Source organism: Physella acuta, unplaced genomic scaffold, assembly GCF_028476545.2.
Source record: "Physella acuta isolate Inbredline_101_S28 unplaced genomic scaffold, ASM2847654v3 ptg000334l, whole genome shotgun sequence".
NCBI lineage: Eukaryota > Metazoa > Mollusca > Gastropoda > Physidae > Physella > Physella acuta.
The window spans coordinates 1-62,500 of record NW_026731853.1 but is presented as its reverse complement, the minus strand read 5'-3'; the positions used below and the strand labels follow the sequence as shown (position 1 = coordinate 62,500).

Here is a 62,500-nt window from a genome sequence, read left to right as displayed (position 1 = left end):
AACAAATGCTCTTATTGGCACTATACTAGATGTGCAGCCTCGTCTTTCATCTGGTGGCACTGGCAAATCCAATGATGAAATAGCAGATGAACTTGCTGAGAACATTAAAGGAAAACTAATGGATAAATTGGACATTGAACAAGCAACTGCTGAGATGTTTCAGGTATACTTTTAAATGAACAGAAGACATTTTAAACAAAAATTCTAAGGTATTATTGTTTAATTCTTTGTTGGAAAATTAAATAATAAACTTTGCTTAAGTCTGATATATCTTGTAGCTTACACAGCAGCATTTTTATTCTACAAATGTTCCACTTCAGCTTGATGAAAAAGGTCGTATGAACTCACTAACTACAGTTTTGCAACAGGAGGTTGACAGATTCAACAAGCTACTTAGGGTTATCAAGGTTGACATATATACTTATTAATTTTTTGTATTAAAACTCCTAATCACACAAAAATTGAGGTTTAGAAAAACAAACAAAAAAAAAACACTTTTAAATTGAATACAAAAAAGAATGAAACCATACCATAATCTAAAGGGCCAAATCTATTTATTGGATTTATTAGAAGAAATAGATAGACCATGCCCATGTTACAAATAACAATAATTATTTACATAAATGTGATTTATCCAATATTTTACAGAATTCATTAGAACAACTACAGAAAGCCATCAAAGGCTTTGTTGTTATGAGTGAAGAACTGGAAAGAGTTTATAATGCTTTTCTAAATAACCAAGTATATTGTTTTTTCACATTATTGTAATTTTTGCAACTATATTATCATATAATTGTTGTTTCTAAAAATATTAAAAATCTATTAAAATCTATAATTAAAGTAATAAAAAATTGTTTACATCACATAACTCATTACTCTGAAAAAGTTTTGACACATTTTTCCAAAATGTATAAAAGATTATGCATCTGAGATATTTCTGCAAATAGTAAAAATTCCTTCTTCAGGTCCCAGGACTTTGGGCTACTGCTGCTTATCCGTCTTTGAAACCTCTTGGCTCTTGGGTAAAAGATTTGGTTTTGAGATGTGCCTTCATTAACAACTGGATTGTTCATGGGCTGCCAAAATCATACTGGCTTTCTGGATTTTTCTTTCCGCAAGGTTAATATATATATTTATAATATAATTGTGTCAGTCCTGGTGGTAGTGTGTCAGTCCTTCTTTCCTTCCGTCATCGCTATAGATTTTGAAACTTTAAAAGTAAACAACAGCACATGACGTGAATTTTACTTACATCAAATTGTATTATTATAATTAATGGCGAAGGGTTTATTTATATAACGACTTAAATTTTTTGTATAGTTGGCACAGTCTTTACTCTTTTGCATAAAGTATAGAAAATATTAAATACATGCTAAAATATATGCTAAAACATATTAAACGGATCAATGTCAAATAATATTTTCGCTTATTTTCCTAGAAAAATTGTATACACTTTAATAACAGGAGGATCGAAAACAACTAATTAATTAAAAAGTTTAATAATTATGCCATGGGAAGTAATTAAAAAATAAATTCAACTCACGCTAATAAAAAATGTGAATGCAAATTCCGTGGACGACCGAGAGTCTATTATTGTTGGAATCTTATAATTAGCATGGATTGATAAAGTAGTTATTACAGGGATATTTTAAATACTGTCTTTTGTTTATTTCATGGATAAGTTGGTATTTTATAGTCGTTTACTAAGTGGAATCAGGGTGCGATTTGGTGTTTATGTTTGAATTTAAGTTGCGTTTATGTTATGCATGTTGAGTTTGTGTTTTTTGCATTTTCATTTGTGTTTTTTGCGTTTGTATTTTTTTGCATTTTCATTTGTGTTTGCGTTTACATTTTGTTTTTCAATTCGATTCACGCTAATAAAAAAAAATTTGAATGCAAATCCCGCGGACATCTAAGAGGGCATTATTGTTGGAATAATATAATTAGCATTGATTGATTACGTGCAATATGGTAGGTAAAACAGATATTTTAAATGCCGCCTTTTATTTATTTTATACACTGAATGTACTGTTTACTAATTATTATTTTTAATCAATAACAGTTTAGAAATGTCCTCTATGTTTTCTTCTATCTTTCGGTTTGTGAACAAGCTGGGTTTTTTATAGTGGTTCACTAAATTGAATAAGGAGGTTCCACCGGCGCCCGGTTAGGGTTCGATTCTTAGAGATGGGCTATGCTGTGAGGGCTATGGGTTAGCATTTATGTTTGCACTTAAGTTTGTGTTTATGCAATGCGTTTGTGATTGCTTTTTCGGTTGTATTTTTTTGCTTTTGTGTCTGCATTGTGTTTGTTTTCTGTTTAGCTTTTATTTGCTTTTGCGTTGTGTTTGCATTTGCTTTTTTTTATGTTTGTGTGCGTTTGTGTTTTTTTTGTGTTTTCTTTTGTGTTTGTGTTTTGTTCTGTTCCCAAGTGCATTTTAAAAAGATTCACCGTGGCGAGACAGAGTATATATATAATTTTTATATATATATATATATATAAATAAATATATATATATATACACACACACACTTTTCATGTGTCCATTACTACCCCAAGTTATCAGTGTCCCTACTAGTAGAATAGACTATTTTTCCTCTAAAAAGATGCAGTTTCTAAATATTACATGTAGGCCTTTTTCAATATATATATGTCCATGTTTTGATAAATTAATTAGTGGAAAATTATGATATATACATATATCTTTTTAAGTTTAAGAATCAATTTCATTTTTCGCCCCTATTTAACCGATAAATACTGGCTTATATTTTCCCTCAGGATTTTTGACGGGCACTCTGCAAAATTATGCTAGAAAGTACAACCTCCCTATTGACCACTTGAGTTTTAAATATAATATGATCAAGGTTTACAGGGATCAGGCTGAAGTAACAGTCCAGATGCAAAATCTTAAATTTGGAGAAGAAATTGCTATGGATAAAGAAGTAATTATTTTTTTAAATAGTAAAGTTTATTCAGCTACTGGTAAATAATGTTTTCCAAAATGTAGACATATTAAGATAGATGGTTATTTTACCAGAATCTCACCTAAAAATGGTGTCATTTTTATTAGTAGCAGATTTACTTGCTAATTTTTCATTCTTGCTTCACATTGGCATAAAAAGAAGTAAATATAACCCTTTTCTTTTTTAGACATAATATTGAGCTCACATGTTTCTTTGACCTAGACAAAAGGGATAGTGTTGTCAGGCCTAGCTGCTTTCACTGTTCCTCATTTGAGTCAGTTACCTATCAGAGCTTAGTGGATTCAGAGGTCCTCCATACCCAAGCCTAGGATTTGAACTCAAGACTTTTTGGATACCAATTATGCCCTCTACCACACCTTCCCATGATTTATATGCTTACTGATCACCAAAAATAACTATACACCCTACTCAATCAAGAAGAAATACTTCAAAATGTCGATTTATTTTCATGAATCTGACATTTTTAATACAGGATAATTTGTAATAAATAAAAATTTTAATGAATTTACCAGTACAAGCATAAAAATTTCAGATAACACTACCTGAAGATGGTGTTTTAGTCCATGGCCTATACATGGATGGATTTAGATGGGATTGGGATGAGATGGTGTGTACAGACTCTATCAAAGGTCTGTTATCGCAACTTGTTAATTTTAAAATTGGGTGATAGTTTTTGTTTAGTCATAGACTATAATCATTTGAAGCCTCAAATTAACAACCGCAAAATTTTAATAAAAAATAAAGTTTGTAATATCACAATTTAAAGAATTTTTATATAGTACATAAAACTGTCATGCTAATTTTCAATTTCTTTTGCTTAAAAATACCACCTAGGTCAAATGAACTCAAGTTTGCCTATGATGCATATGGAACCTAGAATGGACTTTGAATGTGACAATGCTCTTTATTCAGCTCCACTCTACAAAACAGCTGAGAGAGCAGGAGTTTTGTCCACCACCGGTATGTCAAATTTATAGTAATTAGAATACTTTTAATACCAGTTTCACAAACTGGTTCTATTTAAATAGAGAAGTCATTTATAAAATATAATTCTATAAAACATTATTTTTTTTATAATTAGGACACTCCACCAATTATGTTGTTGCTGTTCAGCTTCCATCAAACAAGCCACAAGATTATTGGATTGCTAAAGGAGCAGCCTTACTATGCCAATTAAGTGAATAGTCAGAATTTCTATTTAATATGTATTTGATCTACTGAACTTTAAAGTAGGCCAACATTCTAAAGCTGTAAATAACTTTTTTAACTATGCCAAAATTTTACCAAGCAAATTTACATATATATATATATTTAAAATGTACTTTTATTTTTATGTACTACAGCTCTTTTTATTATGTATATTGAGTTTTTCAATTATTATAAATTGTAACTTTATTGAACAATTTGTAAACATTTTCATTAAATGGTTTATTGCTAAAATGGATTATGTCAAATAAACTATAAGTAATGTCTCTCAGACACTTTTTAAAGATAGTATTGTTTATAGGATAATGCCACTTTAATCTTAATTTGTTTGTAAAACATGTTCTTTTTAATTATGTATAAACTATTTTATGCAAAACCCAATTTTAGTTTTAGTGAAAAACTAATAATTAAGTCCACAAGTATTTTGACTGAAAGACTTAATTGTATTATTTATATTATTTATTGTGTATCTTTTTCAAATGCTAATGTAACGTAATAGTTTTGTGTATTTAAAGTGTATTGTTTTAGTTCTACAATGTATTATTTGACAAATTTTAAAATTAAAGAATTCATTGAGGTTTTTACCTAAATTTTATTTGTTTACAAAATTACGTAGAAGGTTTAAATAGAAAACATATCATTTAAGACATTAATGTTCACATTTTTAATTTAAAAAATTGAATTTATGTAATAAAACAAAGAACCATTCTTCAAAAGAATTTATTAAACTTAAAATATAATAAAATGGACTGAATATATTATGCAAAAATAAAAGAAGAAAAATATTTTAAAACTGACAAAAAAGATATCTGCTAAATTTTAAACTTTTTAACACTGTAGCCTAAATAGTTCAGTTCACTTGGAACATTTATCCCTTCCTAACCTGGTGGCCATTCCATCTGTCTACCTCCAGTAACATGGATATGGATATGGTACACAGACTGACCACCATCTTTCCCATCATTGATGATGATTCGAAACCCTTTATCTAGGCCTTGCTCTTTAGCAACTGTTTTGGCTACAATGAGAAGATGGCCCAATAACTGGAGACAGAGCAGATATAATTAATTTTTAAAAATCTACTATCAGAAAGGAACTGTCATGTTAAAAACTTAACACTAGACTGAAGCTACAGATTAAAGTAATATTACATGTAAAAAAAAACTAAATTACAGTTATAATTGAAACTGAAATTCTAAATTTAACAAAATATTGTGTTAGTGTATTTTTCAAATACAATTAACAAATAATTCTTCTGTAAAATTGTAGTAGGCATAAAGATTATCCAGGGGGCCAGCCCATTTGCCGACCACCAACCACATGCACATGGATATGCATTACTTCTTGGCCACCAAAAGGACCATCATTGATGACAACTCTATAGCCATTGTTTAAACCTTTATCCTTGGCAACTTTCCTTGCTACTATCAGTAGGTGGCCTAAAAGCTGAAGAATCAACAGTGCAAATGTATAAGAAAATTTTCTCTGCAAGAGAAAGAAATCCCAAAAGAGCTATCAAAATTTTAATTTACCGATCTTGCGCATTTCAGAATGACACATTTTATATATTTTAAAAAAAACATTTTAAAAATTTTAAGATGTCTTAAAAATGTTCAAATAAAATACATTTAAGGATTAACATTTGATAATATGGAAGAGGCTTTATTTTTTTAAAATAAGTTTCTGTATTAATTTAATGTTGTTTAAGTATCATTTGGTTAAAAAAATAATGCGGGAGTGATCTCCCCTAAACTTCCAAGAATATTCTTATATAATACTATGGATATAGATATATGATTTTTAATCAGTTTTTAAATACTTTTAAAATAGAATAGAATCTTGTAGTACAAAGAATTCCGCACCAAGTGAACAGCAAACAATGTGTGTAGTGCGGAATATTAGTACTTTATAAATTTATATGTTTTTTTTTTTTGAGTAATTAGAAACAGCATAAAGTACTACTTCTGGTCAATGGAAATTACTCAAAATTTGAAAGAAGGCAGAAAATTAGATCTTTTACTTATATGTGAAATTTCGTCTATCTATCTGAAACAATACTCAAGTTATAGGGTTTTGAAAGACCAAAAGTAGAATAAGTCCCACTTCTGATTACCTGAAATTGAAATCACCGAAACGTTGATGGAGAACTACAAATTTGATATAAACTTATATATGAAATTTCATAGACCTTTCTTTAACTGTACTCAAGTTATCATTTTACAGACACAATTCGGCATGAGTCTGCCTTGGGGTGATAGAACACGAGAGCCGATGCCAGTTGGCCGAAAAGTCCACGAAGAAAAGGGGTCAAAACTGACCTCGACTGACCGGCGCCTTATATGGGTTATATTACAAAAAAACTTTGCCCGACGACACCCCTTGAAATTTTGTGAGGTGGTAGGAGAACGCCTAGGGGTGTCACAAAAAACTCGCCATGTCCAGGAAAAATCTGGAAATGGGTCAAAACTAACCAGTTGTATTTCCGTATATAATCTTTGTATTTTATGGGAAAAACAGAGTGTCATTTCAACGCGGATTTTAGGGTACTTAAACTCAGTATATCTGGCTAATTTTTTGCATGCTCGTAGGTATCATTGTAAACAATGTAAATAATGAAGTAATGAGTTCCTGTACTGATCAATTGCTGTTCATTTACAGTGCTTCCCATAAGTGACAGAGACAACCCATGACTTTGAAGTTAGCAAGCATGTGTTCAACCATACCATGCCTCTCTTAGCTTTAAAAGTTTGGAACACTATCAGAAATCTAAACCAGGTTTTCCCCAAACCTTCACCCCTGATAATATATCATACTGCAGTATGTCTGCATAAAGATCTAACAATTAATTTGCATAAGTATGCATGCAGACAATATTAAAACTCTGCTGACAAGGAAGGGATCACTATAAGATAAGGACAACACAGAACACAAATCTGGTAAGTCAAGAAAAAGTTTAGGACATTCTTCAAAGGAATATATATCAAGCTGGAAGTACCTGTTCATCAGAGTCTTGTGCATCTGAGAGCTTAACAATTTGTTTCTTGGGTACAACTAGAAAATGGACTGGAGCTTGTGGAGCAATATCATTGAAAGCTACACACTGCAAAATAAATTTGTTAAATGTAATTGTAAAACAAATAAAAATGCAATTTAATGATAAATTTTTTTTATTAAAGATTCATAAGTAGTTACATAAAATTCCAAATGTCTGCTGCTGATGTTTTGATTATCCTCTAAACAATTCTAAATTTAACCATTTAACTGCAGGTTAACTGAGAATTTTTTTTATTCCAAACAAAAACTACAACTCTAATGTCAGCTACAGCTAACAACAATGGACAAGTGACTGCTTGTAATTACTAATAGTAGGCTAAAAACCTTAAAATTAATAAAAGTAGGTAGATCCAGACTAGATCTAAAATTAAAAATTATTTGGTGTGAATAAATACCTGGTTCATTTATTAATTTCTAGCACATACTACAATAAAAGTGTGTTGGTAAAATGTGACTACGAGTCAATAACGAGACATAATTTGCAAGACATTTTTCTGGTTTTGGTTGTTTTATTGTTGTTTTTAAAAGTTTTCAACTATAATAGATCAAAACACAAGTGTTATTTTTAAAAATCTTTTCATAATCTAGATAGGTGGTTTCCAAAGTGGGCGATGTCACCCCACCCCCACCTCCCTGGGGCTGTGAAAGAGTCTGGGAGCGGGCAATAGAAATTTACCTGCATTTGAGGGTCGGTGGATAAGAAGTGGGAGGGGAGAATAATGCTTCAAGAAGGAATCATTCATCACACAGAGACAAAAAATAATTTGGTTGGGCAAGTTTGTGTTAAAATTAAATAATTCTTTTACATATTTAAAATTGTAAGCCTGTTTTACTAAAGCCTACAAAGTTAAAGTGGAATAGGGGTTGGCATGGTCGAGTCGGTAAACCTCATGGTTGCTAAACCAAAAAGTCTAGAGTTCGAACCCTCGGGCAGATGAGGCCCGTTAGCTAGGGACAACCACTCTTCTAGAAGAGACAACTCCAAAATCAAACAACTGCTGCCTTGCAGTTTGTTCTTGGTTGGACAAAGGCTATGGAAGCAAATCCAAAAAGAAAAGCAGGCTGAAATCGGAGTCAATGGCCTCAATGGCGCATAACCAGTTGACACGTAACGCATAATTGTGTTGGAGGCGTGGTCGAGTCGGCAAAAAGTTCATGGTTGATAAATTCAAAAAATAGTCTCGAGTTCAAACCCACTGGCAGATAAATCTCGATCCCCTTCACCACTAATAATTAAGAACGAAGAAGAAGAAGAAGAAGGTTAGAAAAAAAAACTTAAACAAGATGGCTGCTATAGTAAATGAGCATATTTGCATCTGTTGGAAACATCGCTAGTCTTCATTTATTACTGAAAAGTTTTAATTCATTTGTTTAAAAACAGGTACATAAATGAAACAAGGAAACATTTTTGTATTTTTCAAAATATAAATCCTCCTCAAAATGTGAAATAATTATTAAAATCTAAGGAGTCACCTGTTTTTCACATTACTAGTTGCTGGCGATTTTACGTACCCAAACCGATAGATTACCTCTAGACTAGATCTAGGCCTAATATTAAATACGAGCCGACTCGCGGCATATCATACACTGCTATTTAGTTGTTGTTTTTTCTACTTTTCAGTTATTCATAATTTGTGAATTCGACACTACCAACGCTGCCACTGAAAATATTTCTTTAAAACACTTTAAGTAGCTCGTTAAGGACGATACCCCCCCCCCCCCCCCCCAACGAAATAAAATTAATAGAATTTATATAGAAAATATATACTTTTAACAAAAGTCTGGAAGAAACACTGTCGTCCCCCCTCCGTTAAAGTAAACTACACTTAGTTACCCCCCCCCCCCCCCCCTACGTTTAAAATCGTTTCAAACTAAATTATCTGCCCCTAATAGTCGTCACTATCCCGGCTCTGTTTGTAAACATTTAGAGTGAACCACAGCTCACCAGACCATGTAGGGGTGGGAGCTTGTTTTCTAGCGTCTCCCAGAAGAGAATTATATATATAGATTTATTTATTTAAATCTATTATATCATATAGATCTAGGTAAAACCTTAGTTTAGCGTCTTAAATTCGGCCAAAACTAGTAATGTGGGAGAGAGTGAATTTATGTATATGTCTTTAAATATGAGTTTATGTTCGTATATTTTAATAAAATACTATATATAATTGAATAATAGATCATCATTGATGGTTAAATCAATTTAAATACCCTGAAATTAATTTTTATCAACCCTGTTCAAGATAGTAAATTTGCTATTAAAAACAGCAGCCATCTTAAGAAAATGTTGTTTAGAGTAGCTTCCCTTTCATTTCTATTAGTATGAAAATGTATTTAAATATGATTGTCTGGTTGTATAGTCCGTCCTACACATTTAAAAAAAAAAAAATTCTTCCCTTTAAAAACCGAATTTCCTAACAAACAAGTTTATTAGTTCTAGAAGTATTGTGAGATGCAACTTGTATTTGTATCCATGTATAAAATTACGTTTTTTTGTACTAATAATTATTTGATCATTTATAGTTTTTTCCTATTGTTTGAAAATTGAATGTTTACTATTTTCATTTCAGGTTTTTCTTTTCATCAATTAGTTATTCTATCATAACTTATGACATTTTTTTTACTTCTCTTTACCTTAACCCTTTATCTACTGACGGTACTTATAAGTACCACTTTAATAAAGTGCCTGTATTATTTTTAATTTAATACGAATTTTAAAAATTATTGAGGTAATTAATAGGATTATCTCCCCTGAGTCGCCGGTAGTCGGAGGTATCAATGTTTTTTTAAAATTAATGGTGTGGCGCCATTTTCAATGTCTTGCTATATCGGTAGTTCACAATTGTTCTGTACAGTTCTCACACACGTTCCTGAATTCCCTTTGTTTTACCTTATTTTTCAAGTTTTCAACCCCAAATATTTTTTATTGGCACCTTCAATAGTCAGGCAAACGCGTTTAACATCTAGTTATACAATTTTAATCAAATTGTCTTTGTATTAGATCGATGTTTACAAGTGGACTTATAAGTACCGTCAGGGCACACTGTCATTTTTTTAGGATTTTTGAAAATGGCAGATTTGTTAAGTGAAGTTACATAAATATTGTCTTGATAATAAATTATCGAAATGTACTCAAAAAATGATATTTACACATTTATAAGAAGGTTTGCATAAGGTTTACCTAAGAAATATTGTAATTACATGTTAATTTCTATTAGTAAAAAATAACAAGAATAAAGGTATCAGTTGCAGGCTCGTTTACAAGGTTTAGTTTACTGCATTTGTATACCAAAGCCTAGTTCTAGTAGTTAGATTTAATTTGTTAGTTATATTTACTGCAATAAACTGTCTTGCCAACAATAACTAGCATTTACGTAATGTATACATGTAGACTAGTAATAGTCCATACTTATGCATATAGTATAGATCTATAAGGTAAATTTTAATCAGTTAACAGAAAAGAGTAATCCACTACTGCTATCCTAAACACATTGAGCTCACTTCTATTTATTAACTTTGCACTGTAGTGTAGACTTGTCATAACATTCTAGTAGGCTACAATTATACTAGTATTACTAGTAGTTGTGTGCTGAATGACTAGGCTTTTGTTTGTCTATGCGGCTCATTGTACTAGTTATTGGAAGTTTCCAGCAAAAGCATATTCATTCCGGCAACCGTTGCTACACCAGAAAGACCACAGACAAGATTGAGGGAGCATGACATGTCGACTACTTTTGCTGTGTATGAGGTCTAAGATGTGTTCCCATAGAAAATCCAGTAAAAATCGTACTCAAAATATACTTTTGTGCTGTATTTATGTGTGAAAATAACAAAATGTGGTTGTTATGATGATTGCCATGTTATTAGTTAATAAATTTTATCGTTTGTTCCTGTTTTGTAAAAAAAAAATTTTTGAAAAAAAATGTCCTAGTTTACTGACGGTACTTATAAGTACCAATATCTGTTTGGGCCATTAAAAATTTATGAAACGAAATTTCCTTCGACATATGCTTTGAATGTGCCAAAAGCAATATAGTAACACATTGTTTAAGTAAAAATCTCATTCAGAACATAATTCCGTAAATAAAGGGTTAATTAAACCCCAACCTCAAACATATTTTTGTTGTCAATGTCACAAGTCATAATGTAAAAAATTACGCTTCGCTCTGCCTTATCTAAGATCTCTAGCCATAATTATGACCAAAAAATATGTTTGTCATCATTTATATATACAGAGAGACAAAATGTATTATCCACCTGCTTCCCTCGTAAAACATCTAAAACAATCAGCCACTCCACCCCTCAAATGCGTGTTGTCGTGATTCCAAGTCTACACTTTTCAGATACATTTTGGTTATCCTTTGTTGTCAAAATGTCAATATCAAATGCCAAAATGAATGATATGGGGTTGTCCATAAATGATGTCACATATGATTTGCTACGGGAGTGAGTAAAGATTTTTTTATGTCAACTCACGCGGCTCCGCAAATTATGATGTGTTGGTCTCATGAAAGGAGGTGAACGGGGAAAAATAGGTGATTGATGGAGAACCTCTTATATGCTATGTTCAATCAAAATAACGATAAATAAGCATTAGTAGGCCTATACGTATACCCTGCTCAAAACGAATCATTATAAATGTTGCAAGCCTGCTAGTTTGAGACGTTTGGCAAAACGGCCTCAACACATATCCCAGTCAAAAACGCTTGCAACCAAATGCTTGCCGACAAATATGCAGCGTCTAATGCGGGGCGTTAGGAACACGGCCCTCAGCATGGGGCCAGGGTCCGACGAACCAAACGGGGACGCGTTAGAGCACCAGTAGGCTATTGCGCTTTGTAAGATGCCATAAATACTTTAATTCAATTTCGCAAAACCGCGCGAAAATTTAGTGATGTTCCATCGTTTGAGGAAATTTATTTTCTTGGACTTAAATTGAAATATCATGTTGACTGTCTGGCTCTTAATTTCCGAATATCACTTTTAATGTATCAAGATTCAGAACTATAGTTTACTTTAATGTAAGAGTCATGTTATCGTTTATTGTGCTTTTTATAAAGCGCAGAGCAGCTTCAAAATCGGACGGCCATCCCGTTTTCATCAAGCTTCTTTTGGAGCTTAATTTGGGTAGTCTAGTTCTATACGGTGGGAGCTTAATACTTTTTTTTAAAAGGCCAAAAGTCTCAAGACAGCAAGCTTGCAGAAATAACCACCTATGTTTAAATGGGCAAGGGATAGATGTGTGAGGGGCTGTTTAATTGAATACCAACATAAGTAATCAAATTAAACGCCGCATAAGTGTCAAAACGACAGTGCTTGTTTTTTTTCTTTCTTTTCTATAAAATTAGCCAAACGGTCGGTGGTACGGCACATGACGTCACGCGCGAGCGTTAACTCGGTGACGATGTGCTAAGTGGGGGAATGAAAAGGTGGGGGTTCAAGAAATGCGACTCAGCATGCTTTTTAAATTTCTTGACCCTTCTAAATAGTTCTATCGTCCCCACTGAGAAAATGGATCACCATTGAATGACGCGTCATACTTCTACAGCTGGTCTTTCTCCTACAACCATCCCGTTTTCAGAAGAAAAAACTGACCCATCTCAAAATCACATCGCAGAGTTCTACTTCTCTCCCCACCACAAATCACAATTTATATCTCAAACAATATGTTTATATGTTTGTTCTGTAATAATGCACGCTGTCATTTCTATCTTAAAAGCGACGTCATTTATGGGCGATCTAATATTGATTTGATTACTGCAAAAAAAAGTGTTCAAAAGTTCGACCTCCCAACAATTGTTGTGGTCTTGGATGCACACTATTGAGTCTGAAAAGGTCTATTAGTATTAGTCATTCATATCAACTATATTGAAAAAAAAAGAAAAATTACTATAGGACTACAGGCATATATTAAAACAATACAAAACAACCATATTAAACCACAAAATCAACACAACAGACATGCGAATAGACAATTTTTCAAGGCAAACATGGCCACTGCTTGTATTTACTCATAGTTGTCTCGAACGGGGTAGTTTAAAGTTTATTCCAGGATATTTTTGACTGGTTTGGTCATGGATTGTGATGTTATTCAATTATCTGTTATATTATGTAAAATATGTCATAAATATGGCCAAATGAATCATTTGAAATGAAAGACAGAAAGAAATATTCATTAGTTACCTCCATCGCACATTATTACATTACTAGATCTAGCTAGTCTAGTAGTAGCTAGCTACGTTGGAATTTACGACGCAAAACTTAGGTTTTACCTAGATCTAATCTAGATTCTAGATCTAGATATAATCATATAAAATCACCTGCTCATCTTCATACAAAAAATTTGTTTTTATTTCTCCTCGTATAATTTTTCCAAATATTGTATCTCCTCCCGGTTGTGCAGATTGTGCCAACTCTACTTCAGACGCCATCACGATAACTGAAACAGTAAATTTTGTAAATTTTAATCAGTTTAAGCAGTTTAAGCATTATGCTTAGAATCTAATCTAGATCTAGCTAGATCTAGATGAGATCTAGATCTACATCTAGACCTACCACTAGCTAGATCTAGATAATCTAGATTTAGATTAGATCATTCATTAGATAGATCTAGATTAGATTATCATTAGATCTTATGATCTAGATCTAGTAGGTAGATCTAGATCTAGTAGATCCTTACTAGTTACTACACTAGACTAGTTACTAGATCTAGATTTAGATCTCTAAATAGTAAATAATATTAGAATCTAATACTTAAGATCTACCTTAGGACTTATGTATGTACGCTTGTACGCCAAATCTACTCTAGAATCTGGTCTAGATCTAGAGAAGATAGATCAAGAAGATCTAGATCTAGCTAGCTAGACACTAGACGCAGTTAGTGTAAACCTAAATTCATAAATTGAGTATTCTATATATAATATAGATCTATATAGTCTATGTTATTTCCCAGAAAATGACGGTATGGGTATTACCACTATTACTGTTACCGGTGATTGAATCTTCCCAACGTTCAGAAGTGGATTTGGGGGGGGGGGGGAAGGGGGCGAGCTAAGAGGGCTGCATCCGGGGGGGGGGGAGGCTATTTTTGAGGCCCCCAAACTTTACTGCTTAGCTTTTTGTTTTCACCATAAAAATAAACTGTTTGGATCTCAATTAATTTTTTTTCCACACGGGGGGGGGGGGGGGGGGGGGGGTTGTCCGAAAAAAAAATCACTATTGTGGACTTGGAGGGGTCGGGTCAAAATAATGTATGAATTAAATTGGTTGTTCTCGTGTTTAAAACACCAGCTCAATGGGTGAATAAATGTATCTGAGATGTAGATCTAATTCTATAGACTCATAGATAGATCTACCGCCCGCAAAAAAAAAAAAAAAAAAAAAAAAATAGCGACAAATTTTCACAAGTGCGAGGGGTGGGGGAACATTGGACCATGGCAATTTTCTAAAACAATCCAAAGTATTTTAAGTTTATCTTTAAGCATTTCAAATAATTGAAACATTAGTTTAAAATCAATTAGATCTAGACCTCCATGATATATCATGCAACTTTCAAATCATAGGCCTACATCATTATTCAATATTCTGTCATTATTTGTGTAGAGTGTAGATCTACTTATTTTTTTAAAGGAATATACTCTAAATAACCCGTTTAAATTAGATATTTAACTAACGGCGCTCGGGGAAAGATGAAGAAAGGGAGACAAAAAAGACATGAAGGAAATCGTTTGAAATGGATGGGGAGACTGGATTTTTAGGGTTCCATCTTCATAATAAACCGCGAGTGATCTCCCCTACACTTTCTCGAATATTCTTACACAAAACAACAGGGGATGGGAACTCGGGATATAGACATGATTTTTAATCCATTTTAAATGCTTAATCTTTTTAAAATAGAATAAAATCTCGTGGAAAAAGAATTGCACATCAAGTGAACGCCAAATAAAGATGGGCATAATAGTGCGCAATATTATTAGTACTTTATAAATTAAAATTAAATTTACATGCGTTTTTTTTTCGAGAAATTGGAAATAGCGTAAATTACTACTTCCGGTCAACGGGAATTAGGAATTACTCAAAATTTGATAGAAGGTAGAGAATTAGATCTTTTACTTACATGTGAAATTTCATTTATCTATCCTAAATAGTACGTTAGTTATAGGCTTTTGAAAAAATCAAAGTAGAAAAAGTACCACTTCCGGTTATCGGAAATCGCTCAAAACTTCATACGGATCTACTATTTTGATAAAATACTTATATATGAAATTTCATCAACCTAGCTGTAACGGTACTCAAGTTATCGTGTTTACACACACACAGACACACACACAGACATACGGACAAGATTGCAAAATTATGTTTTTCCGTATCAGTGAGGTGTAAAACGTAAAATGTAATCTCAATTTTTTTTTGCACGATTACAAGACTTTCTCTATACTTCGTATATACGAGAAAGTAAAAATCAAATGAGCTCACGAAGTGTTGCCTGCTTCAAAGTGTAGTTTGTAAAAGGTGCAAGCTTATTTGGTCTACTTTTGGTCGTGCCTTAAGAACAATTTTGATAAAAACGTATTAGTTTTAAATTGCCAGTTCGGTTAAACAAAGTAACAAAGCAGTAGAAGTCGTCGAGTTACCATTCTTACCTCGTTTAGTAGGTCTAGTGGCCTTAGCTATATAACAATAGCAGTATTAGGACTTGTTGGAACAAGTTATCAAAAATGATATAATTGGTAGGCCTATATATATAATATTAATTTTCTTAGCTCTTAAAATTTCGGAAAGAATATCGCATTCCGCCCACCCGCTCCGACTGTATGCTATTTTACTGATCGGATAGCGATACACGAATCATTCTACAATTAGTTTATACAACTGCTTTCTGTTGTAAGTGTCAAACGATTTATCTACTCACCGTTATGGTGTAAATCCTTCCCGTTTACGTTGGCGAAAAAGCGCCCCCACCCACAACCCTTTTCGTATTTTACTCTTACACAATACACGCCCACGCCCCAGCTACGCCTCTGGCAAGAATGCAGATTGGATTTCAGAGAAAGAACTTAATGCAAAGAGTATTTCCGTTCCACAAGAAAAGACCCCCCCCCCCCTCCTTTGTTTTCAATTTTATTTACGTTTAAATTTTCTGTTGAAGATTTGGCATATTGATAATTTAAATAGTTGCTATTTATTTAAGCTTAAGTGTAATCTCTGTTAATAATCTTGCTAAAATCTGGATAATGTATGTAGTTATAAATGGTCGGTTAAGTATAACCCGTTGCTGAGATTATTAAACGATTTGTTGTTGATTCAAGATTTGCAGTTTTGCAATATTCATGTAATCCTTTTAAAATAAACCGGTAGTGATCTCCCCTAAACTTTCTTGAATATCTATAATATAACGCTGCAAATTCTGCGGACCTCCATGAGTAAATTAGTGTTGCAATAATATCATTAGCAAAATGTGAATGCATATTAATGAGTGTTCTCTTTTGTGTTTGTGTGTTACGTTTGTGTTTTCGTTTGTGTTTGCATTGTGTTTGTGTTTTCTTTTGTGTTGTGTTAGTGTTTTCTTTTGTGTTTGTGTTTTTATTTGTGTTTGTGTTGTGTTTGCGTTGTGTTTGTGTTGTGTTTAGTTTTGTTCTGTTCTCAAGTTGGTACATTTAAAAAAGATTTACCATGGCGGATCGCGGGTATGCAGCTAGTTACTATATAACACTACGAGGGATGTCACTTGGATAAAGATATGATTTTTAATCCATTTTAATTGCTTAAACTTTTTACAATAGAACAGAGTAAACGCCAAAACATTCTAAATAATAATTCACAATGTATTTAATTTTAACGAAACGATTGGCCTTGCATTTTATATATTTAATTTTTGAATGAGCTACTCCTTTTTGTATTCTTTATTTTTGACGTAATAATAAGATATGACTTAGATCACTGTATTGCACTCACACTCTTTCCCAAATTCCAAAAACAATATTCACAGAGATTTACCTGTTTCAAAAGCTATGATTCTGGCGGCATAGTACTTTAGTATCTCATTACGTGTTTTCCCAAATGTACTTAACACACCAGTTCGGGGTGGGTGGGGGGGGGGGGGGGGGAAGGTTCATCTTCATTCACCACTGTCCGGTCACTTTAGGTCTATTGTCTTACCCAGCGTATACCTAGGTGTGACATTGATGTCGCTCTACACAATTACCGTCTGTCCAGTTTTGTTGGTGAGGTGTGTGTGTGTGTGGGGGGGGGGGGATAACCAACTCAGGGTGAAAATAGCGTCAGTTTTTAAACATACATATACAATTATACATATATACTGATTCAGAAATGGATTTAAATAAGTAACAGTAGTATTACTGATCGTGGTATTATGACAATATTTTTTTTTACAGAGGGGTCCATATGTGTGTGTGTGTGGGGGGGGGGGGTTGTAACCCCCCTAACCCTCTCCCACCCCCACCCTGCCTACGCCACTGACGCCGGGTACATGCTGCTTAAAAAGCACACAATTCACGGTTCTTTAAAGATAGGTTTTTCACATTGGCCGTTGGAAGGCCTGATAGGTAGGCTCTTTTATTAATACAAATGAATAAGCACAGGTAAAAAGTTTCGTAAAACAATAATATAGACTGATCGGAAAATGCGCAACGGGAAAAAGCGCATTTTTTCTATGTTGGCATATTTCTGTTGGCGCATTTTCCCATTGCACACTTTTGTGTGCCCCCTTTCCCGTGGCGAATTTTTCTGGGGACCAAAGAAATTGCGCATAATAATGATTAAAATGTGTGCCAATAATGTAATCAAAGAAGTAATACTTGTGTGGTTCACTAAATGATAGATATGCAATAGCACGCAAATATGTCAGTGCTTCTGTATAGTCAACTGTCTGAACATCGCGTTGTACTATTTCGCGCAGCATAATCTCATCTGGATGACTTGTATTTACACATGATGAGTAATTAATATGTTAATGCGTTGTGCTGCACCTTAAAATAAAATTTTAATCCTTTATAAAGGCAATACCTACTATGTATGGACAAAAGCCCCTGTGATCAAATCTCTACTGTGGTCAGACCACCACGGTCAAAGCCTCTGTGGTCAAATCACATATGGTCAAAGCACCTAAAACCTTACCATTATACATAACATATACCAGAGGCGTAGCGAGTGGGGGCGGGGGGTGCGTACCGCACCGGGTGACACCAAGTTACGAGGATGAACATAGGCCATAAAAATTCCGGGTTTCTTTCATGGATTTCCCGGAAAAGCCAAAAAACCTCGAAAAAATGCAGTTTTTGGCCCATATCTCGGCAACCAGACCACTTAGCGACTTGAAACATTTACCAATCGATTCCTGCCATAATTTAGAACAATTTTGCCGAAGAAAAAAATATCCTTTCGTTCGGTCACAAATTTTTTTTTGAATTAATTAAAATTTGGACCGAATTAGTAGGCATGTTTATCCAACCACACCACACGCGTCATCACGTTCAATAGCTGCGCCATCACGTTCGGCAGCTAGGCGCGCAATGGTTTTTAGTCATGTAACTCTATTGTAAATAAAACATGTAAAATACTGAAAAAAAATAATAAAAAACGTTTTAATAACTAACCAATGGTTTTACTAACCCTGCTCTTGATTTACGCTACGACAGAGCTATTTTTAGATAACATAAGGAAATTGCGCTAAAATTGTCACTAGACTTTTTAATTACCTTGTTTTCATAACACTTTGGTTAACCTAAGTGATAATTTAAAATTGTAATATAGGTATTATCGAAATTGTTCTAAAGACACGACCAAAAGTAGACCAAATCGGGTTGCACCTTCTACAAAGTACACTCTAAAGCAGTGGTTCTTAACTTTTTGGAGTACCGAACCCCACCCGTTTTATATGCACAATCACCGAACCCTTCTTAATAGGTGTATCGTCCACATTGACAAAATCCGATCGTGAATCATATGAGTCGGGTGTGTCTTGACCTCCGCGGAAGCCCTAAGATTGAATTACCTAACCTCTTGGGTTCGATGGAACCCACTGTTCTAAGCTCTTTTGATTTTCTTCTTTTTATTCGTTTTGGCTTCATAAGGAACACAAACGTAGGCAACACTTCGTCAACTCACTTGATTTTTATGAAGATCGAACCCTAATAATCCAGCCTCCCTCATCTCTATTTCAAACGATTTCCTTCAGGACTTATTTAGTCTTTTCCTCTTCCTCTTTTCCCTTGGACTTCACACAAGCACCTGCATAGTGATGTTATTTTTTGTCTTTCTCATATTATGCCCTTACCACCACCTTTTCATTCTCCACTGTCTTTAACCTAGCTCCAAGCCATACAGTAAAATAGATATCATATTAGCTATGGATCCTGATTGAATTGTTTTGACAATGCATTTGAATTCCACATCAACTTAAAATGTTAATACGCATTTTATCGCCGCTAAAATTCTAATCTGAATGTCATGGACTGTTGCACACACACACACGCACACACACACATATATATATATATATATATATATATATATATATATATATATATATATATATATATATATATATATATATATATATATATATATATATATATATATATATATATATATATATATATATATACATATATATATATATATATGGGGGCGCCAGACTGAAAGTTCGCCCCGGGCGCCGGGAGGGGTCGCTACGCCTCTGATCTCACACCGTCACAAAATTACGGACCACCCTCCCCCCTACGAGTGTGACGTCATATATGGACGACCCCTATATGTTTTTCTATTTTTTCTAGTTACGCCACTGCGTTTCGACCTCACACCCATTCTAGGTATGTCTGTAAAATATGTTTGTGGCTAATTTGAATCAAACAATTAAGCGTAAAAAAGTCATCACTACTTGAAATAATATAGGCATAAGGAGTTTTATGTTCATTTTAAATACTTTATATATTTTATAATTATAGGAAAGAAAATGGTGTACGCGTTTTCAAGCTTTACACCGTTGTTTCCAAAATGACGTCATGGGTTTCCGCAGCCAAGATTGAAAACGAGGGTGTGTCCGGCAGACGAACGAATAGTAGATCTATATTTGTCTATTTTATTTGTCACGTTCGGTAAGTTAATTTTTTCTTCATTAAGCATTTGTTGCAGTACAAAATGTTATTTAAGTTATCTACGCTAGGTAATTTGTCACCAAGCAATATAATGCTTTTTTAAAGGGCTAAAATTTAAGAAAGTTGCAGCTGCATACAGCTTCCCCAGTCAGAGTTATATACCCTTGGTGAGCCAGAAAATGCAGGAAGAAGGAAGTGATGGTTGAAATTTCCTGTTATGGTATTAGTATTACAAATTACGTAGGCTGCTTCGCTTGCATTCCATACGATCAAAACATAATCAACAGAACTAGGCAACATTATAAAAAGTATTAATAGGGCCTAAATAAATCAGTTTATCTAGAATATAGATCTAGGTAAATCAAGTACTAGATCTAGATCTAGATCTAGTAACTAGAGAGCTAGTCTAGATCTGGGCTTGGCTTAAAATTTAATAAGCTAAACCCTGCCAGATAAAATAAACAATAAATGATTAAATGGCCTACATTTATACATTTATACATTGATAAATAGTAATATATAGACCTAGATATAGGCCTAACAGTTAGCCATTAGACCTAAATTAAATTAGGCTAATAGTAGGACTAGATTCTAGATACAAAATAATAAAAATAGTAAAATCTAGCCTATAGTAGTTAAATAATGGGACGGAGTGGTCTAGCAGTAGACTAGAGAGCTGGACTGCTAACCCGTAAGTCTCGAGTTCGAATCTGGGTTCAAGTCAGTAGACCGTCCCTGAGTCCACCCAACTCTGATGGGTACCTAACTCACGTTAGGGAAAGTAAAGTCGGCCGGGCATAGTGCTGACCACACTATCTCTTCATATGCCGAGGTCACAGAAACAAGTGAACTCTACTTCTCTTGCCCCATAGACTGTCAGGTTTGAAAGGGAAATGGGGTCGGCATGGTCGAGTCGGTAAAGCTCATGGTTGCTAAACCAAAAAGTCTCGCATTTGAACCCTCGGGCAGATGAGGCTCATTAGCTGGGGACAGCCACTCTTCTAGGAGAGACAACTCTAAAAGCAAACAACTGCTGCCTTGTAGTTTATTCTTGGTTGGACAAAGGCTATGGAAGTAAATCCAAAAAGAAAAGCAGGCTGAAATCAGAGTCAATGGCCTCAATGACTCATAACCAGTTGACACGTATCCTTAATTATGTTGGAGGGGGATCCCTTCCAACACTAAAATTAAGAACAAAGAAGAAGAAGAAAGGGAAACTTTTACTTTATTGTTAAATAGGCCTAGATTTACTAATCTAAGTCTAGGCCTGAATCCCAAAGTATAAAAGTATAGCCGATAGCCTAATAAAAGTAAGGCAGGCACAAGTTATTAGTATTAGCTGTATCACTAGGATTTTATTTACTGTAGAGTAGTCTGTAGTACAGTTCAGTATAGGCCTACACTTAGTGCACTATGAAGATGGGCCTATGCGGTCAATACATTATACTATATTTTATACTAGATACAGATCTAGTTGTTATATGCCATTATAGGGCCTACACCTGATTAACAATGACAGCAACATGTAACCTACAACAATAACATTATGCCCTAGGCCCCTATATTGTATTTATACCATAGGTATTTGTAAATATGACTTTAAATAAGAATTATATATGTTGGATCTCATAGGCGTTTAATCAATTTATTATGTGACATTTTTGGAATTAATGACATTAATCTACTTAAAAAAAAATTAACTTTAGCCTTGCTAGGCCAACTTACTACTTAAAAATAAAATATTTATGGAAATGTCCCCTACTGTAATGTAGTCCTTGACATAATTCAGAATAATTCTATTAATTCCTATAGGCTCTTACACACAGACATCGTGATAATCCCTTTTCAGAAATAAAACAACCTACTAAACTAAATAAAACTATCAGATCCCATGTGATTGTGTTATAATATTAGGCTATGTGCTAGATTTTAAGGTCATAGGCTGAAATTGTAGACTTTTATAATAAATTTGTAATAAATTTGTTAATGCGGTGCTGTAGATAGGCCTACTTGTGTAGCCTGTATTGGAAGGCTTATTCTAGACACTGGACTTAACATGGCTTTATTTCCGTCTAAAAGAAAGAAGTTTGTCCACATGCCATGTAGGCAAAATGTTTAATTATATTAATAGGCCTGCTGATTTTTGTATACCTAAGAGTTATAGTGAACATGAAATGCTTCTATAATTTTTAGCACATCTTCCACTACTTGGAAATATTGTTTGAGTGTTAGTATATCTATCTGTCTATATCTCTTTTGAAAAATTGGAGTCGCCATACATAGTAAAGCTTATGGCTGCTAATCCATAAAGTCCACGGAAAAAGTAAAGCAGTCTACAGGTCATATGGCACATAACATGTTGACATGTAATACTTAATTGTGCTGGAGAAAATTCTTTCAATTACAATTAAAAAAGAAGTAGAAAACAAAAGGAAAATTACATTTTTATTGTTCATTGTAGAAAATAAAATAACAAGCACCATTTTCCCAAACTCTGCCCAAAAAATATGCTGATTCAATAATTCAACAGGCTTGGTTGTCATCATCTGCTAACTTGTCAGCAATGCAGCTTTTTTTATTGTAATCTGGAGGTAGAGCTCGTGACAGCTAGCCCTTAAAGTCTTGAAAACAGATCCTGAGCTGGATTTTCTAGGACATCCTTGTCAATCCAGCTCTGATGGGTACCAAACTTACATTAGGGGAAGTAAAATAGGCTGGGCATAGAACTGACTATTCTATCCGTTCATGCTAAGGTCACAAAAACAGATGAACTCTTCCACTGTCTGATGGGCTGCCAGGTCAGAAAGGTTAAACGTTCTAATAAATGTGAGAAAGGGTTTGTATTGCAATATTAAGAGACATTTAGTTAGGGCGCCAATTTTAAAGATGAGCTAATCTTGGTCTGAATCATTATTACCTTATTCATACTAGATATTTCCTTCATCTCAGACAATTCATTCTCCCTAAATCTCTACACTCTTGTCTCCTTTCATTCTCTTCCACAGTGGGTTCCTTATGTTCTATTATTTCCTGAAGCTTATGTGCACAAGCAAACAAACATCGTTTTAAAATTAAACCCCATAAGTATAGGTTCAGAATCAGCACACAAAATAACATACCTGCTAACCCACTAATGCATTTTAGAATAAACATTAAAAACTGAAATGTAGCAAAAATGGTGCTTGATAATGACTGTTTTTTGGATATCACTACCATCATAATGTTCAAAGAAAGTAGTTCCATTTAATAATAAACTTGCTCAAAACCATAGATTATCCTCATGTATGAATCATTGAATGTACCATCTATCTATATACTACTAAAACTCAACTTTGTTTACATGTTTGAATATTTATTTGTTTGCCTGATCGAAAATTGTGATATGTTCGACTCTATCTGGAGAGCTGTAAAATAGTATGTAGGTAGAGAATAATTTTTTAATGCAGACAGACTGTTAATCACAAATTTATTTAAAGACGTTAATTAATTTATTGATTTATTCATAGTTAAATTAACCGTATTTTTTTAAAAATGTTAATACTTTGAATAAACTTTGTGGGGATAGTGACGTCCCTTGATGTGTTTACTTTTTGGTTCAATAAAAATGGCGGACCCCATCATAGACTTTGTGGCCCATTCAAAAGTTTAACGCGTTACAAAGCTAATTTTCTGCCGGCTATAACTTAAACAATACGTCCGTTTGCTGTATTTATTACGTTCCAACACTTATATCAATTTTCAACTGTCTTTTTCATTTAGTTTTACGATAAATTTCTCTAGATCTAAAGATCAGATGTCGAAGGAAAGTTATGAATCTAGCTAGCCTAGATCTAGCCTAGATCTAGGTCACTACTAGACTTAATGTAAATTCTACATCTAGAATCTATTTCAGGCCTTAATACATCTAGAATCCATTTCAGGCCTTAATTATTTTATATAAATCTTTGTTTGGCTAATTTAAGATTAAATTTAACTAGACTTAGATCTAGATCTATGCGCGAAGACTCAAAAGTATAGTATAAAAATTCATTTGTGACGTCACGAGTGAATAGCTAAGTTGGTAGCGTAGCCCGCTCTCATGTGGGTGGCACAGGTTCTAGACCAATATGTCAATGATATTTTTTTTCAATTTTTTTTTTTTAGATGTGAATGATAAAGTTGCCTATCTGAACTTGGCAGGATACAGGGCAGGTGAAGTAGAGTTCATCTGTTTCTTTGTCCTAAGCATATGAAAAGATAGTGTGGTCAAAGACATGCTCGGCTGGAATCGTTTTTTAAACGATAAAAACATGTTGTCTGAGACTTGGCGGGACACTGGGCAGGTGAAGTAGAGTTGAGTAGGTCACATGTGACGTCAGTATATGAAGGGATAGTCCGAAATCGGTGTTTTCGGTGTTTTTAAAAGATAAGAAACATATTTTTGAATGTGGGGTCTGTTTTTTGTGACGATAAGTGACACTGCAGTAGCGTAGCGAGGAGGGGGGGGGGGGCGGGAGGGGAGGCGGGGGAAGGGGAGGCGGGGGGAGGTGGAGGGGGGAAGGGGGGGGCGGGGGGAGGTGGAGGGGGGAAGGGGGGGGCGGGGGGACATATGTTGGGGCGCCAAAATGGTTTGGAAAAATAAATTGAAAGGTTGAGGGGGGTTCAAATCGAAAGTTTGAGTGGGGGGGGGGGTGCACATCAAAAGTTTGAGGGGGGGGGGGGTTGAAAATCGAAATCTGGGGGGGGGGGGGGTTAAAATCGAAAAGTTTGTCCCCGGGCGCCGGGAAGGGTCGCTATGCCTCTGAGTGACAGACGTGATGTTTTTTTTATGGATGACCCCCGAAACCCACAGTTATCCAACGGATGACGGGTATTCTAGTATACTACTAAAAGTCAAGTTTGTTTACATGTTTGAATATTTATTTGTTTGTTTGTTTGCCTGATCGACTATTGTGATATGTTTGACTCTATCTGGAGAGTTATAAAATAGTATGTAGGTAGAGAATAATTTTTTAATGCAGACAGACTGTTAATCACAAATTTATTTAAAGACGTTAATTAATTTATTGATTTATTCATAGTTAAATTAACCGTATTTTTTTAAAAATGTTAATACTTTGAATAAACTTTGTGGGGATAGTGACGTCCCTTGATGTGTTTACTTTTTGGTTCAATAAAAATGGCGGACCCCATCATAGACTTTGTGGCCCATTCAAAAGTTTAACGCGTTACAAAGCTAATTTTCTGCCGGCTATAACTTAAACAATACGTCCGTTTGCTGTATTTATTACGTTCCAACACTTATATCAATTTTCAACTGTCTTTTTCATTTAGTTTTACGATAAATTTCTCTAGATCTAAAGATCAGATGTCGAAGGAAAGTTATGAATCTAGCTAGCCTAGATCTAGCCTAGATCTAGGTCACTACTAGACTTAATGTAAATTCTACATCTAGAATCTATTTCAGGCCTTAATACATCTAGAATCCATTTCAGGCCTTAATTATTTTATATAAATCTTTGTTTGGCTAATTTAAGATTAAATTTAACTAGACTTAGATCTAGATCTATGCGCGGAGACTCAAAAGTATAGTATAAAAATTCATTTGTGACGTCACGAGTGAATAGCTAAGTTGGTAGCGTAGCCCGCTCTCATGTGGGTGGCACAGGTTCTAGACCAATATGTCAATGATATTTTTTTTCAATTTTTTTTTTTAGATGTGAATGATAAAGTTGCCTATCTGAACTTGGCAGGATACAGGGCAGGTGAAGTAGAGTTCATCTGTTTCTTTGTCCTAAGCATATGAAAGGATAGTGTGGTCAAAGACATGCTCGGCTGGAATCATTTTTTAAACGATAAAAACATGTTGTCTGAGACTTGGCGGGACACTGGGCAGGTGAAGTAGAGTTGAGTAGGTCACATGTGACGTCAGTATATGAAGGGATAGTCCGAAATCGGTGTTTTCGGTGTTTTTAAAAGATAAGAAACATATTTTTGAATGTGGGGTCTGTTTTTTGTGACGATAAGTGACACTGCAGTAGCGTAGCGAGGAGGGGGGGGGGCGGGAGGGGAGGCGGGGGGGGGGGGGGGAGGGGAGGCGGGGGGAGGTGGAGGGGGGAAGGGGGGGCGGGGGGGACATATGTTGGGGCGCCAAAATGGTTTGGAAAAATAAATTGAAAGGTTGAGGGGGGTTCAAATCGAAAGTTTGAGTGGGGGGGGGTGCACATCAAAAGTTTGAGGGGGGGGGTTGAAAATCGAAATCTTGGGGGGGGGGGTTAAAATCGAAAAGTTTGTCCCCGGGCGCCGGGAAGGGTCGCTATGCCTCTGAGTGACAGACGTGATGTTTTTTTATGGATGACCCCCGAAACCCACAGTTATCCAACGGATGACGGGTAGTCTAGTTTTGACTAAAACTAAGCATTTTATTATTTTAGAGATGTCACAATTATAAAAAATGGCCTTAAAATTGAAAGTCAATGTTCAAGAGTAACACAAACAATAAACCGTAACCAACATACTTCCACTGTCACAGTTCCATACACTGCTTTGCTTGGTTTCTCTTGCATTCTGAAACTGTTCTCATCAATCATGTCAGGTCCTTGTTACCCTAGTCGTAGACTTATGGATAGCATCCCTTAGTCTGGGTCAAGGCTATGTCTTTATTTTCTATCCACATTCTTCATCTTGTATCTCACATCATCTCCGTCCTCACATGATCTCATCATTCAATCGTTCTCTATCTTTTTTGGGCCTTTAGGCACGCATCAGCCTTTTTATGCCACCCTGTCTAGTTTGGGTTTCTTAAATACCCACACATTCTGCATCTCTCTATCACACAGACACCTGCATTATTTACCAGTCAAGTAAAAAAAAACACTATGGCCCCTACGTTAGTTTTAAAGAGTGCTATACAATATGGATGGGCTACTATAATCTTTTACCAAATCAACATAAAACCTATCCTTCACAAATATTATAATTCATCTAAAAATAATTGTGCAACTTACTTTCCTTTTCATGGTAGAGGATTTACAAAAATTAAAGTTATATTAGAAAAAAATCATGTTTATGTTTGTGTTGTGTTTATATTTAATGTGTGTGCTTGTGGTCAGGGTTTGTGGTTGTGGTCAGAGTAAGGTTTCGGGATGTCTTCATTTTCCCAAATGCCTATATTTGCATATTAACGTTTAATTGAAAATTTAATGTTTTCCTAAAGCCTGGGGAGTGCCAGGTGTATGATGCTTATTGTACGGGTACGCTAGTCAATATATATTTGTCTATATATAGTCTGTATGCTTTATTTATATATACTAGCTGTCCAGGCCCTGCGCTGGTCCATGACTTGTGTAATTAGTAATCAGCATACAGGCCTTGCCTTGGTTTTTGAATTAACCCCAACTAAAAGCAACCAAAAAAATGCTAACACAACACAAATGCAAACACAAATACAAACACAAATGTAAACACAGACACAAAAAATACAAACAAATCCAAACAAACCCAACCACAAACGCAAACCCAAACAAAACACAATAAAAAAAAGCAAACACAAATACACAACATAGAAATGCAAACCTAAACGCAAACATGAACACAAACTTAAATGCAAACATAAACGCAAAGTTCTCACAGTCTAGCACCATGCTGAGGCGCTGGCGGAACCGCCTAATTCAATTTAGTAAACGATTATAGTACCTCAACTTAGTCTTATGCGCTAACTTAAACGAATCTAGGCGCCATAGCGAACACGGGGTGGCCCGGGGCGCCAAATAGCGCCCGTATTCGATCCAGTTCAAGACTATAGTAACCTTTCTTATCCATAGTCTATCGCACTGTTTAAAACGAAATTATGCGCCACAACGCTCACAGGATAGCCCAGGGCGCCAAATCAAATTCAATTTAGTGAACGATTATAATACCCCAAGCTTATCCGCAAACGGAAAGAGAGAAGTAAACATAAAGGACATTTAGGAGCTGGCTTCTTAACTGTTATTGATTTAAAAAATAATATTTAGTAAACAGTACTTTCAGTGTATAAAATAAATAAAAGGCTATGATTAAAGTGCATACAGCATTGCAATCGATCGATCCACGCTAATTATGTAATTATTTTTCCCCAACACCAAAAACAAAGTAATAAAAAGTACTAAAAAAATTTCATAACAAACTTTTTAATAACAAGCTTTTATGTACTAATGCACTTAAAAGTAGAAAATAAATTATAGACTTCTATATAAATAACTCTAAAGAAAAGCTTTTCTTTATAGTTATTTAAATAGTAGTCTATAATTTATTTTCTACTTTTTAGTGCATTAGTTAACCCTTGCAAAGATCGGTTTTTCACATAGGCCAGTGTATATATAAATAAAAGTATGTTTGTCTGTTTGTCCTTTTTGCATTACTACTTATACTACATCTTCCATCCGATCGCCATGAAACTTTGGGAATACTCATGTGGAAGTTTCTGCGGGAAATTTTTTAAATTAAAATTTCGTGAATGGGGTCCCGGTAGGGTCCGATTTGGCATCCTATGCTACCCCGGTGTCCGCCGTCCGCCCTCAGAAGGTATCAAGTGCCCATCCCAGAGATACATTTATAAAAGAAGCACATTTTTAGAACCTTGTTGTTGACGCCCACACGAACCCGACACCCTCCAGTTCTTAAACATATACAAACGTCAACTTTTTCGGACCCCACCTCTCCCATCCCCCATCCCTTCACCCTTCGTGTTCACGTCATAAATGGACGACCCAACACCGTTTTATTTTACATTGGCATCGCTAGTTATTCTTTTTTAATGTCAATTCATTTTGGTATCCACTGCTTTATATAAGTCTTGCAATGCTTCTAGGATACCCGCGGTAATTTATATTGACTTCCAATGTCATATTAAATCATCATCATTCTTTATTTCGTAGTATAACTTCTATTTTCAGTCACTCTCTTTGGTACATCTATCTAACCTTTAAAATAACGAGACTTAAAATTGCTCGTAATATAATAATCAAAGTCATCATTTATTCCATAGCATGAGGGCTAAAAAGGTCATAGCATTAAACAAAGCCCTATGTGTTAGCAATAACGTTTAAAGGAAATTGTATAATTGGACAATTTGACCGAAAACTTTTATACTGTGTCTTGTATAATTTAGAGCATTTGATGCCAATTGCTGTCGCATTATGTGTCATTTACACTATGTTAACTCGGAGGTTCGGCCACTTATATTAATCGCTGCTTTAAGTACAGTACATGACCGCAGCTTTCAAAGCTATTTTATCCGCCATCGCAAAATGCCATCACCCTTGCTGTGGCATTCAGGCTGATTGCCTGAATAAAACAGCGAAATATCGTTGAAGATTTCTGGTGCTGGTCTCGTTGGGAAGTAGCGCAATAATGGGTTTTACAAGTGCCATTAGTGAATCAGTATGAATCATGTCTACACATTCAAGTTTTTTTTTTTTACTCATGATGGTTTTTAAAAAAAACGGAAACGAAACGACCTAGACTAATGAAAAAAAAAAGAGATACCAGACTTCATATCAAATTTACCGTATCCAGAGTTGTCGTTTAGAAAGAACTGCACTTAACATATATACTTACTATGGGAATTATTTTCAATTTTAATACAGGGCCAACAGGTACCGTACTTTTCAAATGTTTGTCGTAACGGTTCAGTTGGTTTCGACTCTGTCGTAAATAGAAGCGGCCCAGTTGAGAGAGGTCTCGATCTTTATTGATGACCAGGGCCATTTAGTATGCCGACTCAAGTCTTGAAAATCCAGTCTCTTCTCATTTCACTTTCCAACGATCTCCATGGCATTTTTGGCTTCCCCCTCTTTCCCAGTGGGTTTTATTCCAACGCATGTCTATTGATGTTATTGGTTCTTACTGATTGTGTGTGTCTCATCACAGTTCTAAACTTGGATGCTGGGATGACGGCAAAAATCCCACTGTGCCTTCAGGATCAGTGCTGTACACAGTGGCGTCGTTAGGTTGGATGTCACCCGGTACGGCATTTCGTGGTGTCACCCCCCCTCCAAGAAACAATATATATATATATATATATATATATATATATATATATATATATATATATATATATATATATATATATATATATATAAATATATATGTAAATATATGTGTGTATATGTAAATATAAGCATACATCTGTGTGGGGTTGTGAGATTTGGGACTTGGGGTGTGGGTTATTTACAATCTATGTTTAGGTTGTAGCATTGTTTGCGGGGCGGAGTATGTGATGTTGGGTGGCGTTGGTAATATGGGGTTAGGGTTGGGGTGTGCTTTAGGGTGTATAGTTCATCTACTGTGTTTTTTGTTTGCGTGTGGTATGGTGAATCGTGTGTATGATGTGAGATGAGTGATTGGGATTAGCAGTTTTAGCTTTTGGTTATGCTATGTTGTGGTTTGGTATGCGTTGGTAAATGTATAGGCCTATATATACACCACACACACACACACACACATATATATATATATATATATATATATATATATATATATATATATATATATATATATATATATATATATATATATATATATATATATATATATATATATATATATATATACTAGCCGTCCCCGCCAGGCCCTGCTCTGGCTTCTGTGAAAAACCTTTCTGTTAAAGACCATTACCTGTGTGTTTAGTAATCATCATAAACCCGGCATTGCCCACCCAAACCACAACCAACCAAAACAACAAAACGCAAACATAACGCTAACACAATTACAGATACAGACGAAAACAAAAACCTAACAACAAACCCAACCACAACCACAAACACCAATACAAACACAAAGAAAAAACAAACAAAAAAGCAAACGAAAACAAAAACCTAACAACAAACCCAACCACAAACACCAATACCAACAAAAAAACAACAACGAAAAAGCTAACGAAAACAAACCAAATCCAAACGCAAAACCAACCAAAAACACAAATACAAACCCAAACAAAAAAAAAAACAAAAACGAAAAAAGAAAGAACAAAAACGAACCAAATCAAAACGCAACCACTAACTCAAACCCACCTAAACACAAAGAAAACACTAACGCGAACATAAACGCCCGGGGCGGAATCACCTGTTTTAGCTTAATGAACGACTATAGTACCCCAACTTATTCATAGTCTTTTGCACTCACTTAAACGAACGCGCCTGTTTCAATTTAATGAACAATTTTAATACCCCAAGCTTATCCGTAAAATACCTACAACATTTGCACTTGATCAATCCCCGCTAATTATGTAATTATTTTTTTTTTCCCAACACCAAAACAAAGTAATAAAAAGTAAATTATTTTCCACTAATGCAATGGTTTTATAAAGGGAAGTAATTGTGTTTTCCTAATTTATCAAAGGGAAGTAAGTGCTATAGGACTAAATAAAGACATAATTAGAATTTTTGTAAAAGATGATATTTTTTTAAAACTTGTGTTTAATGAACATGCCGACAATTATTACTATAATTTGAAAAATGAAAATTATTTCCCAACACTTTCAATAGTAATTTTTTAACTCATAAATTTAGACAAATGCGCACGATAATTGTCTAACACTTAAATCCACCCAAGACCAACGACAAACATATGCGTTACATACAGAACTGAGCTTTATATATTACTAGCCGTCCCGGCCAGGCCCTGCTCTGGCTTCTGTGAAAAACCTTTCTGTTAAAGACCATTACCTGTGTGTTTAGTAATCATCATAAACCCGGCATTGCCCACCCAAACCACAACCAACCAAAACAACAAAACGCAAACATAACGCTAACACAATTACAGATACAGACGAAAACAAAAACCTAACAACAAACCCAACCACAACCACAAACACCAATACAAACACAAAGAAAAAACAAACAAAAAAGCAAACGAAAACAAAAACCTAACAACAAACCCAACCACAAACACCAATACCAACAAAAAAACAACAACGAAAAAGCTAACGAAAACAAACCAAATCCAAACGCAAAACCAACCAAAAACACAAATACAAACCCAAACAAAAAAAAAAACAAAAACGAAAAAAGAAAGAACAAAAACGAACCAAATCAAAACGCAACCACTAACTCAAACCCACCTAAACACAAAGAAAACACTAACGCGAACATAAACGCCCGGGGCGGAATCACCTGTTTTAGCTTAATGAACGACTATAGTACCCCAACTTATTCATAGTCTTTTGCACTCACTTAAACGAACGCGCCTGTTTCAATTTAATGAACAATTTTAATACCCCAAGCTTATCCGTAAAATACCTACAACATTTGCACTTGATCAATCCCCGCTAATTATGTAATTATTTTTTTTTTCCCAACACCAAAACAAAGTAATAAAAAGTAAATTATTTTCCACTAATGCAATGGTTTTATAAAGGGAAGTAATTGTGTTTTCCTAATTTATCAAAGGGAAGTAAGTGCTATAGGACTAAATAAAGACATAATTAGAATTTTTGTAAAAGATGATATTTTTTTAAAACTTGTGTTTAATGAACATGCCGACAATTATTACTATAATTTGAAAAATGAAAATTATTTCCCAACACTTTCAATAGTAATTTTTTAACTCATAAATTTAGACAAATGCGCACGATAATTGTCTAACACTTAAATCCACCCAAGACCAACGACAAACATATGCGTTACATACAGAACTGAGCTTTATATATTACTAGCCGTCCCGGCCAGGCCCTGCTCTGGCTTCTGTGAAAAACCTTTCTGTTAAAGACCATTACCTGTGTGTTTAGTAATCATCATTAACCCGGCATTGCCCACCCAAACCACAACCAACCAAAACAACAAAACGCAAACATAACGCTAACACAATTACAAATAAAAACGAAAACAAAAACCTAACAACAACCACAACCACAAACACCAATACAAACACAAAGAAAAAACAAACAAAAAAGCAAACGAAAACAAAAACCTAACAACAAACCCAACCACAAACACCAATACCAACAAAAAAAAAAAAAAAAAAAAACAACGAAAAAGCAAACGAAAACAAACCAAATCCAAACGCAAAACCAACCAAAAACACAAATACAAACCCAAACAAAAAAACACAAACAAAAACGAAAAAAGAAAGAACAAAAACGAACCAAATCAAAACGCAACCACTAACGCAAACCCACCTAAACACAAAGAAAACACTAACGCGAACATAAACGCCCGGGGCGGAATCACCTGTTTTAGCTTAATGAACGACTATAGTACCCCAACTTATTCATATTCTTTTGCACTCACTTAAACGAACGCGCCTGTTTCAATTTGATGAACAATTTTAATACTCCAAGCTTATCCGTAAAATACCTACAACATTTGCACTTGATCAATCCCCGCTAATTATGTAATTATTTTTTTTTCCCAACACCAAAACAAAGTAATTAAAAAGTAAATTATTTTCGACTAATGCAATGGTTTTATAAAGGGAAGTAATTTTGTTTTCCTAATTTATCAAAGGGAAGTAAGTGCTATAGGACTAAATAAAGACATAATTAGAATTTTTGTAAAAGATGATATTTTTTTTAAACTTGTGTTTAATGAACATGCCGACAATTATTACTGTAATTTGAAAAATGAAAATGATTTCCCAACACTTTCAATGGTAATTTTTTAGCTCATAAATTTAGACAAATGCGCACGATAATTTTCTAACACTTAAATTCATACAATTCCAACGACATACAAATGCATTACATACAGAACTGAGCTTTATATATTAGATATATATATATATATATATATATATATATATATATATATATATATATATATATATGTATATATATAAACACACAAATATATGTATAAACACACACATATATATATATAAACACACACATATATATATAAACACACACACAAATATATATATATATATATATAGAGAGAGAGAGAGAGAGAGGAGAGAGAGAAAGAGATGGGGGGGGGGGGTGAGAAAAAAGCCATTTGAAATTAAATATCCCGTATTCTGTTAGTGTTAGGTTAAGGAACAAATCAAACTTGTAATTAATCGTTCTAAATTGTGATTTATTAGTTACAATGACTAGCTAAAAGAGCAACATGTGGTGTTACAATTTTCTGATCTCGCTTCAAGCTCGCCATCACACGATAACAATTGTAGGTCACACAGCGCCGTACGCGCATTAGGGAGCAAGCTTGTGGAAAATATCCCTCTTCTTTGGTGCACGCCATTTTACAATAAGTGCTGTTCCCATATAATCACGCGGTTTTTAGTTTATTCATCGCCTGTGGAGACAATACTGTAGAACATTTTTGGTTTGCTTATGGCGGAAGCATTTGTATCCAGTATGACAAAAATACAGTTTTGTTTAACCGGCTTTTAAATAACATTTTAATTACCATACTATTACTACACAAAAGCATAATTTGTAAAAAATGATGCGTTTATTTTAAAGAACCATTTATGAAGTCGATAGGGATATTTATTAATACTTATCTACATTGGTTCTCCAACCAGTCTACAAAATATGTTTTTATCAGCTCAGCTAAGTAGAATGTACACCTGATATAGTGTCTTTGTTAGTTAGTGATAAAAAAAAGATTTTGGAAGATCGTATTTAACAAAGGGGCGGAGACTTACTCGTAAACTATAGTAGATCTAGAATTATTTATCGTTTGCGTAGCAAAGTGTACATATATAATGGATGACTTGTTTAGAAGTTTTAGTTAGTATGTCTTTATAGCTTTGTATTATATTTAGTTTTTTCTTAAATAATGACTACTGAGAAGTTCACTATGCGAAGCTGTGCCGGCCGAGGGTATTCTTGACGGCTGAATTGCTTTCGAGAGGATTGTGGTTTGCTAAAATTAAAATGCCATCAGCAGAAGTTTGTTATTTTCAAAGATGTAAGTTTTTTTTTTCTATTTCTATCTATCTATCTATCTATCTATCTATCTATCTATCTATCTATCTATCTATCTATCTATCTATCTATCTATCTATCTATCTATCTATCTATCTATCTATCTATCTATCTATCTATCTATCTATCTATCTATCTATCTATCTATCTATCTATCTATCTGTCTGTCTGTCTGTCTGTCTGTCTGTCTATCCTATCTGTCTGTCTGTCTGTCTCTCTCTCTCTGTGTCTCTCTCTCTCTCTCTCTCTCTCTCTCTCTCTCTCTCTCTCTCTCTCTATATATATATATATATATATATATATATATATATATATATATATATATATATATATATATGAAAAGAGAGAGAGAGAAAGATGTGCAACATCTGGCTCTTCTCAACTTAGGGCCCAGGCTTTGTGCTTGGATTTCCAATGCGCAATCATCATATGTGTATCAGAAAGATATGCTTATATAAATTATAAATAACGAGCCGACCCGCGGCGTATCATATGCCGCTATTTAGTTGTTTATTTTCTACTTTTCAGTAATTCATAATTTGTGAATTCGACAGTACCAATGCTGCCACTGAAAATATTTACTTTAAAACACTATCAGTAGGTCGTTGAGGACGATACACCCCCCCCCCCCTCTTTTCCCCCAACCCCTACCCTCCCCCTACCCGTAAAAGCAGCCTCCTCTTAGTTACCCCCCCCCCCCTAAGTTTAAAATCGTTTCAAACTAAATTATCTGCCCCTACTAGCCGTCACTAAACTCGGCTGTACGATTGTAAACATTTAGCGTGAACCACAGCTCACCAGACCATGTGGGGGTGGTAGAGATATATGAAGAGAGGGGGCTGCTAGGAGGCGCGCTTACAGCTTGGTGTTTTCTATGGTCTCCAAGAAGATAATTATATAGATATATACTTTTGTGCTTTAGCTCGCAAATATAAGGTATTAAGTACTAGCATTACGAATTAACTATTTATAAGGCGAGATGTTTAAGAATCAGTCTCATAGCACTAAATGTGTACTGTAACTGCCACCTTATAACCTTTACGTACCTTAAGAACTGAATTGGCTAAAGCCCTAAAAATCCATCTTTCTTGTGTTTTAATTAATAGCAGTGTTTCTTCCAGACTTTTTTCTCCGGGGGGGCACTTGAAATCTTCGGGGGGGCGGTAAACTTTCTTCGGGGGGGCGGACACTGTTAAAAGTATATATTTTCTATATAAATTATATAAATTTCATTTCGTTCGGGGGGGCGGTAAAAATTTTTCGGGGGGGGCTTCGCCCCCCCGAAGAGATGCCTGGAAGAAACTCTGATTAATAGTAATTCTCTCATTTACTGCTTTGTTTCTCATCCTGCATTTAAAAAATCGTGCGTTCTATAGCCTACTTCTTAGTCTTTATCTATCTGTCTTCCTCAATGGCTTTAGTAATTTAAAGGCATTTTGTATTTAAATCTGAGAAGTTGTCTCTCTCATGAACATATTAAGAAGCTTTTTAATATATTAATTCGTTTATATAATTTAAATTAATTTTGCGCATTTTCGGCTTCCTGATCGGCCTCCCTCCCTCTAACCCCCCCCCCCCCCATTGCGGTGTCTGGTGGTAGAGTAGTTCCGCCCCTGATATCTACGCCAATGTTTTTAAAGTTGATGCGCCTACCATGTCACATGTAACATAAGGGGTCATCCATTTATGACGTCCACAAAAAATTGGAATTGTTGACCCCGCCCGCCCACGCGTTCACTTTCGACGAACTCCTCCCCCCCCCACCCCACTTCCCCCATATTGTATATGTTATTTTGTTTTTTTTTTTTTACATGAAAAAAAATGACTACATTGTAGGCCTACTATGCTTTAGTTACAATTGTTTTAAATTAAAAAAAAAAAATTAACTTGAAATACCAAGAATTGCCGCGTCAATGACCCCCCCCTCTCCCTTGTAAAAAAAATGACGTCACACCGCGAGTTGATGGGTTTAGGCCTAGCTTTTGTTGTGACGATGTGCTTGGTGAGGGTGAAGTTAAGAAACTTGAAGCAGCGTATATTTAAAAAAAATGAAAACATATTTTGTTAGGGTGGTGGTAAAGTTTATGAGGGGGAGGGGGGGGGGGCACGGTCTAATACGAACGAAGTCTCTTTAAAAATCTCTCTTACTAGTATACAAAAAAAAAAACCAGCCTATCTTTTTCAGATTGTTTAGTTTGCATTGTCATGATATACACATCTTACTAGCCAATTAAAATGTAGAGAGCAACCCAGAACACATGCGACCTAAATTCTTAACAGCCTCAACGTAAATCTTTAAAAATAGCCGTTTCTTGTGTATGCGCAAATGAGTAAGTGAATGATGCAGTGTAGGCGGATGGGTGAGGTGAGTTAATCTTTTGCTAAATATGTGTACATAAACGTTAGCACGCCACATAGCGAGGATTAATATCAGTTAACTGAAAAAGTTTATTAAAGGCAAGTTTGCATCAATTAATTTTAAGTACACGTAACTATTTAGCTTTTTTTTTTCAAACTACTTGTTAGTCATTAACACTTCAGTAAACCTAGAAAGTAACCAGCATTTTATGTAAGTTATTATTGTTGTGTACTTATGGGCGATGTGTCTAGTGATATAAAAAGTAGGCTTACTCGTGTTTTTTAAAAAAAATAATGTGGTTTTCACTTCTTGATAAATACTAGGCCACAACTGTTGTATAACTGCTATATAAATATATATAGTTCTTTTATTAAATTTTATTTTAGCAGATCGATTTCAGCGTGGATTTTTCAGACTAAAGTAAAATCAGGATTTGTTTATATTGTTTAGAGTTAAGTGAGGTCTAAAGTCTCCCCCCCCCCCCTTACCATATACTATTACAAACGTTATTGATTTAGTCTTTTAGAGTAACTTAGCCAAGTTGGGGTATATTTGGAGATACAAAACACGAAAGTTAGGCTAACGGGTTCCCAACATTCAATAGCCTTTAACTTAAAGACTTTTAACACATTTGATTTGGAACTTGTTACATCATTGCCTTAATTTGTTAAACGTATTCAAGTATACCAGAAATATCAATTTCAATGCATTAAAATAGTAGTAGTTTAGCGGTTGTTTCAAAACTGTTTTATAAAAGTATTATTCTTTGGGGAAGGGGGGACGTCCATAAGTGACATCACATTCCGAGGGGGTGTTCATAATTTTGTGACGATGTGTGATGAAAGGGGGGGGGGGGGTGTTCAGATATTGTGAAGTCACACTTTTGCATTTAAAAAAAAGTAATATAAGAAAGTCGTTATTTCGCGTTTTTAAAAAGCTTGTTTTTGTAAATCATAAGAGAAATTGATTAATATGTCATATTCTCTATGAAAGAAATCGCTGTTTTAAAACATTGTTTTCGATTATTTTGGTTTCTGTTCTGGGTTGCTTATTGAACTTGTTAAACAACTACTTCAATTGTTTGAATACCCTAACATGTATTTTATTGTAAAACGATAACTTTAGATGGTTTCTAATAACCTTCTTGATTACTCTTAACAATCGAAGAGTAAAAGTAAAACTGCCAAGACATGAAATCCTGTATGTGATTTTTATTTTTAGCTTGCCATTTAAATATTTCGACCAGAGCTGTCATTTAAACTGGTTTACAATTCGGGCAAGCTTGTTTAAGCTGACGCCATCCTAGCGTTTAACATTCATTATTTAAACGCTGGCAGTGAATACAAAGTCCACATCATGTGAGCAGTGTAAAAATGTGTTCAGTTTGTCACGCACACCGACACGTTCAAATATTCTGTTGCAAATGTCATACAACGCTCGGTTACTTTTGAGCTGGTAAAGTGCTAACGCTTCGCGTGAAGTTTATCCCTATGTTCGACACGTGTCACCACTCAGGCCGTTATCATCGGGCTAGAGTGAAATTGTTGGCGCTAGCACAGTATTGAAGTTGAGTTTGGTCGGGTTTTCTATATTGGTAGAACAATTCAGAAAAATAACATTAAATTAAAGCCTAGATGCTCAACAACAAAAAAATAATTTAAAAAATAGATACCCCAACTCGTATATGTTTTATTTATAAATATAAAACGTCATTGTAGAATAGGCCTACAAGAATAAAGTAGGTCATGTGAGTATACTCGTTTTTCTAAAAGAATGTTTCAGCCCAGAAAACAACTGAACTTTGACCTTATTATACAATTTTATGCAACTCCTTAAATTTCCTTAGGATGATTAACATTTACTGAGATGGTCAGTATTAGGGGTGGGGGATCTAATCAGAAACACTATTTTTAATAAAAAACAATAAACATAAATTATAACATTCTAAAAATTATCTAATTAGGTCAAATTTAGCAGACTGTTGGATAGTCAACTGAGATGATGTTAGTAAAAAGAACCAATCTAAACATAGTCAGAAAGGTTGATTTTTACTTACAAGCATTAGCCAGAACAATATATATACATATATAGTCATGCTTTTAAATAAATCGCATCACATTTTTTTCATTGTAAGTAGTAATGTAGGGTTTGTTTATATAACAACTTAAATTTATTTTATAGTCACCACAGTTTTTACTTTTTCGCATAACGCTAAGAAAATATTAAATACACATACATAGCTAAAACATTAAATGGATCCATTGTCAAATAATATTATCTCTTAGATTCCTAGAAAAAATTAATACATTTTAATAACAGTACTTTAAAAAATATTAATTACTTAAAATATTTAATAATTATGCCAGGGAAGGTAATTAAAAAAAAACCCACACTAATTAAAAAAATGAATGCAAATTCCACTGAAGTCCAAGAATATACTATTCTTAGAATAGTATAATTAGCATGGATTGATTAAGTGCAATATGGTAGGTAAAACACTGATATTTTAAATACTGCCTTTTATTTATGTTATGGGAACAGGGCATTACACCCTCCCCCCCCCACCCCCTGACATTACCTCCCCCCCACGCTGGAGTAATTATCCCCCTGTCAATTACCCCTAGCCCAGTAGGATGTTACTCTTAAGGTACAGCTAGGGTAAGGGTTATGGTCAGGGCTAGGATTAGGGTTAGTGTTATGATCAAGGCTTGGCTTAAACCAATGTCTAGAGTTGGTTTTGGTTTTGTGGCTGAGGTGAATGCTTAGGTTTTGGTCTTTTTCTTAAGGTAATATATAGGTATAGAATTTGAGTTAGAGTTAGGATTCTAACTTGAGGGGGGGGGGGGGGGGGTAATTGCTCCCAGGGGGGGAAGGGGGGTAGGGTAATGTCCTGTAGCCTTATTTTATACACTTAACGTACTGTTTACTAATTATTGTTTTTAATCAATAACAGTTTAGAAGCCTGTTTGCGGACAAGCAGGGGTTTTTATAGTCGTTCACTAAATCAGGCGTATCCACCGGCGCCCCGGCAGGGTTTTATTTTGCACAATGGGCTATCCTGTGAGCGCTATGTTTTAGTGTTAGGATTAGCCCCGGGCTAGACTGTGAGCACTTTAGTTTGTGTTTATGCAATGCGTTGTTGTTTGCGTTTAGGTTTGTGTTTAAGTGTTGCATTTGCATTAATGTTTGTGATTGCATTTTCTGTTGTTTGTATGCATTATGTTTGCGTTTTCTGTTTAGTTTGTATTTGCTTTTGCATTGTGTTTGTGTTTTCTTTTTTGTTTGTGTGTTGCGTTTTTGTTGTTCGTTTTTGGTTTGTGTTTGCATTGCAATTGTGTTTGTGTTTTCTTTTGTGTTTGTGTGTTTAGGTTTGTTCTTTTCCATAGTTGGTACATTCAATAAAGATTCCCTGTGGTGGAGCATGGGTATGCAGCTAGTATATATAAACACACACACACACACACACACATATATATATATATATATATATATATATATATATATATATATATATATATATATATACTATATAATAGTTTCGCTGTCTGTCTATCTATCTATCTATCTATCTATCTATCTATCTATCTATCTATCTATCTATCTATCTATCTAACGCTATAGAGAAAACACAAGCAAATTAAAAACATGCAGAGTAATACGGAAACGAAATATGACGTCACATTTAGCATATGGTAGAAAATAGTATCAAGCCGGAGAGTGCACACAATAATATGACGTCATTGATTCTCGAGTAAACATCGAATTAAAAAGCCTATTCTGTCTAATCTAAGTGGTTTGCGTAAAGAGTTTCTTTCATACAATTCTTCGGGTAGGGGCGAAGCCCCACCCTCGCGTAAGAACGTCTAAGCCGTCCCCACCCCAACTAAAAAGAAATGACGTCATCGATACTCTATAATAAAATTACAGCCTAATTCATGTGTCTAATCTAAAAAGTGGTTTGCTTGCAGAGTTTCTTTCATGCAATTCTTCGGGTAGTGGCTAAACGCGACACCAGTGTTTCTTTCAGACTTTTTCCTCTCCGAGGGGGGAACTTTTTCTAATCTAAAAAGTGTTTAACGTGCACAGTTTTTTTCATGCATCTCTTCCGGTAGGGGCGAAGCCCCGTCCAGGTTCTTCCTGTAGTTTGTATGATCTACAAATTCGACCAGTGTTTCTTTCAGATTTTTTCATCCCCGGAGAGGGGTGGGGGTATTTGAATTTTTTGGGGGCAGGGGTTGAATTTTCTGGTAGGGGTGGACACTGGAAAAAGTATATAATTATATTTAGTTGAATGGGACGGTAGACATGTTTTGGGGTGGGGGGGGGGGGGGGGGGCGGAGCCCCCTCCTCCCAAGTAGAGTTGCCTGAAAGAAACTCTAAATGCGACTTTTGTCATGAATGAGATTAGGTGCATGGTTTAGGGATATGCCTATGACTATATTTTGTATAAATTAAAGTACCGATTCTGGATAAAAATCCGTTTTCAATGTCATTTTTCGTTTCCGGTTAAATTGAATTAAGGTGGTGATTTTGATTTTGGTTTAAGTTTAAAGAAAATAGACAGCACTATCAACCTAGCGCCCTTTGTATCCTTCCTCAACGGGCCATTTTTCTCGTATATATATATAAGCAGACTCTCTTAAAATTAAACTATTTCCTGATTTAGTAATTTAACCTATTTTATTGCAAAGTATATCCATCGTTAGACGACAAACCTCAAAGAAATAGGCTCTAATTAATTTCTGGCCTACTTGGGTTTTATTTTTTAAAATGTTTTAAAATAATTTGTGCAAAGTGTATCTTCATATCTGGCAACTTGGTTAAAAGTATATGAAACAGGGAAACTTGATTAGTGTAATGGTTTCCCATGTTCATTTTCTTCTTGTGTATTATTGTATTAATTTTATTCATTTTGAATTAATTTCTTTTTATGGCTATGTTATGCTTTTGTTTATTTATTATTTTTTTTACATTTTAAAAGGTGCAAAAAAAAAAGAAATTATTTTTTTTTTTTGTGTGTGTTGGATTTGCTTTCGGCTCCCTAAATGGTCTGCCTTCTGGATGATTTTTAGAATATTGTCTAAAAGTTAAATTAATTTCAATATTATACATTAATTTAATAAAAAATATTTAGTTATAAAAAACTAACAATCTTAAAATTTAAAACAATTAAGATTACAGTAAAGAGAAATATCAACAAGTGAACAAACCAATCAGCTGCACAGATGACAGAGGTTTAAAATCTATTGGAGTAACATAGAAATTTTCATCAGATAGGAAGAGCAAACACAGCTCCTCCCTGGTAAACCAGGGTGATTAACCAACACAAAATGGCAACACTTTCGCTGAAGATCAGTGTGGTTGACCAAAGTGTCATCAAAACGATGCAGTTTGAGCCATCCACAATTGTTTATGATGCCTGCCGAATCATAAGAGAGAGAATCCCAGAGGCAAACCCTGGCAATCGTAAGTATCAGAAGAATTATCTTTGAATGAAAAGAACTCCAGTTTAAAGAACAATAGAACAAATAACAAAATAAGTGTTAATTGAAAAAAGTTATAAATATTTGCTTAGTTGTTATGTATTATGTGTATGCCAGTAGTCGTAATATAATTATTTCCTTTTCATAAGCTTCTGAGTATGGTCTGTTTTTGGCTGATGAGGACCCAAAAAAAGGAGTATGGCTTGAGCAAGGCAGAAGTTTAGAATACTATCTATTGAGAAATGGAGTAAGCATAAACTTTGTATATCAGATGTTTCTTTTTCTCTTGAATTGTGTTTTATTTTGAAATCTTATTTTCACTTGTCCATTTCAAGTATACACACCTGCAACTCTTGTATAATCACTGGTAGGGCAATACAATATCCAATCGACATTTTTTTAAATTACTGAAATTGCTGACATGGTTCGGGTCAAGGTTAGGGTATAATACCAGCTTTAAATATAATTCTCTTATGCAATTTTTAAATAGTTTCCGTCCTCTCTATATCACATACTGCAATCTAAAAACAAACAAAGAAGAAAATCTACTTTAATTGTAAAGATTTTGTGGTTATTATTTGTGTAATGTCTACCCATCCATGGTTAATTTAGGTTTACCATAGTTTATTTAATATTCTTTATTGTTTTTTGTTATAATATAGTTATATTCAATTTGCTTCAGGATCTGCTTGAATACAAAAGAAAACACAGAATTTTAAAGGTACGAACACTAGATGGTGTGCTTAAGACACTACAAGTTGATGATTCCCATACAGTTGGCTCTTTAATGATTACAATCTGTACAAGAATGGGTAAGCACTTTGAAGATTCTACACAATGCTATTTTAAGAAAACACATAGAAACATGCTTGAAATATTTCAACAGTAACTCGGTTTATTTAACACAATTATTTCAATCAACAGGTATTACTAATCATGAAGAGTATTCATTAGTTAGAGACTTACCTGATGAAGAAAAGGAAAAGACTTTGACTTTAAAAAGGGACAAATCTATTGCCAAAGACCAGAAAAGATTAGAGGAAATGAAGAAAAAATTGCATACTGATGATGAATGTAGGTTTTTAATGTATGCTTTAACTTAGATTCAGCATCCCTTCTCTTAAGATATATTTTAGCATGTAACAAATGATTTTAGGCATAATATGTATTGCTCTTCTTATTAACAAAAATATAATAACATAATTTTTTACCCATATTTAAATATGAAGTATCTAATTTATGGTAAGAATCTCAATAGCATTTGATTTTGTTTTCATTTATATAACAAAAAGATGTGGTAACTAATATTACTGAGTTATTGTAATTTTAAGATTAAATGTTTACCTTGACAGTGAACTGGCTAGACCATTCTAAAACTCTTAGAGAGCAAGATATTGATCCTAATGAAGTGCTTTTACTGAGAAGAAAATTCTTCTATTCTGACCAAAATGTTGATGCTAGAGACCCTGTGCAGCTTAATTTACTTTATGTTCAGGTATACATAATTTAAATATTATAATCCTAACAATTATTTTCTACATTTAAAAAAAAAATTATTTTTTTTTGGATATTACTAATTTAATGTTTTGAATGCTTTTATTGAATATTTTTTGTCATTTTTATAATATAATAGTTATTATGATTTAACTAAAGCAAAAAAACATTATTAAGTGCTTATTATACTTTGATGATCAATTCTGATTGTTCATTAACATTTTTCTGTTTCATCAGTCTCGTGATGCTATTTTGAATGGTACACATCCAGTATCAATGGAGGAAGCCATCCAATTTGGAGGCTTGCAATGTCAAGTTCAGTTTGGTGATCATGTAGAATCCAAACACAAGCCTGGATTTTTAGAGTATGTTGTTTTACTATTCATTTGGCACAATTTTGTCAAGGTGTAAGATGAATCTTTGTAACAAAGACAGCCTTAGCATTTAATAGATGTGTATGTACTTATATATCAGACATGCTTACAGCCCTGCAAAAAGCAGAATTGTTTTCCTTTTTTACAAAACAAATCTTGTCCCGTTCCACCGCTCCGCTTTCCTCAAAGTTTAGGCCTCTTAGGGGCCCAAAACCCCACCAAAAACAACAAAATAATTTTTTTTGCACCTTGATAGACGAACACACACTATTGCATACACAAAAAAACAAAACATGAGCTGTAGTGTTAAGATAGGCAAACCTTCAAAACTCTTCCTGACTTATCGCCCCTATTTAAATAGTCTAATAGGGTTCCCAAAAAGCTAATTTTATTATTTATTTATATATATATATATATATATATATATATATATATATATATATATATATATATATATATATATATATATATAGATATAGATATAGATATTTATTTATATAGAAAGTGTGTGGTGTGTATGTATAATTTTTAAAATTCAATTTACTTGTTTTCTCTTAGTCTCAAAGAATTTTTGCCAAAGGAATATGTCAAAATCAAAGGAATTGAAAAAAAAATATTTATAGTAAGTAACATTTTATTGTTTAAAAATAACCAGAAACATACTATTAATAAAAAGTGCATAAAAATAATGGTTTTAATATTTTATTTTTCAAAATGATTAAAACAAGAACTTGTACTCATGTACAAAAATTTTTTGTTTATTTTCTCATATATTACACAACATGCTAAATCCCATTTAAAGATTTTAAATTTCATATGGTTAGCCATGTTTAGATGTACATCACATTATAAAATTTATAAAAATCAAATCTGTAAGTCTTTTATTTTGAAGTATTTAGATTTGTGTAAGCTCTTCGTGGATTATGAAAAATTTATTAACTTAAGTACATTTTGCCAATTTTTGTTTTGCATCTATAGGAACACAAAAAGTTTGTTGGACTTACAGAAGTTGAAGCTAAAGTTAAATATACACAATTTTGTCGGTCCCTCAAAACATATGGTATTACTTTTTTCCTAGTTAAGGTAAGAAATCAAGGTTGCTACATTCACATTCTACATATAAATAAACTAAAATCTTTCACTGTTTAGTTGTCATGCTAATTAATTAAAAGTGCTTAGGAAAACTATGCTTAATTCATTTTTTAATATATCACCCTTTTTTTAAATAGCTGTTTGTTCTTATTTTAAGACAGACTTTAAAATCATAATTTTTTTTAACGTTTAGGAGAAAATGAAAGGTAAAAATAAACTAGTACCGAGGCTGTTGGGAATTACAAAAGAGAGTGTGGTTAGAGTAGATGAAAAAACTAAAGAGGTGAGTTTGAGTTTTTACAGCATTTTTTATTTAAATCTAATAAATTATTAGATACTTGCTTTTGGTACATATGATTAAAACTGCTTTGCTTCAAAAGATTTTCATTATTCTAGAAAATTAAATAGAATAGGCACAAATCCAACATCCCAAAATTCTTTTTATTTCCATGACATTTTTTGTTTTGTTTTGGTGCATCTAGTAGGTCTACTAACAGAACCATTGTTGAGATGATTATTACTATCCATCTTATCCATATTTGATGAATATATTATAAATATGTTTTTGTTTTATTTTTCTGCATTTTGTTTTGTTGTTAGAATTAAAATTTAGTATTTCAGGTCTCGTGGCAAAGATAAGTCTCTATTGATAGTTTAAGTGCCTATTGAATTTGTCAAAATACAAGCTGACAAATTAAGCATCATTTTTTAAAATTAAAAACTTTAGGAGATGGCAATAGAACACAGTTTATTAAAAATTTTAAAAATTTTCTTCAGATATTGAAAACATGGCCTTTAACAACTGTGCGTAGATGGGCTGCATCACCTAACAGTTTTACTTTGGCAAGTTGTTTATTCGTATCAATGCATTGTTTTAGAAAATATTTATTAAACATCTTATCACAATATTTAATACTGTTAATCATTTATTTATTTTAATTTTACACTTCATTCCACACAGGATTTTGGAGACTATTCAGACACATATTACTCTGTTCAGACAACAGAAGGAGAACAAATTTCACAGCTTATTGCTGGATATATAGATATCATTCTTAGAAAAGTAAGAAATTTTTACTTAATACACCAACTGAAGTGTTGTACGAAAGTATTGCATTCTTTGGTAAGTACAATAGTAATTTGTTTTCCAGAAAAAAGCCAAAGATCACCTTGGCATTGAAGGAGATGATAATTCAACTATGTATGAGGAAAACGTCCAAGCTGGCCAGTGAGTCATAAAATGTTACTTATATGATTTAAAAATCAATTATATAAAATAAATCATCTTAGTATTTATTCTATTTTTGAATAACTCTTTTTATCACAGAGCAACAATCATTCAGCATAATTTAGGTAATGTGAAGCATCCAAGTTCAGGCAATGTTTCAATGCCAGGCCTTCTTAGAGATGGCTATCAGGGAGAGAACAAAATTGCTATGGGCTCTTTAGGACGTGGACAGGTGTCATCACAGTCTAACAACGCACGGAGTGGCTCTTCATCTCGGCATGTTAGTGATTTTAAACCCACTATACTACCATCGTTTTCAGCTTTTCAAATTCTTTTAGATATAAATCAGTTTCTTAACAAAAAGTGGCAGTGTATAGATAACTGAGTAGGATAATTACTATTGTTATAATCTTTAAAAGCAACTTAGGTATAGTTGTTAACACTTTACAAAGTAACCTTACATTGTCTTTAAAAAATTTTTTTTGCTGTATAATTTATGGATGTACAGTTTTTGCCCAATCTATACATTTAATTACGGGTTTAAAAAAGTATTTTTGTTTCTTTTTTTTATCTAATATTACTCCTTAAAAATTTACTTGTTTAAAAATAACTTAATAATATCTTAATTTATTGTAATCAAGTTGAAATATACAATGATATACAGTAACTAAAAATTTTAAAACCTAAGAAAACTTCAGATGAAGAGCACCTAATCGGACACAACAAATTTTCTAAAGAATCAACAGAAAAATAAATGTTCACTGTTTTGCTCTTTCTAATGAAAGTATCTTGTATCTAATAACAACTTTTTAATTAACATAGATATTAGAAAGACAAAATATTACATAGCTTCAAAAGGTACTAGGTTGGAGTGGTGTGATATTTCTTTAAATAATTTTGTTTCTGAAAAGGATTTTTAATCTTTGGCATATTTGATTATGTTTACGCATTTAGTGCAAGTATTATGTTGTTTAAATTATTGATCTTAGTAATGCAGTTTGATTTACTAAAGCATGGAACCTCATCAGCTAATCTTTCCAATTTACTTAACCTTACACCAATGGTAATACAGGGAGAACCATATGAATATGGGGATGTAAATGGCTCATCAAAGACTCCCTCAGCCTTTGACCTTATTGATGGGGGTCCTACTAGTGGAATGCAATCAGGATCCAGTGTATGTGTATTGTTTTTAGTAGGGAATGCATGCTAGAACTACAAAAAAGAAACTGTTTTGAAGCCAGATATAATAATAACAAAAAAGGGATCAGCTAATTAATTTTATATTTAAAATCTAAAAAAAATATTAAATTTCAAATGATTGCAAAATGATAATTACTGTTTAATTGTGCTTAAAATTATCCATGTTACTAAATATTTTAAAAAACATCTGGCTCATGACATTTCCAAACATTAATTTGAACATCGTGTTGCTTTGTTTTTGTTGCTCTATACACTTTCTGTCTTTATAAATAACATTTTGTTGCATTTTAATACTATTTGGAAAAAACTTAATTATCTTCAAGTTTACTAACTTCTAACACATTGTCAGTATTGCACAATGAGCACAAATATTTATGTTTTAATCATGAATAACCCATTTCACTTGTGATGTCTAGTTTTTAACAAATTTAAAACTAAGAAGGAAGCAATTTCCTTTTTTTGTTTGATTGTACTATAATTGAATTTTCTTTACTAACTGAAGTACCCATATTTGTCTTACTGGTAATAGACCTGAATGATTTGTATATTTTCCTTTTCAATATTGTATATTCAATAATATACAGGCTTGTAATATATTTTGGGCAAAGTTATTCTTTTTTAATTTTAAAAATTCTTAAATTATGATTTTTTGGTCAAAAATCACACAATTCTAAAATGAAATTTGTTTTTCAAATTCAATAATAGCAAAATGCAGAAAACAGTTTCAAATATTAACTCATTGTATGTAAAAAAATTAAACTTAATTAAAATATCGGATTTCCTAACACAACTAATTGGAAGTATTATTTTTTGGAAGTTAAGTCAAGTAACTTTCATGTAATCATTTTATCTATAGACACTAGATAATAATTTTTAATGATATTTTGTACAGGGGCAGACAATCATACAGCAGGAACTAACACAAGCACAGAGAGCATTTATTCTGACTATTTCTGATGGTTTGGGTGCCATTGATTCAGCACAAGATAACCTTAACAAAAAATCTGATATGCCTACTCTTGGAGATGATCCAGTAAAAATCACTTCATTTTATCTGTTTATAAAATTACAAGAAATTTAATATAGTGTAATGTACAATCAAATTTAGATTTTCTAAGCTCTAAAATGTTTACAGGCTTCCAAAAAATGGCGTGCGAATCAGTTAGATTTATCAAGACAAAAAGTGGGCTCCCAGCTTTCAGCTATGAATGCAGCTACAGCTCAGCTTGTCACCCTAACCTCAGGTGAACAGGATGACATTGACTACACAGCTGTTGGCGCTGCTGTCAATCAAATGTAAGCAGTTTAAAATTATTGAGATGTGACTGTTTCTGATGACGTTAGTATTGAGGGTGAAAACGACAAGTTTAAATCATGACCAATGATAGCATTAAATTATGCTATCATTTGTTGGAAACAACATTGGCATAGCCAGTATAGGAGCTTCCACTCTTCTTCAGACCTTTTTTTAGTACAGTTTGTTCTTTTACAGAGATTTAGAAATATTTCTAAAAAAGAAATGTATAGTATAGGCCAAATTGAAATTGTATACATAATAGTGTAATGTTTGCTTTTTTACATTTCTCTCCTTTCCCCTTGAATTAACTAAATATGTACAATTTTTAAAATTTATTTTCTTAGATCCTCAAATGTAGGAGACTTTAGTCGTGATGTAAAAATGCTTGCAACTCTGCAAGAAGGTGATGACTCTGGTCTGAGATTACTAGATGCAGCTCGTGGACTCATCGGAGCATTTTCTGACTTGCTGAAAGCAGCTGAACCTGGTAGTACAGAAGTAAGTAACTGTTTGGTTTTTTTTTTTCAAATTTTATTTCTAATGATGGCTTAAAAAATGTCTTGAATTAAATATGTTCTCACAAGAACTTTGATAAACATTTCTAAAGAATGTATTTAAGTTTATGATGCTTATTAAACTTAAAACCCACCTTTTTATTATTAAAATAATGGACAAAAAAAAAAGAAGTAAGTAATTCTGCTGTAATAGTGTTCATTTTTTCAAAAGCTACCATTAATCCTTGATTTTATGTTGGCTTAGTTAAATAGAAACTATTGTTTTTATTGCTTGAGATTTTAATATATGGAACTTGTTGAGCATTCCATTACTTGAAAAAAATAAATGGCCATTTATATCATTTATATCATTGTCTTGGAAGCTAACATGTTAAAAATAATGTTTTTTTCTTCATTTTTATACTTAAAGCACAAGTGGCATACTTGGCTCAAACACAAATTCTAAAATGTGTTAGGTTCAGTGTTTTGTTTAGAAATATTGTATAAGACAAATTTCTGCAACTTATACTAATTAATACCTATTTATTGACTAAAAGTCATTGTTTCTTAGGTCTACTGTAACATTCTTTTAAAATAATGTAATACTTTAGAGCAGAAAAGAAAAAAAGTTTTAAGAAAAATGATATACCTGTTGAACTATATTTGATAAAACAACACTGTGCAGTCCCATTGAATAAAATGATGCTCATTTTCCATTTCCCATTTAAAATTAACCAATACGCCTCCTTCGGTGCACAACTTCAAATTTTGTTCTATTTTTTTTTTTTTTTTGCACATTAAAAAAAAATGTCCATAGTTTCTAAATAATGCCTGTTAGACACTTCAACTGTAGCAAATTCTAAAAGCAATTGCCACATAAAAAACGTATTTTACAAATTCTAAAGATGGATTAGTGATTAGTGATTTTAAAAAATCGTAAGGCTAAATAAAATATACATTTGAAACAGCCATTATTAGTTAAAAATGCATGCCATGCACACTCATCTGAAACCCTTTTGCTTTCACTTGAGTGAAAATGAAAAGAAGCTTCAGAACACAAAAAATGTCATTCTTTTGTGCCCAGAAGATGTTCAAAATAGCCACAACATATCTAAAATACAAAGCAGTTCAACTTTGTTTTGTATTATTCTAAGCTTTAAAGTAATGTTAAGGACTAAAAATTCTCAATTGATAAAGTTGTGAGAAAAATGCAGCATTTTTACGGTCACTTTAATAGCAATTTAATTATTATATTCAAAAGTTGTATTAAAAGTCTTAAGTAACTGTCTAATAATCTGCCTTTTCTTATTAGCCAAGACAGAATTTATTAACTGCAGCAGGTAGAATTGGTGAAGCATCTCAAGATGTTATTAATGAAGTTGGAGAGCATGTTGATGATTTAGATAAAATCTATCAGGCAAGTTAATTTAATCACTTAAGGATTTGGTGTAAACTGCATTTATATACACATATATCTGTTTTTTTTTTAACTTTTAAAGAGCATTCTATATATAAGCAACCTATTTATGTTACAGGAGGCTTTACTTGCCTTAGCCAAAGCTGTTGCAAATGCAACAGCATCTCTAGTACTGAAAGCAAAAACAGTTGCTAATACTGCTGATGAGCCTATTCAACAAGATAGAGTAATCTCCTCTGCTACACAGTGTGCCTTAGCTACTTCACAACTTGTTGCTTGTACTAAAGTAATTTTTTTCTTTTAAATTAGTTAATGCAAAAATGCCCAAATATTGGCTGCAACCAAAATTAGTTAAAGATTATTGCTTATTTAACATTAGTATAGAGTATGGAACATAGAACTACATTTGAAAATGTGTATTATATGTTTTAGGTTGTTGCTCCTACAATTGGTCATCCAGCATGCCAAGAGCAACTGATTGAAGCAGCTAAATTAGTAGCCAAGTCAGTTGAAGGTATTGTTGAGTCTTCTCAGGCAGCATGTAAAGATGATCACTTGCTGCAAGACCTTGGATCTGCTGCTACAGCTGTTACAAAAGCCCTCAATGATTTGTTAATGCATATTAAAAAAGCTGCTCATCCTGCACATGTAAGTAGCATTGAATTAAACCAAATTTGCATGAATACTTTCTTTTGAATTTAAATATTAATCTGACTTTCGGCTATTTTTATAAGCTATTTGTCTGTTTGATTGTTTGTGGGTTGTGGCAAATCTTAACTTAATAGAAGAATGCCATTCAATCATTAACTAGCCTACGTGGGGGTGTGTAATAGTTAGTCTACTGCATGTCAACTTACTGTGGCCATGTGAATGTGCTACAGCTATATATATATAAAAATATATATTAATTTTTTTTATTGAAATTGTGATCAGACATGAACATTATGTACCTCTTGATTTTTACCCAGTTTTTCATAACTTTATAAAGTTAGTCAGAAGTTGCAGGCAGTCTTGAAAAAAATTATTATTGAAGAGGTGGGTGGGGCTGTAGACCGAACTTTTTGATGCCATTTGTTGTATGGTTGCCTAGTAATTAATGATATAATTTGGGAAAAATTTAGCTCATTAACTTGATGTCATTTTTATGTACGACCGCTTGACTGCGCCTTATATATAACTTTACCAACATGGTTCTTAATAGGATTATCTCCAGCAGAGATATAACTTTTCAGTTTTGACGGAACTCAGCTTTTTCCTAAAAAAAACAAACAAAAAAAAACAAGCAAATACACAGGGAGCTTTTAAATTTCTAATTTTAACGTAATTTTGAGTTTTTTACAACATTTAAAAAAAAAAAAAAACCACTCGATCATCATCATAACTTTTGATACAAAATACTGATGAAAGCTTACTATGGTGTGGTTACACAACCGATCAAGGCCTAGATCTAATAGTCTTTAAACTTAAATACAAAAACCTTGAATTTTTTGCTGCTGTCACTTGATAAAGAACTGTTTGGTCACTGTTGGCTGATTTCATGAGATGTTAGACATCTCATGAGTGACCTAAGCTTTTATTAAAGAAAACACTTTAGTTTTTTCCTTTTTTTCAGTGCATTTTAAAGCGTGTTATTATAAAGGTTTCTTATATTTATTTTATTTGAGCATATTTTCTTGAACTTATACAGTAATAATTGTTTTTTTTTTCTTGTTTACTACACAGCTACTACTTCAAATGTCTACAAAATTGTTTCACCTCATTTACTTTTAATATTACACAGGCAGTAGAACAACATGAGGAAGCAGTTGACACCATTATTAATGTTACAGACAGGTTATTCAGTTCTGTGGGAGATGCTCATGAAATGGTTAAACAAGCTAAACAATTGGCTCAGGTAACTGTTTTAATCATTTAAATTTTTTTTTACACATTTTTTATGTTTACTAGGTTTTCTTTTTGTAATGCATTAAGACTTCACTAACAAGTTTTTTTTTTTAATTTTTAAGTCCTTGAAATGGAATAGCATTTTTGGTTTTGCTTATTTATATATATCTATATAATGTCTGTCTATCTATAAACAAGGACACATTTACATATTGCCACAGATTTGAGAATCACATTTTTTTCGCTTGCTTGGTTCGCAAAATATTAATTATTAGTCATTATTTATTTATTTTCACAGCTATTTGATAAGAATTTAGAATACATTTTAAAGGGATTTTTATTTTACCCGAATATCTTTGTTTATTTTTGTGTGTAGTAAAAGAAAGGGGGAAATTAAAAGTATAAGAGTTTGTATTAAACCCCTTAATTTTACGTATCTGAGAATCTGGTATTTTTCCCGCTATCTCCTTACGAAATATCAAGTTTGTATCACATCTGTAAGTGGTCAATCTAATTGAACCACTTTGAAGAATGTATAGTTTATATAAGACAGCGGTTATTCTAACTCAGTTTAGGTCAGTTTTTGGTCACTTTAAGTACAATTATTGAGATGACTATAGTTTTTCCGATAAAATCAGAGTGGACAGCACAATTTGGCAAGATCAATAAATACTTCTGCAGCATATCTAATTAAGGGTTTTAGGAACAGTGTGACAGACAGAATCCACTTTGCTTTTATAGTTCTAACTTTTCCCGCTATCTCCTTACGAAATATCAAGTTTGTATCACATCTGTAAGTGGTCAATCTAATTGAACCACTTTGAAGAATGTATAGTTTATATAAGACAGCGGTTATTCTAACTCAGTTTAGGTCAGTTTTTGGTCACTTTAAGTACAATTATTGAGATGACTATAGTTTTTCCGATAAAATCAGAGTGGACAGCACAATTTGGCAAGATCAATAAATACTTCTGCAGCATATCTAATTAAGGGTTTTAGGAACAGTGTGACAGACAGAATCCACTTTGCTTTTATAGTTCTAACTTATAAATGATAAATGTCTCTTAGGCAACTTCAACTCTAGTCAGTGCTATTAGAGGTCAAGCTGAAGACCATTCTGATTCAGACACACAAAGAAGACTATTGGCAGCTGCCAAACAGCTGGCTGATGCAACTGCCAAGTTGGTCGAGGCTGCAAAAGGATGTGCCTCAAGGTGAAAAATACTTTGTATACATTGGTCTTTTTTTAATTTAAATCTCTTCTTGTTGTTCTTTTGAAAAGGAGACTGCAGTTCTTGAGAGTTCAGCTTGCATAGACAATTATCAAAATCCTAGTCCAGTTGAAATTTAGGCTATTAGTTTAGTTGGAATAATAATAATAATTTTTTTTCTGAATACTCATGAATGCATACCAAAACTACAGTTCGTAGAGAAGTATGTTGATATAAAATGAATATAAAAGAATAATATAATTTTGAAAAAGTAATGAAGAATATATATACATACTATTTGTTTGGAAGGAAAATCCTTCATAAGGACATGAGTATTCACTACTTCTCTTGGTTGTGACTCAGAGGGATTCAGAGGGTCCATGTAATGCTGCACACTTAAAACAAAGACAGGCATAGGTTTTGCAAAATATAGACAACAAAATAAAAACTTATACTTTTTTAATCAAACAAAAAATATCTTTAGTTTACATAGCATACATCCATTTGAATACGTTAAGTTATAGTAGAACATACAGTACTGTTTATTTTTGTGAAAGGCAATTTGATAATTTCTTTGCGTACTTTATAAGTGGACTGGCTTGTAATGCTTTGAGAAGCAGGTGTCATTACGAAACAGCAATATAAACAGTAAGTGATATCACTTTCTGTTTACATTGTTATTGTTGTAAAGCTTCAAACTTAAGTTCTTGCACTAAAGTGTTAACATTATTTTATTTCACAGTATCTCTGTAGTCAAGTGGGTGTGAGTTTTTTCTTTGTTTAAATCTATCCTCACTGATAATAATTGTTAAAATTGTGCTTCTTTTTTGCTATTCAGTCCTAATGACTCCAACCAACAACAGATGTTAAGAGTTGCAGCTGAAGAATTGAGATCTGCAACTAACTCAGCTGCTAGCAACGCTTTGAAAAAAAGGCTTATGACTAATCTTGAGGTAGTTTTATTGTATTGATAATGATGAATTGTGTAAAGTAGGGTGTTGCCTAAGATTTTAAACTTCATTATTGTTCATAATGACTTTGAAAATTAAAAACTACATTTATTTACCTTTAATTTGATACCAATTTTATTTATCCCATTTAATAGGTAGTCTAGAAAATGATTTGTGAAAAAACACGTTAGTTTTTTAAGGAGTGTTTTTGTGACCCACTGTTCAGCAGAAATGTGTAGTCTGCTAGATTTCTCCCCATTCAAATACACAACAGGCAAAATAGGCGGGCTTAGTTTGTTGTTGTTCGATCAAGTTATGTTTTATAGGTTTTGTTTTTACCCTGCATGATTTTTAAAACATTAATGACATTAGTTTAGAAGAAAGCAAGTTATAATTTTCTATAGTTTATCATATTTTTTAGTAAGTTCACAACAGTATTAAATTAAGCAATTCACGTTTTGCTTACTTTTATTATGTTCTGCTCAATATTCTCAGCGATTAGACCAAAAGTTAGCATCAAACACTAATCGTCCATTGTTAAAACTAGATCGGTATTGTTGAATAGTACACAAAAATAACGATTTTATGTATACATTTCTGAAATGACCATGAAACATTGTTATAATTCCTAATCACGTTATCGTCGTTTTCGGCAGCCATTATTACCATGACGACGGTTTAAAAAGTAGGTCAAGCGACAACCTATATAAAGGATCATCCATAAATGATGTCCTCAAAAAAGTTGTTAAGTAGAGTTGACGAGGAAATGTAATAATAAAAAAAATTAAATAGTCGCCACCAAACCTACTTCCAATATGCTAGCTATAAACTTGATATTTGATGTGTACTTCGCAATGCTAATAAAATTAACCTAGAGGTTTATTCTTTTAAAAATTATGTTATTAATTACTATCATTATTAAAAGGATATAGAATTTACGGAGAAAAATGTGGAAAAAATGTTATAAAAATATGAAAATAGATTTAACTAATTAGATGTTGTGTGTGTAGTTTTAAGGAATTTTTTTTCCATATTAACAGTTGAACAGACTGAAACATTTGATTTTTTTAATGAAAAGTTTAATTAGTTGCTGTTTGCATAAGACCAAAGTGAGATTATTACTTAACATATATTCCTTGATTTAATTCTGCTAAAGAAGGGCACTACCATTGTATACATTTTGAATGCATATTACATCTTTGTGTGTTTGTTGTAACATACAAATATTTTGATGTTATTAAAAGTAAGTGGAAAAGTCATTAGTAGTGGCCAATCTTTTCAATATTATTTTTCTGCCTTCTACCAAATTTTTAAATTTTTATTAATTGAAAACTTTCCCAAGTAACTTTTTTATTTACTTAACAATTTTCATGTAATTTATATTTAAAACCATAATCTCATTGTTTAAAATTCTTTAAATGATTTGAATAACTATAGTTTTTGTATAAATTTGAAAATAATTGTAATAGTCAATCTAAAAAAAAAAATGGATTTGCATGGTAGAGTAGAAGGACTAGCACGTGTTCATTCTAAAGTATTTGTTTCTATTTCCCAGTTTAGTCTTATGCACATTCCTGAGTCCACTATTCTGAAATTGATATCTAATGCATTTCAGAAAGGTTAAAAAAAGAGACTTTGTTGCTATACCATTATTTCATATTCTTTTTGTGGCCTTAGAAATATGTGAACTCTACTTTACATAATCAATGTAGCAATTTTAATAATGTAATTTGAGTAACAATAATTGTTTTACAGTCATCTGCCAATCAAGCAGCAGCTGCAGCAACTCAGCTGATTAATGCATCCAATCAAGCATACAAAACAAATCGCAACCCTTCATCCAACCAACAGATGATAACTGCTGCCCAAGTAAAGACAATTGTTTATTATGTCTTTAGTACATTTAGGTTATAGTAAAATTAGTTACCTGGATTTTATAGTACCACTATATGTCTTCTGCATCATGCCACCTAAAACGCCTTACCTATTACACCTACCTCAACACCCCTACCACACACACACCCCTCAACATGTCTACTAATCCATCTGCAAACTCGAATCACATGCAAACACTGCATCACACACATAAAATCCATTTATTATGCAACACAACAAGCCTACTCTTCATCTTCTACTAAAGAAAACCCGTTCAGAAAAGTATGATTAGAAATTAGAGATGTTATTTATAAAACCCAAAACATAGATTTTTTTTACATAATTAAATCTTAATAATAGCTACATTACACACATTGCTGATGTACTAATCCTAAATGAATATACATGCTTATAAATTTATATAAATATTCAAGATAGAAACCCTGTGATATTTTTGGAGTTCTTTGTTTTTTCAATATTTTAGGGTCTTGATCAGCAAATCCCAGCATTAGTTCAAGCACTACGTGCTGTCCAGCGTCAGCCAGATAGTGCAACAGCCCAGTTGGCTCTTATAAATGCAGCCCAGGATTTCATTCAACCAGCTAGTCGCCTAATTGGAGCTGCAAATGCAGCAGCACCTACAGTTTCTGATCAAGCTGCTGCACTAAATTTACATAATGCTGTCAAGTTTATGTCTAGTGCAATTGCTGAGCTTAGATCTTCTGCCAATAAGGTATTTTAATTGTCATCATATTGGGGAAGGGAGGTATGGAATATATGGAAAAAAAATGTTGAATTTTTACAAAATGATTATACAAAATCAAATAATTATGTGTAAATATTGCAGTTATTTGAAACCAGTTTTTATTAATTAAATAGGCTCAAGAAGCTTGCACATCTCTTGAAATAGATAGTGCACTTGATCAACTGGGAGATCTTGATCAAGATTTAGCTGATATCAAGCAAGCTGCAATGGCTGGCAGACTAACTAGACTACCTGGTGAAACAGTAAGTTATAAACCTACATATTAAATGAACCCCACTGTGTTTGATATGATGTCTCCATCCAATCTTCATTGTTGGCATGGATAAAAAAAAACATGTTTTTTTTTCAATTTTGAATTCAAAAGAAATCAATTAAAAACTTAAGCCTGAAAAATGTTAGAAATTTAATATTTTTGCAAATCCAGAGAACTTGAAAATTTTGTGTGTGTTTAAAGCTACATTTCTGTATATTTTTACAAAGCCAAAATTGTAACCTTAAGTTTTGCTTAAGTAAGACAAACTATGATTTGCTGTATAGAAACTCTGTGATCATATTTCTGAAAACACCACTATGTGTTAATCTGTACTCAAAACCTTTGCTGATAAATATTTTTAATAAAAATATTAAAAACATCAAACACATCAAATTTTTAGTCCAACAAAAACCACACAATCAAGTTTTTACAACCACATTCATTTTAATTTGAGTGCACACGATTTTTAAAATATTTAATGGAACCTTCAAGACTTTTCTCTAGGGTCCATTATAAAATTATGCGTTTTATAAACAAAAAAGTTTAAAGTTACCCCAACCGCATTATTATTTTGACAAATATTTCCTTTAGGCTGAAACATGTTCTACTCAGCTTGGTACAACATCTAAAACAGTTGGATCCTCCATGGCTCAGTTATTAACTGCTGCTGCCCAGGTTTGTTTAACTTCCTGGATATACCTGTAAGCGTCCTGATTCATTCTATTCTGTTAAGGTTCATGGTTAAAAAAATGTTTTTTGGTTCTAGGGTAATGAAGATTACGTTGGCATTGCTGCCAGAGATACAGTTAATGCTTTAAAGATTCTCGTCAGTTCTGTTAGAGGTGTTGCTGCAACTACAGAGGATAAGCAAATACAGCAGACAATTATAGACAATGCAAGAGATGTGATTCATCAATCTATTAAGCTTTTGGATGAAGCCAAAAGTGCTATGAATGATCCCAACAATCCAGATAACCAGCAAAAGTTATCTCAGGTATTTTAATGTAACCTAAATGTGTCTTTATTAAGAACTAAGTAAAGATCAGAGTTACCTCTTATTTTAAAAAATCTCTGAATTTTTGTTTCCTATTGTACAGTAGGGCTATATAATTCTATCACAAGCAATTTTTGCACATTTATTCATTAGGTTGCTAAAGCAGTCTCAAGTGCTTTGAATAATTGTGTCAACTGCCTTCCTGGACAAAGAGATATTGATAATGCATTACGATTAATTACACAAAATTCTCAAAATTTGTCCAATCCAAGGGTATGCTATTCACTTAAATTATTTCTATTTGCTGTCAACAAATATTTTATTGAAAGTCAATTCAGATGAAAAAAATATTAATTTCAGTTCCCTCCAACTGATAGAAGCTACCAGGAAGTTCAAAATGACTTAAACAATGTAGCATTGAACTTAAACCAATCTGCAAGTGATATTGTTTCTTCATCTAGAGAAACCACACAGCATCTTGCTGCATCATCTACAAGATACAGGTAAATATAACTTATTGTGTAAACTATGGTCCCACACAGATTGACTGCGAATAATTACCATTTTGTGAATTAAATCCTACGTAATACCCTTGAATATAATTTTTACCTTTTATTACCTAAGCTTTATTCAATGTCGCAAAATTAACTTATATTTGCTGGGCAAGTGTATCTGCTATTGGCTACTATATTGTTTAAGATGTTAAGGGAAATTTAAGAAATTTTTCTTAAATTTCCATCTTTATTTTTAAAAATTCTTTTCTCACGTTTTAGCCATCATTATGAGGACTTTGTACACACTGGATTAACTATTGCTGGACTCTCAAAAGATTTAGAAACTCAAAACCAAATTGTAGGAGGCTTGAAAAGTGTTTCCATGGTATCAAGCAAACTGTTGATGGCTGCAAAATCAGTATCTGCAGACCCAAATGCACCAAATTCAAGAAATCTTCTTGCACAGGCTGCCAGGTAAGTTCAAAAATAAAATAAAAATTTTGTAATAGTTTTTTTATGATAACACAAAATAATGTGTTGGCTGCAGTTAGGAAGCTGTATTATTAATTATAACTATTTTTTGTTAGGGCTGTAACAGAAAGCATTAACCACTTGTTCAGCATTTGCACCATGTCTGCACCAGGACAGAAAGAATGTGACAATGCCCTTAGACAAATTCAGGTATATTGTATAATTACAGCTAAATTTAATTTTACATATTTTAAATTTGTTCATCTTTATTTGCTTATTTTTTTTAACTTTTAAATATTCATTATTTTAAAAAAAAATTTACTATTATCTTACTACTAATTGATAGACCTTGGTTTGATAGCATCAGCACAATTTAAACATTGAGGAAACTTACTTATTTCTATATTTTTATGACAGGTAATTGCTGGCATGCTTGACAACCCTAATGAGCCTGTCAGCGATCTCTCATATTTTGATTCACTTCAGGCAGTTATGGAAAAATCACAGGTATAATTCTTATTAATATTACATTTAGCTTTTCAATACAGATTTGATAAACCACTCACCATGAATATACTGACTAGATTTTTATATATTTGCTAAATTTTTAATTATAGGATCTTGGGAATGCTATGACAGGTATATCTAACCACGCAAAAAAGCAAGATATGAACGAATTTTGCAATTCTGTTAGAAATTTTGCCAATTCTGTTTGTGGTCTGACAGAAGCTTCAGTTCAGGTATGTTAACCTTTGGTAAAAATGCTTAAAATTTGAAAATGTGTTTTTTTTTTTAAGGTTGTGTAAAGTGGTTACATGGTTTGACTGAGACTGTAGTAATAATGCTTAACATTACCATGCTTAATTTGCAACTTGAAACCCTGAATAGTGCATGGTTAATTGAAAGTGTAAAAAAAAGTTCTTGTAAATAAAATGACTGCTGTTTCCTGATCTTAGTTCTATCCCTAAAATACTTATTTATGTAGTGTAATAGGCTTAAATCATACACACACACACACACACATATATATATTATATATATATATATATTTATATAATATACTATATATATATATATATATATATTATATATATATATACATATATACATATATATATATATACATAATACATATATATACATTATATTATATATATACATTAATACATATATATACATATATATACATATATACATATAATATATACATATATATACATATATATATATATATATATATATATATATATATATTTATATATATATATATATATATTATATATATATATACACATATATATACATATATATACATATATATATCATATATATATATATATATATAATATATATACATATACATCTATATATATATACATATACATACATATATATATACATACATATATATACATACATATATATATACATACATATATATATACATTATATATAAAGTACATACATATATATATACATACATATATATATACAAATATATATATATACATATATATATATATATACATATATATATACATATATATATACATATATACATAAATATATATATGATTATATACATATATACTATTATCTATATACATATATACATATATATATATATATATATATATATAATATATATAGATATATTATATATGACATATATATTAAATATATATATACATATATAGATATATATATATAGACATATATATATATATATATACATATATACATATATACATTAAGATATACTTATAGATATACATATATATATATACATATATATATACACACATATATATATACATATATATACAAACATATATATATCATAAATATATACACACATATATATACATATATATATCACACATAATATATACATATATATATATATTAT

The 62,500-nt window shown here is 32.8% G+C and overlaps 3 protein-coding genes across 9 annotated transcripts in view; 2 read left to right on the top strand and 1 right to left on the bottom strand.

Annotated features, from left to right (window-relative positions):
- Positions 1-4,767, top strand: part of LOC131940853 (dynein axonemal heavy chain 6) — a 66,621-nt gene extending 61,854 nt beyond the window's left edge. For all 4 annotated transcript variants that reach the window (XM_059299742.1, XM_059299741.1, XM_059299743.1 and 1 more), the window contains 8 exons: positions 1-163; positions 321-407; positions 649-741; positions 966-1,119; positions 2,779-2,942; positions 3,517-3,613; positions 3,819-3,944; positions 4,066-4,767. The exon at positions 1-163 is cut by the window's left edge and continues 130 nt beyond it. In XM_059299742.1, coding sequence (XP_059155725.1) covers positions 1-163; positions 321-407; positions 649-741; positions 966-1,119; positions 2,779-2,942; positions 3,517-3,613; positions 3,819-3,944; positions 4,066-4,169 — 988 coding nt within the window. In that variant the 3' untranslated portion in view covers positions 4,170-4,767. The remainder of the gene's footprint in view (positions 164-320; positions 408-648; positions 742-965; positions 1,120-2,778; positions 2,943-3,516; positions 3,614-3,818; positions 3,945-4,065) is intronic.
- A 127-nt stretch (positions 4,768-4,894) lies between these two features.
- On the bottom strand, positions 4,895-14,277 carry LOC131940854 (adenosine 5'-monophosphoramidase HINT1). 4 transcript variants are annotated; one of them, XM_059299747.1, is made up of 4 exons: positions 14,009-14,157; positions 13,565-13,683; positions 7,186-7,290; positions 4,895-5,233 (listed from the first exon to the last, which is right to left on the bottom strand). In XM_059299747.1, exons 2-4 carry the CDS (start codon positions 13,673-13,675, stop codon positions 5,069-5,071), a joined length of 381 nt encoding a protein of 126 aa, XP_059155730.1. In that variant the 5' UTR covers positions 13,676-13,683; positions 14,009-14,157; the 3' UTR covers positions 4,895-5,068. The 4 variants fall into 4 exon arrangements, with proteins under 4 accessions (XP_059155730.1, XP_059155729.1, XP_059155731.1 ...); XM_059299746.1 differs by lacking the exon at positions 14,009-14,157 and adding an exon at positions 14,219-14,277 and having other exon boundaries at positions 5,090-5,636; XM_059299748.1 differs by lacking the exon at positions 14,009-14,157 and adding an exon at positions 14,222-14,272 and having other exon boundaries at positions 5,090-5,636.
- Positions 14,278-34,308: 20,031 nt separating this feature from the next.
- Positions 34,309-61,331, top strand: LOC131940857 (talin-2; the record flags this gene model as incomplete). Its single annotated transcript, XM_059299751.1, has 36 exons — positions 34,309-34,674; positions 35,119-35,235; positions 42,786-43,077; positions 43,244-43,341; positions 43,777-43,906; positions 44,019-44,168; positions 44,447-44,589; positions 44,826-44,953; positions 45,521-45,584; positions 45,941-46,045; positions 46,248-46,337; positions 46,832-46,897; positions 47,016-47,117; positions 47,206-47,282; positions 47,382-47,562; positions 48,355-48,459; positions 49,378-49,518; positions 49,621-49,781; positions 50,127-50,280; positions 51,589-51,693; positions 51,812-51,979; positions 52,126-52,341; positions 53,474-53,587; positions 54,646-54,791; positions 55,627-55,741; positions 57,494-57,607; positions 58,098-58,346; positions 58,493-58,621; positions 59,224-59,307; positions 59,399-59,626; positions 59,780-59,899; positions 59,987-60,129; positions 60,400-60,594; positions 60,708-60,801; positions 61,009-61,098; positions 61,209-61,331. Coding segments are annotated over exons 3-36 (4,464 nt in total), but the record flags the coding sequence as incomplete, so codon positions are not given.
- Between the last annotated feature and the right edge of the window lie 1,169 nt (positions 61,332-62,500).

Bases quoted from the DNA above. Each gene is read 5' to 3' on its own strand.
- LOC131940854 (XM_059299746.1), bottom strand. From the start codon at position 13,675: ATGGCGTCTGAAGTAGAGTTGGCACAATCTGCACAACCGGGAGGAGAT. The intron at 7,291-13,564 runs GTGATTTTATAT...TTTATTTTGCAG, and splicing joins TTTTGTATGAAGATGAGCAG to TGTGTAGCTTTCAATGATAT. The intron at 5,637-7,185 runs GTACTTCCAGCT...TTGATTCTTCAG, and splicing joins CACAAGACTCTGATGAACAG to CTTTTAGGCCACCTACTGAT.